Source organism: Eptesicus fuscus, chromosome 9, assembly GCF_027574615.1.
Source record: "Eptesicus fuscus isolate TK198812 chromosome 9, DD_ASM_mEF_20220401, whole genome shotgun sequence".
Taxonomy (NCBI): Eukaryota; Metazoa; Chordata; class Mammalia; order Chiroptera; family Vespertilionidae; genus Eptesicus; species Eptesicus fuscus.
The window spans coordinates 19787760-19859170 of NC_072481.1; the positions used below are offsets into that span (position 1 = coordinate 19787760).

General features: G+C 48.7%; 1 protein-coding gene across 1 annotated transcript; it reads right to left on the minus strand.

The window, feature by feature from the left end:
* Positions 1 to 1420: 1420 nt before the first annotated feature.
* Positions 1421 to 24654, minus strand: SPOCD1 (SPOC domain containing 1). The gene is made up of 16 exons (XM_054720901.1): positions 24216 to 24654; positions 23292 to 23467; positions 15102 to 15143; positions 14142 to 14318; positions 13592 to 13652; positions 13256 to 13331; positions 11692 to 11851; positions 11467 to 11583; positions 9833 to 9958; positions 5199 to 5272; positions 4579 to 4637; positions 4192 to 4342; positions 3772 to 3892; positions 3114 to 3203; positions 2662 to 2848; positions 1421 to 2148 (listed from the first exon to the last, which is right to left on the minus strand). The coding sequence occupies exons 1-16, from the start codon at positions 24622 to 24624 to the stop codon at positions 1493 to 1495; spliced, it is 2682 nt and encodes an 893-aa protein (XP_054576876.1). The 5' UTR covers positions 24625 to 24654; the 3' UTR covers positions 1421 to 1492.
* Between the last annotated feature and the right edge of the window lie 46757 nt (positions 24655 to 71411).

Below are 71411 nucleotides of genomic sequence, written 5' to 3' on the forward strand. Positions count from 1 at the left end.
TCCTGAGCGCCCCGGGGAGGCCGCGAACGCCCGGCACCTGGGGGAGGGGTGCGCAGCCGGCTCCTGCTCCAACTCCTCCTCCTGCAACTGCGTTAGGAAAATGACCCAAATTGCCGGCTCGGAATAGAGCTGTAGGTTGCATAGTAATTGGTGTCATTTGCATACGGCACAGAAGCTGTGGCCAGAAAAGTTCCCAAAGGAGCTTCGACCCCGTCTGCACGTTCACCTGTCCCAGCTCCCGGTCCCACCCCGCACCCCACACCCCACCCCTGTCCCTGCTTCCGATCCCTTCGGCTAAAATCCCACACTTCGCCCCACCCCCAGCTCGGCCTCTAGCCCTGCCAGCCCCGACCTCCATCCCAAGGCCGAGGGCCCCCTCTGCTGTCGTCCGCGGGTAGGGCAGCAGCAGAGCTCCTGGGGCAGAGAAGAGACTCCCCCAAACAACCGATACCCCATCCTTCCGGTCCGGGACCAGGCTGGCACACAGGTAGATTTCGAGAAGGGGTGGGCAGGGGTGCGCCCTTCAGGCCCGGGGAGAAGGGTAGGGTCCTATCAGAAGTTCTCCGAGCCAGGTCCTGCTTCTCCGTGTGGGTTAGGCGGCCAAGAGCAGCCAGTTCGCAGGTCAGTCCCCAGACTCAGTTCTCCCAAGGACACTCCACACTGATACGCTTTACAATTGTAGCTGCTGTCGGATCACTCCAGGCCCCAGACAAAGCAGCAGCGTCCAGCCCTGACCACAGCCCGAATGTCCACCTGCCAGGCCAAGACCCTTTGGCTTTCTCCATCCCGGTGTCCGGGAGCTGCCGAGAGATAGAGGAGTCGTGCTTTATGGTTCTCCCGACTTCCTCAACAGACACACAGATACACACACACATGCTCACAGGCAGATGCACACACAGAGACACACAGGGGCTATGGTGGTAGCCCCACCCCCACCCCAACTATCCAAAGGGGAAAAAAATTCTTGGTAACAGATAATTTTTAAAACCATTGCCATCGCTAGGTGCCTGTGCCCCTTCGAAAGCCGAATTCTCTCTCTCCCCCTCCCTACTCCCGCCATCTCTCCCATTACCTGTTCTTCCTCCTAGTTCAGATTACTTGCAAAATGCTCCCAGAACCCACCATGGCGACAGCCGTGCCCTGGCACACCGTGATAGCTAAGGACCTCAGACAAGCAACTGGCAAAGTTGCCCCTCCATCCCAGCACTTTAGCTTTGCTACTACATCTGCGCACAAAATCTCAGACACACCCACCCCAACCCACACCTGGCCAGGCCCGGGGTCTCTCCTGCCCGGCCAGCAGAGGCATGCAGTCTCAACTTTGTCAAAATCTTTATTGAACTAAAAAAATCAACACTAAACAGTTTGCAAAACATGAAAATCAAAAGGGGCAGGTGGGTTGAGCTGGCCCTCCCCTTCCTCTGCCCCCATTTCTCCCAGGAACAGCTCAGGGTTCAGCACTGGGGAGGGAGTCAAAGCCCCTCTTCTAGGGTCAGGTCCCTCCAGGGAGAGGACACTCAGAGCCAGCTCCATCTGTTGGGCCCCAAGAGGAGTCAGGGGCTGGGCCAGGGGGCTCTGGAGCCGCAGGAGGCCGGCAAAAGAGTCCAAGGATCCCACAGGCCGCAGGGGGCTGGGGAAGGAGCTCCTGACCTGGGTGTCTCAGGGAGGCTTGGAGCTGGTGGCTCATCGTCACCAGGGACTCAAGATGCTGGAGCAGGGCTTGCTGGGGACAGGATGCCTTGTGGAGGTGCTGGCCCCGGCCAGCTGGTGCTGCTGAATAGGGATGCCAGGACTGGCCCCAGCCTGGTCTCGTGGGCCACTCCCCTCGCCCAGGACCCTGCCGGGTCTCAGGCTCTTCCCACAGTCTCCCCCTGCCTCTAGAGGGCTTCTGCCAGGCACAGATTCCCCTTGGTGCCAGGCTGCTTTTGCCCCGGCTCTGCTGCAGGGTACCCCCTGGGGGAGGGGAGCCCTTCAGGGCCACATCCGGCCTCCCGTCCTTCCGCTGGTAGCATCTCATCTCCACTTTTTTGTTGAAGGAGACCGTCTTGCGAACCTTCTCCAACAAGGGGCTGGCTTCCGCTGTGTCTGGAAGCCCTGCTGTGGGGAGCAGCACAGCCAGCAGCAGGCTTGGGTGAGTGACTTCCAGGCCTGGGGAGAGGCAGGGAGAGACCAGAGGCCTGGTAGGAGAGAGTGCACAGCCCTCCGGAAGCTGCATGCTGGCTGTGGCAGGAGGTCCTGGAGGTTAGACCCCCAAGAAGAACTTTCCGGCAATGCGATGGGGGCCCAGGAGATGCTGGGAAAAGTAACTGGGAGGGTGGACCTGCCTTGGAAGATCTGTTCTCAGTCGGGGAAAGGGTTCACCTGGCTGAGGGTAGACATGGATGGTTTGACCCTACCTCAGTTTCCTCATCTGTGAAATGAGGACATTAATAGCACCATTCCAGGGTTATTTTGAGGACGAAACGAATTAATTTAAGTAAGCTTTTAGAACACTGTCTGGCGTGCAGTAAACAATATACAAGTATGAGCTACCGTCATTGTTGTCACATTTCCCTGTCTCAGGAGTTCCCTCCTGAGAGGTGCCTGTCTCCACAGAGACATGGGTGACAGTGTCACCAAGCGAAGGGAGGCAGGGTCTGGCGTGGGCATCGGTGTGCTCACCTGGGCCTCCAAGAGGGCGCAGTCTGGTGGGCAGGGGCTGGAAGGCAGGCAGGGGCAGCAGGACCACCCGCACGTGTTCCACAGCTGCCAAGCCATGGCACTGCTTGTTGTTGAGGTAGGAGTAGAGCAGGTGGCAGTTCTGGGTGTCCCGAGCCCCCTGGGGGCACAGTCTGACCACACAGATGTCCTGTAGTTGCAGGAAGGACAGCAGCTTTAGGACCAGTCATCCTTCACTCCTGCAAACACCCCTGCTGTGAGGAAGCGCATCCCCACTTTCCGGAGAAGGAAACAGAGGGACTTGTCCAGGGTCACACTGTAAGCCTGCAGTCACCGTGCAAACTCCACCCAACTGTTGTACACCAGGTCTCCGCTCCAGAGGCAGAGAGAGAGGGAGCACAGGGCTGGGGGTACAGTGCTAGCAGGAGAGGTGAGACCCAAGGGTGGGCGGTTACCTTGGCCTTGGCCGGGCAGATGCTAGCCAGAAGGTCCCAGATGGTGTTGCGGGGGATGCAGCCTGCTGAGCGGATCACCTCGGGCAGGGTCTGGGGGCAGGTAGCATGGCCAGTCAGCCCCCAAGATTCTTAGCCACTTAGGGCAGACTCGACACCAGCCACCTGAAAGCCACAGCCTGTGACGAAGAGGATGAGCAACTAGTCTATCAGGACCCCAAGTGGCTGCCCAGGAGGCCCTACTTGCCCCTGGAGGCTTACGTTCTGTCCTGGCCAATCTCCTACAACTTCTCAGAAGGCCCTCACTCCCTCCTCTAACCTTCCACCTTCGTCCCACACTTCAGCTGATCATTAGTCACTTAACAATCATTTCTAAAATCTCCTCTGAGCCAGGGAAGCACAGACCCCTCTCCTGGGCCCTTCTTCCTTTATGCCTTGGGTTACAGGGAGTCCTTTACCCATGTGTGTCTCTGCAGGAGTGGGGCTGGCATCTCATTTGTCCCCATGTCTAGCACTGGGCCAGGCATAAGAGAGGGTCTTAGAATGAGTGAGTGAATGAGTGAGTGAATGAATGAATGAATGAATGAATGAATGAGGGTGTGAGTGAGTGACTGGGCTGGTCAGTGTGTGAGGGAGACCGGGGTGAATAGGGCAACAGTACCATGATGAGCTGACAGCTGTGTCCTGAGACCAGCTGGGCCTTGACCCGGAACTGCTTGATGGAGAACATGGCCACAGCCCCCTCCCAGGGGGGCTTTGTGGGCTCCGCAGACATCTGCAGCCTGGAGGGAAGGACAGAGAGAGAGGGCCAGGGAGAACAGGTCATCAGGGCTCCCCGGCATCTCCTTCCTTTTCCAAGAAGGTCCCGTGTCCGCACTGCGGGTGCAGCACACTGGTCCAAGCGTGGCGTTATGCAGGGGTGAACCAGTAGGTCGGGGTGATTAGTTCTACTGCACAGATGGGGAAACTGAGACCCACAGAAGAGGTACGTTTTTTCCAAGGCCACCCAGAAAGAGAAATCCATGCCTATCTGCTGTCCCAGCGGGTGGCTCCCGCCACCTCCCTGCCCCCAGCCCCACACCTGTCCTGGGGCTCCATGGGAGGTTTCTCCAAGATTTGGGGCATCTCTGGAGAGGACGCAGGGGCTGGGCTTGGGGCTCTCTGGATGACATTGTCCTCCACCCTCCTGTTGGCTTTGGAGAAGCCTGGCAGCTCACACGAGGGCTTCCCGTCTGCAAACAGCAGAGGCAGGAGCTGAAACAGGGGCAGGCAGCCAGGCTGAAGCCAGCCAGGGCTTTAGAGCCAGGGTTTGAAGCAGGTGATCTTTGAAGTGACCTGGGGCCCAGGCACCCCCACCCTGCCACCTTCTCCCCAGGCCACACATCCCTATTACTGCTGAACCTCACCGCCCCAGCCTGCCTGCCCCCCCCTGCACCCCACCCCGTGCCCTTTCTGTGTCTCCCACAACCCTTGAAGATGTGGCAGCTGGAGTCTAAGAAGTGGTGCTCATGCTGCTCCGTGGGGTCCTGCTGCTCCGTGGGGTCCCCCTGCTGCTCCGTGGGGTCCCCCTGCTGCTCCGTGGGGTCCTGCTGCTCCATGGGGTCCTGCTGCTCCGTGGGGTCCCCCTGCTGCTCCATGGGGTCCTGCTGCTCCGTGGGGTCCCCCTGCTGCTCCATGGGGTCCTGCTGCTCCGTGGGGTCCCCCTGCTGCTCCGTGGGGTCCCCCTGCTGCTCCGTGGGGTCCTCCTGCTGCTCCGTGGGGTCCCCCTGCTGCTCCGTGAGGTCCTCCTGCTGCTCCGTGGGGTCCCCCTGCTGCTCCGTGGGGTCCTGCTGCTCCGTGGGGGCCCCCTGCTGCTCCGTGGGGTCCTGCTGCTCCGTGGGGTCCTGCTGCTCCGTGGGGTCCTCCTGCTGCTCCGTGGGGTCCCCCTGCTGCTCCGTGGGGGCCCCCTGCTGCTCCGTGGGGGCCCCCTGCTGCTCCGTGGGGTCCCCCTGCTGCTCCGTGGGGTCCTGCTGCTCCGTGGGGGCCCCCTGCTGCTCCGTGAGGTCCTCCTGCTGCTCCGTGGGGTCCTCCTGCTGCTCCGTGGGGTCCCCCTGCTGCTCCGTGGGGTCCTCTGACATGGCAGGCAGGGCCAGTGGGCTGCAGTCTATGGACACCATGGGTCTCTGGGAGGCACAGGGAGAGGGGGTGGCCTGGAAAGGCAGCTGGGGACGTCAGGAGCCCTCTGTGAGCGGAAAGCCTCAGGGATGTGGCTTTATTCTTCCAAGTAATGGGTTCTTTTATTACAAAAGCATGTAACTTGTTAAAGAAAATTTGGAAATTTTGAAAATTAAAAAAAAAAATTCACCCCCATCCCATCACTTAGAGACAACTGTTGATACTCTGGGTATTCCTTTATAATTTTTTTATACCCAGGTTTTAGGGTCTTTTACTAAAATAGTTAGGCTCAAATATTCAACCTGGGCCTGGCCAAGTGGCTCAGCTGGTTGGAGCGTTGTCCCATACGCCAAAAAGGTAGCAGGTTTGATTCCTGGTCAGGGTGCATACCCAGGTTGCAAGTTCCATCCCTGATTGGGGTGTGTATGAGAGGCAATCAATCTATGTCTCTCTCTCTCTCTATCTCTCTCTCTCTCTCTCTCTCTCTCTCTCGCTCTCTCTTTCTCTCTTCCTCCCTCTTTCTCTCTCCCCCTCCCTCCCTCCCTTCCTCCCTTCCCCCTTCCTCCCTCTCCCCCTCCCTCCATCTCTCTAAAAGCAATTTTAAAACAACAACATATCCTCAGATGAGTATTAAAAATATTCATATACAGGGTGTCCCAAAAAGATGTATACACACTTTGAATGATTATAAACTCAGTGTTTATTAATATACAGTTCATTTTCAAAATTTAAAAGAATCTACAGAAATTAATCATTTGTTTTGTCATTGCCTGTTTTCAAATTGATGACTATTCTGGTCCAGGCACTGCTGATAAGGTGAAGCAATGGAATCGCAAACATCAAGAATCATTTCGTTCGGTATTTGTGCGCCTCAATTCGTTGACTGTTGCCGGGTTTTGTACCGTAAACTTTATCCTTTCTATATCCCCATTAAAAAACGTCTAGTGGCGCTTTAGGATAAATTTTCTTTGTTCAAAACTTAGTCTGGCTTCACCCATTATTTCAAACCAGTTAAACCTGAAAAGGAGTGAAAATTAAGTAAGTTACCAGCTGTTAAAGTGTGTATACATTTTGGGGGGACACCCTATATATATTCAACCTTTAGAGCATACCTCTGAGGTGCTGTGGATTCCGTTCCATACCACCACAATAAAGCGAGTATTGCAATACAGTGAGTCACATGACTTTTCTGGTTTCCCAGTGCATATTAAGTTATGTTTACACTATTCTGTAGTTGATTAAGTGTTCAATAGCCTTATGTATTAAAAAAGAAGTGTATCGCCCTGACCGGTTTGGCTCAGTGGATAGAGTGTTGGCCTGCAGACTCAAGGGTCCCAGGTTCGATTCCAGTCAAGGGCATGTACCTTGGTTGAGGGCACATCCCCGGTGGGGGGTGTGCAAGAGGCAACTGATTGATGTTTCTCTCTCATCAATGTTTCTAACTCTCTCTCCCTCTCCCTTCCTCTCTGTAAAAACATCAATAAAATATTTTTTTTTAAAGTGTATCCCCCTGGCTGGGTAGCTCAGTTGGTTAGAGCATCATCTCAGTACACCAAGGTCGAGAGTTCAATCCCCAGTCAGGGCACATACAAGAATCAATCAATGAATGCATAAATAAGTAGAACAACAAATCGATTTCTCTCTCTCTCTCTTCTTCCTCTCTCTCTCTTCCTTCCTCTCTCTCTCTAAAATCAATAAATAAATAAAAAATAAATAAAAGTGTACCTAGCCCTAGCTGGTTTGGCTAAGTGGATAGAGCGTCAGCCTGCAGACTGAAGGGTCCCCGGGTTAGATTCCGGTCAAGGGCATATGCAATGGGTTGCAGGCTCGATCCCCAGTGGGGGGCATGCAGGAGGCAGCCGATCAATGATTCTCTCTCATCATTGATGTTTCCATCTCTCTCTCCCTCTCTCCTCCTCTCTGAAATAAAAATATATTTTTTAAAAAAGTGCACCTACCTTAATTAAAAATATTTTATTGTGGTGAACACACAATACAGTATACAAGATGATGTATTATAGAATCATACACTTGAAACCTACATAATTTTATTACCAATGTCACCCCAATAAATTCAATAAAAATTTTTATTTATAGAGCAAAGTACGAAATATAGAAAGACAATATTTCACATATCTTAGTGTCACCAAAATAAAATTTAGGTTCCCCAAATTAAAAAACAACAACAACATCATTGTTTAAAAATCCTAATCATCATCTGAACCTGTTGGAAAACTGGTGCCAATAGACTTACTTGACGGAGGGTGGCCACAAACCTTCAATTTGTAAAAAAAAAAAAAAAAAAAAAAAAGCAGTATCTGCAAAGCACAATAAAGCAGAAGCGCAATGAAACAAGGTGGGCCTGTATCCTCATCTGGTCCCCGAATGACAGCAGCGGCATTTGCCACGTCCCGTAGTCCCTGTAGATATTACACGCATGAGGTGCGTGGCAGTGTCCCCATCACCTCGGTGGCCAGATGACTGGGTCAGTCCCAGGTTTTCGCTATTACAAATGGTACTGAGGACATCCTTGTGCAAGAAAATATTTGCCTAAACTTTCAACTATTTCCTTAGGACAAGTTCTCATAAGCTGACGACGGAATCAGGGAGAAGGAACCTTTTCAAGACTCTTGATGCCCATGCCAAATCACCTTCCTTCTTCATAATAGCAACAGCTTTAAACACAAACTAAACATTGTTTTGGGAAGAGTCAAGAAGATGTTTAACTTTGCCTGGCCGGCATGGCTCCGTGGTTGAATGTCGACCTGGGAACCAGGAGTTCACGGTTCAATTCCCAGCCGGGGCACATGCTGAGGTTGTGGGCTCCATCCCCAGTGCAGGGCGGGCAGGAGGCAGCCGATCCATGATTCTCTCTCATCACTGATCCGCTCCCTCCCTCTCTCTTTCTCTCTCTCCCCCTTCATCTCTGAAATCAATAAAAATATATTTTAAAAAATTATTTTTAAAAAGATTTTTAACCTCTACTTTTGCCCTAAATACCATCTCTTGAGTAGCGCCAAGGCTCAGGCTCTGGAGTCAGACAGCCTGGCTTCAAATCTCATCTCCCCGCTGCCAACTAGGTGACCTGGGCAAGTGGCTTCAGGTTCCTCATCCAGGAGTACTTTCAGCAAGGAGTAAAGATGGTCGTGTATTATTTTCCCTCCCCTACTCTGCCACCCCCTACTCTTCCCCGCTCTCTCCTCTCCAGGTCTTCCGAGCTCCTCCCCTACACTTACATTCAATCTATTCAGGGAACAGATTGGTTTGGGTTGGAGAGCAGCCACATCCCCGCGGGCTCCTCTCTGCACAGCAGCAGCTCTGGTTGTTGGCCGGGATGTTGATTGGGAGAAGCAGGGACTTTGTCTTGCTCACTGCCATTTCCCCGGTGAACGTTGACTCCAGGGACCTTGCCTGCCCTCCCCATCCTGGACACACGGCTGATTAGACTGGCATGAACATCTGACCCACAGACACCCAACAAGAGCCGGAGCCACCTCTGAGAGTGACTGAAGGGAGCCACGGGGGAGTTCTGACAGCTGCAGGAGGCCGAGCTGGAGGGCTCATTGACTGGGATGGAGGGCTGCTGAGCCACCGTGTCAGGCCATGTGCAAGACGGAAGGGCCGCCAAAACCGGTTTGGCTCAGTGGATAGAGCGTCGGCCTGCGGACTGAAAGGTCCCAGGTTCGATTCCGGTCAAGGGCATGTACCTTGGTTGCGGGCACATCCCCAGTGGGGGGGGTGCAGGAGGCAGCTGATCGATGTTTCTCTCTCATCGATGTTTCTAACTCTCTATCTCTCTCCCTTCCTCTCTGTAAAAAATCAATAAAATATATTTAATTAAAAAAAAAAAAGATGGAAGGGCCAAGCAGGAGGAAGGAGCAGGATGGACAGGAGGACGAGGCAGATCCCAGTGATAAGAGGATACTCTGCACTGACTGCCCTGCGATCTGGGTGATTCCCTGCCTGAAGCACCCCTAATTCCTTCTGCCGAATAGAGCAGGTCTCTGCTCCTTACATGCACAAAGACACTGCCTCAAACAGTGCGGCCCTCCTGCTTCCCAACCAGGTATCTGGGGGGAACTGCGGGGATAGGACCACTCACATGGAGTCCCTTAGGGTTAGGTCAGTGTCGGCAAACTCATTAGTCAACAGAGCCAAATATCAACAGTACAACAAATGAAATTTCTTTTGAGAGCCAAATTTTTTAAACTTAAACTTCTAACGCCACTTCTTCAAAATAGACTCGCCCAGGCCATGGTATTTTGTGGAAGAGCCACACTCAAAGGGCCAAAGAGCCGCATGTGGCTCGCGAGCCGCAGTTTGCCAACAACGGGGTAAGGTCAAAAGGAGAGGGACCAGCACTGAGGAGGAGCTGCCAGGCCCTGTGTCGGGGCAGTCTGGCCCCATGCTCACCTGGACTCGGCGTGGTAGGTCATTACCCAGCGGGCCAATGAAGGCTGTGGGCCTCACCGTGGTCAGGTGCTTTGCCCAAGGCCACACAGCTGGTGAGGGAAGGAGTGGGATCCCGGGCACAGGCCCTGCCCAGCACCAGGTCAGGTTCCGCTTACCACCAGATCCTCCAGGGTCAGCATCTGGTCCGTGTCCCGCAGGATCTCGACTTCACCCTTGTGGGTCAGCTTGGAGGTCGGAAGGATGCACAGCTCCTTCTGTTGCTGCTCAATGATCTCCAGGCCCTGAGGGGTGGAGCAGCCCTAGCTCAGCCGGATTCAGGGGGTCTCTGGCCACCGAGAACCCCAGTGCTCTCTGTCCTCCCTCGAGGCCCCTCTCCTGTGGCCCTTTCCACGCCAGGCTTTTCCCTCCCCATGCTTTTGCTTTTGCCATTTCCCTCGCCCGGAAAGCCCTCCAGCCCAGCCCTACCTCTCCACATTCCACTCATCCACCCTCCAGCACAAGCCCTGCTCCTCCAGGACGCCTTGAACTTCGCCTGCACCAGCACAGTCGGTGCTGCTCCTGAGTGCACCCCACCGTCTGTCCTGGGAGGCGCGCGGGCTCTGGAGTGCCAGCTGGGCCGTTAATATGAGAGACCCACAAGGTAGTGGCCTTGGGCAAGCGCTTTAGTGCTCTAAGCCTCATTTTTCCTCTTCTCCAGGCATTAAACTAAGAGCATTATATTAAACGGCGTACGTAGAGTGCTTAGCCAGAGCCTGGTTCATAGCAAAGGCTGGTTGTGACTCTTTTTATTGATCAGTGCCTTCCTATCTGAAATGTTTCCTGAAAGCCTGTCCCTCCCTTTCTAACCACCCCTGGAGGGCCGAGGCCCTGTCCTCTCTGGCAGTGCTGGCTTCGTGGGCGAGACTCCGGGGCAGCTGCGCAGGCTCTGTGCTTAGACGGGCCCCGCGTGCTTAATGCCGTTGTCATCGTGAAATTCTTAATCGTTGTTGAACAAAGGGCCCTGCATTTTCATTCAGCACTGGCCCCACCGATGAAGCAGCTGGTCCCGCTCCCTGATCCCCACAGGGCCTGGACAGAAGTTCAATCTATAGTGGCCAGATTCTCCTAGTGGATTCTAGTTATTCATTCTAATCACTGTCTACCAGAACGGGAGCCTTAGCCCCCACCCCATCCCATGGCCCCCCTCCCTAGATCCGTCCTTCCCTCTCTCACTGGGCCCCCAAAACCGCTACACAAATCCCCAAAGCCAGCTGTGCCCACACCTTCCCTGCGCCTGAACAGTCCCCAGGGAGGGGAGACCATGGACACAGGGTATATGGGGATATAACTGTGAAGTGTGGGGGGAGGGAGGTCTCTCACCCAGTCTGGGGCACCAGGAGGCAGGAATGGGAACAGGGGCCCCCCAGGGGTCTATTCCCCATGGATGGCAGATGTCAGTCATGAACTCTAGAGTCTGGACCATCAACCTCCCCCCCCCCCCCCCCCGAAACCCAACTTCACAGAAACAAGTGGAAGGCAACACCTCTCGGGGGTGTCACTCCTCTACCATCTCTCCGTCTCTAATCCCTCTCGTCTCTGCCGCTTTTCCTCATTTTGTTGGTGGAGTCTCTCTGACTCTCCCTGTCTGCCTCCTCTCTCCTTTCGTTTCCTCGTTTCCATGTTTCTCTCTGTCTTGTGTCTCACCGCCTTCCTCCTCCCTCTGCTCTGTCTCTTCCTGCTCCATACTCGGGTCACCCCTCCACACCGCCACCCATCCTGTCACCTATCCTGACCTGACCCCAAACCTCACCCTTTTCTCCTCCTGGTCCCGCCAGCGGGCCAGCTCTTGGGGGGCCAGCTGGATTGAGTTCATCCGCACCAGGCCATGGGGGGTGACGTCTCCATGAACCACTTTGAGAAACAGGTCCTGCAGGGCAGGGGCAGGGGCTGCACCGCACCGCTCAGAGCCCCCACCCGCTCAGAGGCCAGGGCTTTGCCGCGGAGGGGGCCTGGCCCAGCCCACAGTCCCGCTCACGGGGTTCCTAGGGTCACGCAGGTTGAACAGCAGGCTGCGGTACTTGGTCTTGTAGCGGCAGTTGGTGGCTTGTGTCAGGTCGAAGAGGGCCGCCTCGATGCCAGCAGCGATGCCCTCCACCACCTCCTCACTCAGCGCCACGTCTGGGACCTCCCGGAGGCTGCGGGGGACAGGCCCTGAGTGTGGGGCTATCCAGGCCAGGCGTCCTCAAACTACGGCCCGCGGGCCACGTGCGGGTGTTTTTGCCGTTTTGTTTTTTTACTTCAAAATAAGATATGTGCAGTGTGCATAGGAATTTGTTCATAGTTTTTTTTAAAAACTATAGTCCGGCCCTCCAATGGTCTGAGGGACAGTGAACTGGCCCCCTGTTTAAAAAGTTTGAGGACCCCTGATCCAGGCACTCGGCTGGCGGGGAGAGAGATGGTGGGAGGCAGGGTCTGGGCCAACTCTGTTTTGACTCTGGGCATTTTCCTACGTTTATTCTCACCCCAACTCTCGGAGGAATGAGTATTATCACTCTCCCTTTACAGAAGGGGTAACTGAGGCTCAGGGAAGGTAAGTGGCTTGCCCGGGGCCACATGATTAGTGGCAAAAAAAACCTGCCTGCTCGGCTCACGCTCTAGCCCTGGCCGCTGGAACTGAGGAAAATATAAGGGGAGACAGCCTGGGGGTGGGTAAGGCATCAGCCAAGGCAGAGGACAGAGCCCTGGCCTTGGGTGAAACCTTAAGTCTGCCATTGATTTGCTGGGTGGCTTTTTATTTATTTTATTGCTATCAGAGAGGAAGGGAGAGGAAGAGAGAGAGAAACATCAATGATGAGAGAGAATCACTGATTGCCTGCCTCCTGCACGCCCCCTACCGGGGATGGAGCCCACAACCCTTGACCGGAATTGAACCCGGGACCCTTACGATAAATCCACAGGCCGATGCTCTATCCACTGAGCCAAACCAGCAAGGGCTGCTGGGTGGCTTTTGCAAAGTCCCGCCTTCCCTGGGCCTTGGTCTCCCCAGTGGGAAATGCGCGCTCTGGGCTCAGATCTCTGAGATCCCACCACAGTCTCACTGGATCTGAAAACATCTGCTGTGGGCGCCACCCACGAGGACCTGAGCAGACCGGGAGCCACAGGGGCTTAATGGGAAAGCGCAGCCTTGAAGCCAGAGAGACCCAGGGTCAAGTCCACCTCTCTTCCCACTCTTTGTGTGGGCAAGGGACCTCACGGCCACGAAAGGGGTTCCTCATACACACAAAAGCCCTTGGAAGACGGGTGGGAAACATCCTGACCCCCCCCGCCCCCCAGCCGTATAAGACCTGCAAACTCATTTGGTCCGGCCCTGCCAAGGCATTAGGGGTGAGTTAATTAAACGTTTGACTAAATATAGCAGGCTAATATTTTTATAGCAGGCTAATTTTTAAGTATAATTTTGTATGGCCCGCGAATGATGTTACAAATATCCAAATGGCCCTGGGCGAGAGAAGGTTCCCCACCGATGCCTCAGAACATGGCATGGCCCAGGGCGGTGGTGGTCCTGTCAGGGGTCAGGGAAGCGGGGAGCCAGGCCTTACCGACTCCACAGCACCTTCCGCATGACACGGACCACAGTGTCCCGTACCCCAATGTCCTTTTGGAGCTGAAGCTGAGCTGTGGAGAGAAAGGATCAGGGGTCCCCAGGGGATGCTCAGGGGCAAGGGGAGGAAGTGACTCGGTGCTGAGGGGCTTAGGCAGGCCAAGGAGGGGTCCGAGTCTCAGGGACCGTGTCCCACCCCATCTGTCTGAGAGCTAAGTCCAGGCAGCCATCAGCCCCTACCTCTTTGGGGGAGGGCTACAAGCTGATTGGGGGGTGAGGGGAGAAAAGACATATCCTGTCTTCCAGGGACTGCTGGGCGCAGGCGGCCCCTCACCTGAGTCCTCTTCCCAGTCCTGTTCCTCGGGCTCCTCCTCTTCAGACTCCACTGGACTGGACTGTGGGGGGAGGGGGGGAACTGAGGCCACGTTGCTGGGTCCAGCCCCGTGGCCCCACAGGGACACAGCTTCCCCCAGCCACACCCCCTTTCCCACGTTCTCCCTGACCCGTGTTCCAGCGAAGGAGGCCGTGGGACAGGGGCAGGCGCACTCACCCCTGGCCACTCGGGAAGCCCCTCCTGCAGGAGAAAGAGTATGTGGAGGAGAAGTGGGGTCCCTGAGGGCCAGGGAGCCACTCCCAGGTGGCAGAAGGGGTCACTCCATCCCTCCTGAGGGAGGCAACCGGAAAGATTTGGGGTGGCCGGGAGCGAAGAGCACACAGACCAGGCGGCGGCCTAGCCCTCTGGCTACTGCCCGCTGCGTCGCTCTGGGCTGCGGCGGCCACTCGGAGCATCAGGGTGAGCGTGTCTCTCTCAACAAGATTAAGAGACATCGCCTGAGTAAAGAGCCACACTTAATTTGTAAGAACAAAAAGCACGTGCTCTGTACCTGGCACCAAGTGGGGCTGTGGGCCTGGCGCCGTATCTTCCTTCTGGGCCTCTGGGCAGGCGAGGCTGCGCTGACCTCCATCATGTTCTCCAGGGCCTCCAGCTTCGGGGGCTGCGACCCCCCTGCCTGCCCGGGGCTGAGGGCCCCCAGGAGGTGGATCACTGCCCCGGAATCCAGCTGCAGGGGGAGCAGAGCCCTTCAACACGGAGCCGCGCGGGCTGCGCTCAGCTCACTTGTAAGCACTTAAGTCGCTCCCCACACTGCACTCTAAGCTCCATGAGGGCAGGGAACACTGTATCCCGAGGCCTGCTAAAGGCCTGGCACACAGGAGGGTTCCATGACGGCTTGCTGACTGTGTGGCCTGTGTCGCAGGAGAGGAGCCTGTCTCCTGTCTGACTTCTCTCTCATCTTCCCCGCTTACTCCCAGACACATTCGGCGGTAACTGCACCCTTCCCGCCCTCCTGAGTCTAGACACATCTCGTCAGGGGGGACTGGAGGTCAGAGTGGGGTTCTGGCCTTCTAATGAGCTAAGCCTCTGTCCTGCTCTCCTGGTCGCCGTGGTTGCCAGGAAGCTCCGTGTACGCTTGGAGCCTTGCCGTTGTACCTTTCCAAGATTGGGGAGGGTGAGGCATTGTGGTAACAAGAGTTCCCTTCCTCCTTCCCTTCTTCCCTTTTTCTCGCTTTCTTTAGGCTTTTATCCCGCTTTGAGTATGTTTTGATCATTTGCTTTATTGCAAACTATGGAGAGTTGTTTTGAAAGCAAATGGGTCTGCAAAGTAATCCTTGAATAAATGACCATGAATGGTCAGGTTCCAAGGTCTGGGGGAAGTGGGAGCACGCGGGGGCTCTGGCGGGGGGCAGGCCAGGGGGCTGGGGTTGCCGCTGGTGTGGAGGAGCCCCCATCCCACCAGACCTGGGAGAGGGAGCAAGAAGGGATGTAATAAGAAGTAAAGACCTACGTAGCACACACGCTTCACCCCACGGGGCATTTTCATTTCCTCCTTGAAGAGAAAGAGGATGAGAGATTAGAATGCAGAGGATCCAGGGACCCACAGAGGTGAAACTTTTTTTTTTTTTTTTTACTGAAACACAAGTTCAGAACAATACATTCAGTGTTCACTGCATTGGTATTTATAACTAAAAAAAAATAAAATAAAATTTGAGTACAATCTAATGTTCATCAAAGAGGGATGGCTAAGCCCTGACCAGTGTGCTCAGTGGTTAGAGCATCAGCCCGTGCACCTGAGGGTCTCGAGTTTGATTCCTGGTCAAGGGCACATACCTGGGTTTTGGGTTCATTCCCCAGTCCTGGTCGGACATGTACAGGAGGCAACCAATCAATGTGTCTCTTTCACAACGATGTTTCTCTCTCTCTCTCTCTCTTTCTCTCTCTCTCTCTCTCCTCCTTCCCTCCCTTTCTCTCTCCCCTCCCCCATCCCTTCTATTCTCTCTAGAAATCAATAAAAAAATATATCCTCAGGTGAGGATTTAAAAAAATAATAAATTTTAAAAGGGGGGTGGGTAATAAAATGTGACATGTCATACTATGGTGTCTATGTGGCCATTAAAAAGGGTGAGTCATATCCTTAGCTGATTTGGCTCAATGGATAGAGCATCGGCCTGCAGACTGAAGGGTCCCAGGTTCAATTCCAGTCAAGGGCACATGCCTGGGTTGCAGGCTCAATCCCCAATTCGGTGCAGGAGGCAACCAATCAATGATTCTCTCATCACTGATGTTTCTAGCTCTCTCTTCCTCTCTGAAATATATATATATACTAGAGGCCTGGTGCATGAAAATTCATGCACTGGAAGGGGGGTCCCTCAGCCCGGCCTGCCCCCTCTCACAGTCTGGGAGCCCTCAAGGACGGGAGGTGACCAGGCGACCAGAGGAAGGTGACACCCCCATCACACCTCTGCTGCTGCCACTGCCGGCAGCACAAGCCTCGGCCGGCCCTGGTTACCTGAGCCTTGGCTGGCCCTAGGCAGCTGGGCAGCCACCATCCAAGGCTTGCTTGCACCTCAGCCATCAGCTAGGCAGCCAACATCTGAGGCTTGCCTGCACCTCGGGCGTCAGCTAGGCAGCTGACATCCGAGGTGCAGGTAAGCCTTGGGCTGGCCCTGGGCAGCTGGGGGGCTGAGGGTACTGGGGGACTCCGGAGGCAGGCACGCGGGGTGGGCCCAGCCGTGCCACGCATCTGCCACCCTGGCGGGGCTGAGGGAACTGGGCACCGCCATCTTGTGGCTGTGGGTGCCGCCATCTTTTAGGCATGGCAGTCAATTAGCATATTCCCTTCTTATTGGCTATGGGTGCCGCCATCTTTGTGAGGGCATGATGGACAATTAGCATATTCCCTCTTTATTAGATAGGATATTTTTTTAAAGGTGAGTCATAATATAAACTACTATTCATCAGGTGCTTAGAAGGTAGCTGGCCCTGGAGGAAGCACATCACGTGTAATCTTATGAAGGTCTCAGAACAACACCATGAGGTATGTACTATTTCTATCCCCATTTTACAGATTAGGAAACTGAGGCTCAGAGAGGATCTGCAAAGTCCCACAGCTCCTAAGCAGCAGCAGAGCTAGGATCAGAACCTAGTTCTGTCTGACTCAAAGCTCAGGCACTAAACTGCTGAGTTATGCAGCAGCACTGACTGATACGGAAAGATGTCATGCTGTACTAGGAGAATAAGAATAGCTGACAGAATAGTCTCTGTTGCATAAGCCCATTTATGTAAATACATAGTTATAGTTGCATAATAGAGGTTATCTCTAGGGAATGAAATTGCAGGGGGTTTGCTTTCCACATATAGGCACTTGGGTACTTATGTTACTCACAATGAGCACGTATTTCTTTTACAATCGGAAACATTTTTTTTTTTTTTACTGAAACACAAGTTCAGAACAATGTGTGTCGTGTGCTACCACTGCACTAAAAAGACAGAAAAAGACTTTTTAAATTTGTATTTGCTTGACTCTGCATAAAACATCGCCGGAAGTATCCACCAGAACCTAATAAAAACGAGGCTGCCAATAGGAAAGGGACTGGGAGCTGGAAGGAAACTTTTCACTTTTTTTTTTTTTTAGTCATGGGAATGAATCAGCCTTTTAAAAAAATAAACTGAGAACGGGGGTGGGGGGGAAAACGGGACATCTGGGAGGGAAAGCAGGAAAGACGTTAAGGACAGCCCTTCACAATTTAAAACCTTTTGGCTGGCCCCGTCTCAGGGTCCGCATTGCAGCATTGGGAGGCTCCAAACAACGCAGCAATCAGACCAGCAAAGACTTAAATGCTGGATTTATCAGACCAAAATGCAAAATACATATACATGACATGTCGAACAAAATAAAAGGAGTCGAACATAACCCCCAAAAAAAGGCGAAAGGCAAAAGAAATATATTTTTTAAATGATCAAGCATGCCGTGACTGGTGTGGCTCAGTTGGTTGGAGTGTCATCCCGTACACTGAAAGGTCGCAGGTTCAATTCCCGGTCAGGGCACATACCTAGGTTAGGAGTTCGAACGCCAGTCAGGGTGTGTACAGGAAGCAACCAATCTATGCTTCTCTCTCCCTTCCTCTCTCTCTAAAATTGATAAATATATCTTTAATCATTAAAAAAATGATCAAGCAGACTTGTTTGGGTACCAAACACAAATTTTGGGAATGAAAAATATGATAACAATTAAAATGAAAAACTCAATATATAGGTTTAATCGCATATTAGACACAACGGAAATAAGTTAGTGACCTAGAAGATAGATTTAACAAGTTACTGAGACTATTCACGGCACAAAGACGGTGAGGCACCGTCAAAGAGACACTAGAGATAGCGTGAAAAGGACTAATTAACCTGGAGTCCCAGAAGGAGAGAGGAGGGAGAATGGGGCAGAGGTAATATCTGAAGATATATGGCTAAGAATTTTCCTGAATTGATCAAAGACAACAATTCACAGATTCCAAAAGCTCAGTGCATTTCAAACAGGGTAAGTAAAAGGAAATCCTCACCTAGACAAATCGTAATGAAACTGTTCAACACCAGTGATAAAGAGATCCTAAAAGCATCAAGAGAAAAAAGTAACAGCTAACCCTGAACTAGCACTGACAATGCACTCTAACGGCTCTGCATGCTTTACGTGTTAGTTCAGTCAATCCTCACCCCACCCCCCCCCCCCGCCACCGTGAGCTAAGTCCTGGTACCATTACTGTCCCCATTGTTCAGAAGGGGAAGCGGAGGCACAGAGAGGCTGGTTAGTCAGCTTGCCCACTGCCGCACAGCTGGTAAACCAGAGAGCGGGGATTCCAATCCAGGCAGTCTGGTTCCGGAGGCCACACCTTTCACCACTACTCCATCAGGCCTCTCACCAGAAGACCTTTTACTGACAACAGAATGGCAATTAGACGAACAGCTGACTTCTCAACAGTAACGTGCAAGGCAAAACACAGCAGAATGATGTTTTTCAATGAGCCTAAAGAAAATAACTATCAATTGTGGCCTCAGACAAAATCTTTTCTGAGAACGAGGATAAAATAAAAACACCGTAGAGAAAAGCGAGTTATTGTTTTTCTTGATAATTTAATTTTTTCTTCAATAACCAAAATGTTAAAGGATGAACTTGAGGCAGAAGAAAGGAAAAATGATCCCAGGTAGAAATGCTGAGATGCAAGGAGAAATCTTGAGCAAAGAAAATGATAAATATGTTGTTAAATCTAAGCCAACATTGACTTATGATACTATAATAACAATGTGTAATTTGTGGGATTAAAAAAAATAACTTAAGACCAACTCACTGGATAACAACAGCACATAAATGGGGAAGGTTCGTCCTAGCTGGTTTGGCTCAGTGGATAGAGCATCGGTCTGCGGACCAAAGGGTCCCAGGTTTGATTCCGGTTAAGGGCATGGACCTCGGTTGCAGGCTCCTCCCTGGCCCAGGGTCTGGTCAGGGCATGTCCAGGAGGCAACTAATCGATGTGTTTCTCTCACATCGATATTTCTCTCTGTCTTTTCCTCTCTCTTCCACTCTCCCTAAAAATCAATGGAAAAATATCCTCGAGTGAGGATTTAAAAAAAAAAAAAATTGGGAAGGTTCATGCTTGGAATTAAAGCATCCCAAGATCCTTATATCATTTCAGAGGAAGATAAAGATGTAACTACCTTTATACTTTGGTAAGTGAGGTATTCATGTTAAAATTTCTAAAATAGCCACCAAAAGAATATAAACAGGGCATAGAAAACTTCCAATCTACTAGAGCAGTGGTTCTCAACCTCTCTAATGCCGCGACCCTTTAATACAGTTCCTCATGTTGTGGTGACCCCCAACCATAAAATTATTTTCATTGCTACTTCATAACTGTAATTTTGCTACTGTTATGAATCGTAATGTAAATGCGACCCACAGGTTGAGAACCGCTAGCAGGGTCGCCTAAGACCATCGGAAAACACAGATATTTACATTACAATTCATTTACATTACAATTCATTGTGCTGTATACCAAAAGGTTGCAGGTTCAATTCCAGGTCAGGGCACATGCCTAGGTTTCAGGTTTGATCCCCAGTCGGGGAGCCAACTGATCAATGGATGTTTCCCTCTCTCTCTCTCTCCTCTCCTCTCCTTCCTCTCCCCCTCTCCTCTCTCTCTCTCCTCTCCTCTCTCCCCCTTTCTTCTCTCTAAACATATCCTCGGGTGAGGATTAAAAAATAAATAACAGAAGCAAAGACCTTACTACATAAGGTTCCAACCTGCCTCCTGCCTCTAGACCTTTGCACATGCTTGGTACACCCTTCCTACCTTGTCTACCTGCTGAGCACCTGCTTCCTTTGCCCAGGCCCAGCTCAGACAGCCCCCTCCTCTGCCCTCCCCTACCTTAAAACCCTCCCACCCACCCCTCCCCAGGGAAGACTCAATTGCCCTCTAGGTATCCAGGGTTTGCTGGACTTCAGTCTGAATCTTGACTCTCTGGTGACTTAATCTCCCACTTCCCGCTTGTTGAAGAAATTATAATAAAGTCCCATACAAATCCAAACTCCTTAGCCAGGCCTTCGGCAGCCTGGCTCCGAGCGTGGACTCTGGAGTCTCACGGGCCTGGCTTTAAATGCTGGCCGCGCCGCTCACTTGCTGTGTGACCCTGAGTGGGCCACATACCTTCTCTGAATCCCGGATTCCTTATTTGGCAGAGCAGGGGTATTAACACTGACTTCTAATGCTATGGCGAGGGCTCAGTATGAGATGATGATATATGTGAAGCTCCTTATATACAATAAGAACTCAAAACAAGGAGCTATTCTTAGGCTGTCCATCTGGGGGAAAGACACAGTCCTCCCTCGCACGCCTTCTGACACTGCAGGACCCATGAGCCTGGGAACCTGGGTGGGGCCCGAGCAGCTCTGTGCCTCCCCGGCTGTGATGGGCAGAGCCAGGGGCTCTGGCAGAGCTGCCCTCCCCACGTCCCCTGCCTTCCACAGAGCAGCTCCAGACCTCCTGGCCACTGCGGGCTCAGGACAGAGAAGATGGTGTCTCCACCCGCCTCCCCACTCCTCCAAGAGTCTCCACTTCAAGCCATAGGAATGCAATACCACGGACATCACACCCCAGATTCCCAGCAGTTCTGGGGCCCAGCTGACTCCCCCATTTTGTAGAGGAAGAAACTAACATTCAGACGAGAGACATCTCTCATCCGAAGTAAGAAGCAGAGCCTGACCTTGAACCCATCTGTCTGCCCCTGGCACGAGCCAGGCTGCCTCCGGGAGAAGGTGCCAGGCCCCGAAGAGGGGCTCCAGACCAGCCGGGCACTGTGCCCACGCCCCCCTCAGCCCTGTCCTCAACCACCTGCCCGTCCCTGTCATGCCCAGCCTCCATTCTCCTGCAGCTGCCACCAGTTGCCGTGGCAACGGGTTATTTGGGAAGCTGTGGGCTGCTGGGCTGGGCTGCAGAGTCAAGGGTGGGGCCTGGAGGCGCGAGCAGCCGTGGGCTGCTTCCAGTCCAGGCGGGCGGGCACCTGGCTCCACCACCCAGTTCGGTCTAGCCCCTCGAACCGCTGTGGGCCCAGGAATCCCCACGCTGGGCACCTGGCCCCAATCACTAATGTGCAACGGGGAGGAGCCAGATGCGCGGCGATGTTCACCCCAGCGTGACTCCGAGCAGGACAAAATGGTACGTCAACAGCAGGTGACGTTTTTGACTGTGGTCCTCGCACCAGGCACCTTGCTACATGCCAAGCACACGTCATCTCATGCTGCTCACCTCCACCCTCGGAAATCAGTCCCAGGAGGTGACGTCGCTCGCCTGGGTCACTCAGATAGGGGCAAAGCCAGGACCCAATGCCTGCCTGGTGGCCTCCGGGCCTCGTGCTCTGAACCACAGGACAGAGGTAGGAAATGAGAAAAGGAAGTCCCGGCCCAGCCTTAGTCCTAGCTGGGCCTGTGACAAGTGTGTCTGTAGCTGCTACGATGCAGGCTCAGGGACTCGCCAAACAATAGGTACCAACGTGGAAAAACCTTCAAATGCCACAGCGCGAGAAAAGTGAACAAGCACAGGTCCTGGAACAATGAGCGTGGGATGAGCCTGCTTACAGACAGGGAGGCGCCAGGTGTGGGTGTTCACATGTGTATAGACGTTCATAGAAAGCAGACAGGAAAGACTGTTCACAGTGGTTATCTCCACGCAAGGCAAGGGGCCCGGAGGCGTTCAAAGGGATTTCCTCGTTCTGTGCTAACAATTAATTGTGTGTGTGTGTGGGGGGGGGGAGTTAAATACCAAACATCAAGTTATAAAAAAAAAATTGGCACACGTGATCCCATTTCTAGGCAAAGAAAAGACATATATGCATAGGAAAAAGATGGGGGAAAAGGACATATACCAAAATGTCACCAGGAGATAGCCCTGAATGTTGACATTATGGAGATTTTTATTTTTTTCTTTATTTTCTGTGCTACACACACATTCGTGTTTTTTTTTTTTTTATTAAAAACTAATATTTTTGAGTGATGCTTACAAAGACAATGTCACCGCATTCTAATGTAATGACCGCGCCGGGGGGGGGTAAATCACCCAGGCAGCTCACCGCTTCCTATGCCAGTGCTACTAGTTTGCAGTTTGGCCTGGAACTAGTCATTTCACCTTTCTGAGCCTCAGTGTCCACATCAGTAAAATGGGTTTATATCAATGGCATCTACTTCATAGGGTGGTTAGGAAAATTGAAGATAAAGTGCTTAGGACAGCGCTCAGCACACAGGAGGCAGGCCAGGTACTATTATCGGTCGTCACGGTAGTGATATTGCCCAGTGGCACGCCTCCCCAGCAGGGAAGATGCACAAGCAGGCCGTGTCGCAAGCTCTCAGGACAGACTGCCTGTGTTTGTGTCCTGGGTCCGTCGTTTACCAGATGTGGGGCCTGGGACCTGTTAGCTTACCTCTCCGGGCTTCATGTGAAAACTCAATCAAAAGCGCCCAGCACACGATACATATTCAACAAGTGGGATAAAAATCAACTATGGGAGAAGCATACACAGGACACAGGTAGTGCCGTCTCCTGCCTCCGGTGTATAAACATGTTCGCCATGATTATTAATAAAACGACGATCATTAGAAGTAAAAGAACAATACAGGGAGCATGGATAGGCACCGACTCCCTCGCTGTGTGTGAGCTTGGAGAAGTCTGTGAACTTCCCTGAGCCTCAGTTTCCCCATCTGGAAAGACGGAGCCAGCGCCCACTTTATACGGCAATTGCTGACACCAAAGCAAAAGCCAACTTGACATAAATGAGGTAATTTACCTTGTGCCATCTGCTGTGCTAGGCACATTATTTTACACCATCATCTCATTTAGTCCTTGGAGAAACCCATTAAACTGGAATTAGTATTTCCTTTTTACAGATGAAAACACGGAGAGATTAAAAAAATATTCCAACGTCACTCAGCCAGGAGGTGGGCAGAGGTAAAATCTGAACCCAGGACTTACCAACCCCAACAGATGCTGACCACTGACAAGATGTCAGCAAATGCGGTTTACTTTCAGTCAGGTGTGAAATGGGCATGTGGGACGAAGGCCATTAAGAGTCCATCCAGCTCAGCTCTATTAAATTCCACCACCAAGCATGGCATTGACAGCCTGGCCTGGCCTTCCTATCCCAACCTCTCAGGCTCAACTTACCAGTTTGGGGAAGCCTCGTGGGCGGGCTGCTGCTGGCGGGTCCTGGCTGAAGTTGTGGGAGCTTCTGTCTGTGCCCTGGTCCTCGGCACGGGGCACCGGGCCCCTCCCCAGCTTAGCACACTTGAATCTTCTCTGCCCCATGAATGAACCTGAGCGAGCCTTGCTGGCTGCAGACTCTGGGGAGTCGACAGGGGTGTCAGTGAGAGCAGGGAGTCCTTGCCCGGGCCTCCCCATGGACACTGGCCAAGCCTTGACCTCCAGCTCCTCCTGGCTGTGTGAGGCAGCAGGGCGATCCTCACCGCCAGCCCCCACAACGGCCTGCTCAGCTGCCCACTGCTCTGTGGACGCCTTCCCAGACACCGCCAGGCACAGTGCGGGGCTCTGGGGAGGACCCTGGGCGGCTGGCCTGAGGGACAGCCCTCCATGGGGCAGTGGGAACTCGACAGGGTCGTGGGGGCTGCCTGGTTGGGCCCCATCCCCCGCGTCGGGCAGATATCGGAACTTAGTCCCTGAGGCACATCCCACACAACTTCCATCTGAATCTCCTGGCCCAGACCCAGTGTCCTTGGGAGGGAGAGGGCTGCAGAGGCCTCCCAAGGACTCCCAGTCAGCTCCTTGTGGGGGGTCTCCCACCCACTGGGGGTTGTCCCCATGGGGGCTCTGACCAACCCCCTCCCCATCCTCTGAGCAGGTCTCACACTTCCCAACAGGGGCTGAGCCTAGTGAGGGTGGCAGTTCCCGTTTGGGGGGTTTCCTCTTTTCTGAGGGCGGGGCTTCTCCCATCACACCCCGGAGAACTCCCACCTTCTCCAACCTCTCTGGGCCTGGGGCAGCTCTCCTCCTCCACCTCTGCTGGCCTCTCCCTGCCAACCAGCGCTCTCTCGGGGAGACCCACACACATGCTACCAAGATTGCTGGCCCAACCTTCATCTAAGATGCTGCGTGGAGAAATCTGGGGCCTCTTGGAGGCCGGAGGCCTTCCCTGAGCAGGCACTGTGGCCAGCTGGGTGTGGAGCCTGGGACCAGGCACCGAGTCCTGGCTTTGTCCCGCGACCGGCAGCTCCAGGACCACCAAGTCGGCCGTGGCCTTCACGCTGGCCCTATGGGCACCCTCAGCCGGGGAGCTGGCACCTCGATGGGACTCCTCCCTGAGCGCCCTCTTCCTTCTGCCAGCTGAAAGGTGGGCCCCAGAGCTCGCCCCCCGCAGGTGTGGTGCCAGGCCTGCCACGGAGCTAGCTTCCTCCAAGTCCTTCTGGAAAAGCCCACAGCTGCGGCGGGGACTGAGAACAGGCCCCGCTGTGCCGCAGCCCTTGGCAGCCCCTTCCTGAGACATGCCTGTCCCCCTAGAGGGGCCAAAAGCGGCGTGTGGGCCCTGTGAGGAGAGAGGAGAGGTTTCATGGTGGAGGCCTGACTCCCCAGCCGTCAGGACACCAGGACACCGGGAACGGGGGAGACTCTCAGCCTCCCTCCCAGGTGCCCCCCAGGCCTGCCCGCCCCTGAGGCCTGGAGGCCAGTGATGTCAGCCCCAGGGGAGGGCTGAGGCCTGCCACCCAATAGGGCTGAGCTACAGCCACTAAGGCCTTCCCGTCTCTGAGGGTTTACACTTTTGCTCAAATGGGGTGAGGTATTAACAATGACCCGTTACTAGTTACTTGTTTTTGAGCATTATTTCATTTCACACTGGCGTTTAGTGAGGAAACCGAGATAGGAGGCGTTTAGTGACTCGCCCAAGGACGGCACCCAGGAGCGGGAGAGCCGGTACCCTCTCTCCATCTTAACGCCCCGCTCTGAACCGCTCCGCAGACACCAAGGGGGTTCATTCCCAGCCCCTGCCCAGCCCCCTCACATGGGGCCTGTCCTGGGAGACACCCCAGCCAGCTCCCAGGCCTGACAAGGACAGTCTCCTACCGCTCAGGGAACTCCGCTCCAAACCGTCTAGAAGCTCCCACTCGGAGTCCCCCGGCGCCCCCATCCCAGGGTTCCACCCCCACCTGGGAAGGGGCTGGAATCACGTGACGCAAGGAGCCCTGGGTGAGGGATGGGGCGCAGTCTCCAATGAGACGCCAAGGACGGCACCCTGCACGTGCTGACGTCATGGCACCAGCAGAGGGCGCACTCTCCCTCCAGTCCAGAGGGCTTTCGGGGCGGTGCCTAGCCTCGGGCTCCTGCGCGGAGGTAGGTAGGTGGGTGTCTGAAGCCAAAGGTCACCGAGGGCCTTGCCGGTGTCAGAGTGTAAACTTGCTCCCAGGGTGATGGGAGTTCCTGAACGTGCCTGAAGCCCTAGGGAAATGTCAGAATCAGATCTACAGTTTTGCCTAATTAGTTATTTTAATTATTATCTCAAGTATAAAAATATAATTCACATAGATGAAAATGCACATGGGAGCCAAATATAAAGGTTAGACATCGAAACTTTAAAATGTCCTCTCACTTCCCAACTCAGGAGCAACCTTGCTTTTTTCTTTTCTTTCTTCCTTCTTCTTCTTTTTTTTTTTTAATTAGGTTGTTATTTTAGCTTTTTGTTTATGTCACTTTCATAACTGTGAATAATGTCCTCACACTCTGGTACTTGATGTGCTAGAGTTCGCAGTATCTACTGCTTCCCTGCTGTGGCGATTTCATTAGCCATCCTTTCTCCTCCCAAATTTTTTACATTCATATTTTTAGTTTTTCTACTGGTTACAATTATAATTTTGAATAATAGTCTTAACTGTCTGTTTCTTCCTTAGATGGTATCTTTTGATTTTCCTCTGTGTGAAATGAATAATTTCCCCGCCCCACTTCTGCCTTCCTCCATCAACTCAATTTTTACTTTGCCTTTGTGAAGGTTTGGAGTATGTACATCCTATGCCGTAATCGGTGGTTCCGTTTGCCATACTTTGCCTGTAGAATGATTCTTAACATTGGAAATCCAGATGGCATTTTAAAACATTACTGCCATGTAAGTATTTTCACTGCCGAACCCTCGAAGAGGAAGATGGAATTCTGGGCACTAAAGCCTGGGCCCTGGGACACCACGAAAAGCTTCCAGATTCATGGACTACGGCGCTGCAGTGAGAATAAGTTAGCTCCACGTATCAACATGGATGCCTCTCAAAGACATCGTGTTGAATTTAAAAGGCAAGATAATGTTAATAACAGGCAACTGAATGCCAGGTATTTGGGGTCTCTCTGTACTAATCTTCAATTCTTTTTGCTATAAATCTAAATCTTTTCTTAAAAATAAGGTTTACTACACACACACACAGAGGAAGCTGTTGTATAATCCATATTGAAAGCTATCATGATCTGGCTGTCAGGGTCCCAAATGAGGTAAGAGGTGAGATTGATGTTACCAGTGAGATCCAACCAACGCTCTCAAGAAGTAACTTTTTTACGTGAAAAGACCTCCCACTATGAAACGTCCTGGTGATACTGGGCACAATGGGTCCGTTACTGCCTTCGCCACTAGGCCAATAAGCAGAGACAAGGTCGAATCCTTGGTGAGCGTTTATTAATCAGATAGCAGGCAACCTGAGAGAGCAGCAGGATAGCACCTTGAAAAAGAGTGCTCTGGCATTTCATTTCAACTCTTGTATAGGGTTAGTGGGTGGGGAAAAATCTGAAGTTACTGAGTTCCCAGGGTCTGCCTTCTTCCGTTGTCCTTGCGAAGATTAGCCCTGGAATGCTGTCTCCCTTCAGAGATGTTCTGTCCTTCATCTGGGCTCCGGGTTGCCTTATCTCCAGGGCCTGTGCTCCTTCGTGTAACACGTCCTTCAGTTTCCCAGGGTCTGTAAGAATATCTCTTCTTTATAGTGAGTAGCTATTAAACAACTGTGATTCTATTTCTATTATGTGTCCCTCCCCTATTACCTCCCCCCACCCCCATTAGTTTTAAATCTTATATCTATGAGATTAGTTTCATATGGGAAGGGTCTTCCTGCTGAAGGGGGAGGGTGGAAAAGTCCTCTAGGTGCAGGCCAGCGAAGTCCATGCCGATAAGGACCTGGAAACTGGTCAAGTGATGGTCTGATGTGCATCCTCCTGGTCTTTGTCATCCTGCCTCTGTGTCACCCTGGCTTTAGGTTTGAAGGTCAGCTATTTACCCCTCAGCCATTTCCTTCCACTGTTAGCATCTCCCAGAACTGGGATCACTGAAGGTCAGAGTCTGTATCTTCGGAAGTGAGTTCCTGGGATTCCTATACAAGCATGCTGTTTATCTAGTCAGAGTCAGCATTTATGGAAACAATGTCAAACGAATGGCCGACTGGGTTACAATTCCCGCTGTTATTCTGGTCGTTGTGGTAGAGGCTTGACCAGGTCCCCTAAGACCAAGTGAACTGTTATTCTGGTCCATTCGGATAATGGAAATCTCCCACCATTGGGTAAGGTGCTATTAGCATCACGTGGCATTGGGGACAAATGGGCAGCGACAGATAACACATACAGAGCTACTTTGAGCCAGGGACTGGTCTAAATGCTTTACCTATCTTAATCCTATATTTACCTATTTTGATTACCTATATTAATCCTTACAGCAAGTCTATGAGGTAAGTACTGTTATCGCCCCTACTTGACAGATGAGGAAATAAGCAGAGAGATTAAGTGACTTGCCAAGGTTAGTAAGTGGTAGAATTGGTTCAGGAAGCCAGCCAGTCTCTCTATCTCCTGATATTCTAAAATGTCTCATTGTCATAAAGAATAATCAGAGTAGGGTTTTAACCAGGTTTTGGCCCAATGCCTTTCACGAAATCGTTTGCCGATTCCTCCATTTACTCATGGAGCGCCTCTGCCTGTGCTTCCTTATCACCAGGGTTTACCTTTGTTGTTGTTGTTCTTGGTTGCTTCTCGCATTAAACTCCTTCCCTGGACGTGAAACTAGAGAAACTGCATGGGAGGCTGCAGGCATGACCCAGGTGTCAGTGGTTCCCTTAGTGAGTGTTTATTGAGCACTTACTATGGGTTGGGACTTTTGTATATTATCTCATTGAATCTTCACAGCGATACTACAAAGTGGACGTCCTTGTTCACTTTCTACAGAGAAGAAAAGCTGAGGTTTCCGTGGATGAAGGGACTTACCTGGGATCACGCAATGTCTAGGGAGGAGCAGAGCTGGTTCAACCTCAAGTCCAACTCAATTCAAAGTTCCTGCTCTAAACCAGCGGTCGCCAACCGGTGGTGCACGGACCACTGGTGGTCCGTGAGGTCCGAAAGGTTGGCGACCGCTGCTCTAAACTATATTCCCATGAGGGCAGGAACCAGACTGGGTGTGCCTTGTTGGCCTCCTTATTCACAATACCTAATGTGTTAGCTGTCGTTTGGTGAGTAAGAACACACACACACACACACACACATACACACACACACACACACACACACACACACACACACCAACACATACACAGAGGAAGAATATACTGGCACAATATCACGGAAGTCAAGGAGAGAGTGTTTGGTTTTTGCGGGGGGTGTTTTCTTCTAGTAAATGGCTTCTCTTGAAATAAGTTTAGGCTCCCAGAAAAGCTCCAAATATAATACACAGAGTTCTATATACCCTCACCCATTTCCTTCCACTGTCAGCATCTTACATTATCATGTACGTCACTATTAACTAAGCTGCGGACTTTATTTGGATTTCACCGTGTTCTCACTGATGTCTTTTTTTCTGTTTGTGTTTACCTGTCCTGTGGCGCCCTGGTTACACATGGAATTCAGCTGCCAGGCCTCCCCAGTCTCCTCTGGCCTGTGATAGTTGCTCAGTCTTTCCTTGCTTTTCATGACCTTGACACTCTGAGGAGTAACACTCAGTGTTTTGTGGAGTGTTCCTCAATTTGGGTTACTCTGATGCTTTTCTCCTGATTAAACTGGTCTTAAGGGTTTGGGGCAAGCATGCCACAGAGGGGCAGTGCCTTCTCCCCACATCAGATCAGGGGCATGTGATAGCCACACAACATCACAGGTGACAGGAACCTTCAGCACATGGTAAGATAGCATTTTCCAGACTCCTCCACGGCAGGGTTACTGCTTTAAGAATTTTAAGATGTCCATAGCCGGTTTGGCTCAGTGGATAGAGCATTGGCCTGTGGACCGAAGGGTCCCGGGTTCAATTCTGGTCAAGGGCACATGCCTGGGTTTCGGACTCAATCCCTAGTGGGGGGGCGTGCAGGAGGCAGCCAACCATTGATTCTCTCTCATCATTGATGTTTCTCTCTCTCTCTCACTCGCCCTTCCTCTCTGAAATCAATAAAAATATTTTTTCAAAAGAGTTTTAAGATGGAAAGAGGTAATGTTTCCTAAGAATATTTAATGAGATGGACAAAGTGTCATATATGATGCTAAGCATGGGCTTAACACTGGAGCCGTCATGGATTCGACAAGGGGGAAGCGCTCAGTCTTGCCTCCCTGAGATGGACTGGTTTTTGTAAATTGGCTTCTCCCGCTGATGGGGAGCGGGGGAAGAGGACAAACGTTCATTTTGCACGGATGCTTTTGAGCCCATTCTTCATCCCAGCTTTGGAGTCAAGGGAAAGAGGGGGCTGATCCGGACCACACTGAGCAGCCAGGGGCCTCCTGGGGGGAGAACGGAAAGTCACTGGGAACCTTGCCTTCCCAGAAGCACCCCCCGCACGGCCGGTCAGCCGCAGGCTGCTCGGCCAGAGGTCACCGAGACAAGCGTGGACCTGACTCTGATGGGGGTTCTCTGGTTTGCTGAAGGACGTGTTCAAGATTGTTGACCTCGTGAACTGGAAAAACAGAAGCAGACCCTCTGGGCCCGAGGCAAGAGGTTTCAGAACATGAGTCCCAGTCTCTGCCTGCAGATGCACACTGCTAACCCCAGGGCCCCCTCCGGCTGCTGGCGCCTCCGGGTGCCGGTGTCCCTCTGACCCAGCTGCTGCTCTTCGCTGCCTCTGGACAATGCGAACTCGGTCACAGCTGGGCCCCGTCTAACTCCCTGGGCACTGCGGGCCTCTGACAGAGCCCTCCTCGATGCCGCGGACCGTGGCTTCCCTCTCAGTCCTGGGCCTCAGTGACCGGACTCCCTGTGCCCCTGAGCTCTCAGGAGCTGAGGCGACAGCAGGTGCTCCAGGGCTCCTGGTCCCCACCCCACAAGGTCATGGACACACACAGCCAGGAGTAAACGGGAGCTGTGGATATGCTCGTGTTCACGAAAACCGGGCCTTTCCCAAGGCGGCCAGGGGCTGCTGGCGCCCTGACCAAGGCTGCCGATGGACACAGCATGTCCACCTGGCTTATCGGGCTGATGTTGGCCTGACGGCCTGGCCGAGGTGGCGTTTGTCAGAAATGCCCACGGAGAAGGTCCCTCTGCCCCTCCCTGCCACACTGTTCTCTTCGGACGGAAGTCACCATGAGCAGCCCACGCGTAAGCAATGGGGAATATGCCCCACCTCTCTGAGGATAGAATATCTGCATCAATTATTTGGAATGTTCTGTGGAAGCTCTGACTCTTCCCGATCATGTATTTATATCAGTATGAACTCATGGGTATCTATTTTATACTTTGGGTGGAAAAGCAGTGCTACTTCCCTTACTTTGCTGCTCAAACTCTTCCAGCTTTGGCCATCGGGAGCTCTTTCCTTGGCTCCTGTGTCTCTTTGACGTTTTGGCATTATTGTTTGGGGGGGCGGGGTCACATTTCCTTCCTCCTTGGAGGCTTTTGACCCCACTGATGTCAGGTGTCCATGCAGCTGAGACTCAGATGGATCCCCTCCTTCATTCACCCGTGCCACTTGCTGCTGGGCCTCTGCACCCCAAGCCCTGGCTGGGCCTCCTGGGGAACCTCGGAGCCGCTGGACACACTGAACTTCAGACCTTCCCTTTCCTCCCTCCCGCAGCCACTGCCCTGTGGGAAGGGTGCCCTTTCCCCCAGCGGAGTCTGCCCAGTTCTGGCTCCAGAAAAGCTTTGTAACCTTAGGAATGTAACTATATCCTCCATGTGTGTGAATGAACTTACTTAAAGGGTGAAGCAAAACAAAAACAAAATCTGCCTCTCGATTATCTTTGAGACCGACCTTATCTTCTCCATTCCTGGACTTCAGATCCCTGTCCTTTGGCCTGAGGCTGTTTTCATTACACACCGTCCCATCTGGCCAGTGTAGCATCAAGGTCTTTGGAGTCAACCAGACTCGGATTCCAATCCTAGTGGCCCTGGGCTGTCACTTGATCTCTCAAAGCCTCCTTTTCCTCACCTAGAAAAGAGGGATAATAATAACCTCCAAGTCGCTCCCACTGACTGAGCGCCTGTATGTGTATTAAGTGATAACTTAGGAAAAGCACCTAATAAGAAGTCTAACATACCAGAAGGTGCTCAACAAAAGGAAGCTATTATCACTATTAGTAGAAAGAATACTGTAGTCAGGGTGGATGGGTGGGAGGTAATCAACCAAAGACCTTGTATGCGTATATGTGTAACCCATGGACGCAGACAGTGGAGTGGTGAGGGCCTGGGGCAGGGGGCGGGGTGGGCTGGAGGAGGTTGATGGAGGGGGAAAGGAGAACATATGTAATACTTTCAACAATAGAGATTTAAAAATAAATAAAATAAAGAATACTGTAGTCACTTATCTCCCTCACCCCAGTCTCTCCCTCGGATCCAAGCTCTACTCCAAAACTCAGACGTAAAGATGTCACTCTTGCCCTAACCGGGCTGGCTCAGTGGATAGAGCATCGGCCTGTGGACTGAAGGGTCCGAGGTTCGATTCCGGTCAAGGGCATGTACCTTGGTTTCGGACACATCCCCAATAGGGGGTGTGCAGGAGGCAGCTGATCGATGTTTCTCTCTCATCGATGTTTCTAACTCTCTATCCCTCTCCCTTCCTCTCTGTAAAAAAATCAATAAAATATATATATATTAAAAAAAAAAAAAAGATGTCACTCTTCCACTGGCAATCCTTTGAGAATCTAGAAACCCCCTGGAATTCCAGATCCTTTGGAATCTTGCTGCCCCTGTGCCTAGCCTCATCTTCCTTCCCTCCCCAAGTCCCAGCAGACCATCCACTGTTCCCCAAGCAGGCCTCACTTGACACCTCCTTGCCTTTGCTTGTTCTGTTCCTGCTGCCCACAACCATCTTCCAGCCTTTCTCCACCGGGGACATCCAGCTCCAGGTTTCTGTTCTCAGTGACAGAACCAACCAACCAGCTGGAGCGTGTGGCTGCTTCCTGCCCCACGGCACCTCCCTACATGTTGATGTGTCTGCCTCGCTCCCGACCCCTCACTGACCAGGCCCCCTCACTGACCAGGCCCCCCTCACTGACCAGGCCCCCTCACTGACCAGGCCCCCCTCACTGACCAGGCCCCCTCACTGACCAGGCCACCTCACTGACCAGGGCCCCCCTCACTGACCAGGCCCCCCCTCACTGACCAGGCCCCCCTCACTGACCAGGCCCCCTCACTGACCAGGCCCCCTCACTGACCAGGCCCCCTCACTGACCAGGCCCCCTCACTGACCAGGCCCCCCTCACTGACCAGGCCCCCCCTCACTGACCAGGCCCCCTCACTGACCAGGCCCCCCTCACTGACCAGGCCGCCCAAAGGTCGGGGTCAGTTTTATTACCCCAAGTGGTAAGGAGGAAAGGGCATGGACCCGGATTCCCACAGACCTGGGTGTGATCTGCATTTGGAGCTTATCAGCTGGGTGGCTTCTTGTGGGAATGTTGTAAAGATTTAAGTAGATAACCCATGTAAACTGCTTCCCATAATGCCCGGCACCCAGAAAATGCTTAACAAATGGCCACTTTCTCCCTTTTATTAATATCAGGCAGCCAGGAGTTGGCTGCTCTGCCAGGCTCCGGTTATTGATGGATTCAAGGCTAAAAATAGAGCTGCAGCCTTGAGGAGCAGGTCCTGCCAGAGCTGGGAACTGACGCCCTTGGTGCTGTGGGTGGGAAGGAGCCGCTTCTCCCCCCAGGGGCCTCTCAGAGAAATAAATCTTGATGCCTCTGGCCTTTCTCCCATTGGTGTCCAGCAGGGGGGGCCTGGGGGGGGGTGGAAGACGGGGGACAGGGGGGGGGCATGCAGAGGCCACCGGCCCAGACCAGGCTGATGAGCAATCCTAGCAGAGGGCTTTGTAAGCTGACAAGCTGGCCTTTAACTCCCGCCCTGCCATTCATTGGCTCTGTGACCTTGGGCAAGCGACGTCCCCTCTCTGAGGATCATTATTATTCTCTAGCCTGGGAAACTGACAATGGTAATAACATAGTTTGGAATAACAAGCAGCTTACATGCACAGAGAGAGGCCTCGGGGCCAGTGACAAGCTCTGGGATTCTGAGTAATGACATCCCCTCTCTGAGCCTCAGTTTGCAGATCTCTAAAACAGGCGCAGCGGCCCTGACCTTACAAGGCTGTGGTGAGGGCCTAGAGAGGTCGTGGACAGCAATCGCTGACAGCAGTATCGCCTGATGGGAACCTGAGTCATCTAATGGCCCATCTCCCCATGTGAGAGCAGAAACAGAAATTTATTTGAGCTGCTTGTAAGCTATCGATCCGCCAGGCTTGGGAAATGCAAAAAAAAAAAAAAAAAATGCATCCAACAAGAAAAATACCTCTCGTCTTGAGCTGCTAGCAGGCTGGCCCTGCCAGCGGATAGACCACTTCTGGGTGATTGACATTCCCTGCCATCAGCTCGGTGCTCTTGTAGAGTTGTCTCATCTCCCAGGACAAGATGCTGATTTAATTAAAGAAGATCCTCAATGGCGGACGGGAGGCCCGTTTTCCTTCTACAGCTTGTCTTCACGGTGCCGTCCAAGGGCCTAAGTCTGGCCTCCAGGGGCACCGACCCAGCTCCTCCACGTAGACATGCAGAGCTCAGACGGTTCACAGCCTCACGGCCACACACACTGAGGGGTCTCCCTTTCTTCCCCTCCTGGCCCAGGTCCAGTCAGGCTCCAGCCGCTTGCCCATTTCTGACCACGAGATGGATTCAGAATTGCATGACAATGGCATTAATAAAAATATACAACCCCGTCACGTTGCAGCCCTCCAGGGAGGAGGATGGTGCAGTGGTCCCTGCAAGAGATCAAGAGCCTTGCAGGGACCACTGTAAGCGCTCTCTACCCAGCCTGTGCCCCCGACAAGGGGAGAGGGAATCCGTGTCCTTCTGCCCAGGCTGAGCGTGAAAGGAGGGAGGCGGGATGCTCGTCTCAGGGTGCCAGCAAGCCTATGGGACTGCCCCCACTCGGCGGGGGTGTCCATCCAGCAGCATCTAGAGTGAGAGTCTGGGCTCTGGGTTCTCAGCCTCCTGAGTGTGGCTCCCAGATCCACCCGAGGAGACCCTGACTCTCCTCGGTGTATATTTATTTGTTTGTTTGTTTGCATAGTCGTCAGTATTCCTGCTTGCAGACACCAGAGTCCTCTCTGGCCAGGTTAAGGAGAAGCGGAATTCACATGGTGGTTAGGGTCATCGGATGGTAGAGAAGCAGCCGGTACATGCAGCTTTCGGGAGCACCTCGAAGCAGCAGCTGCAGAATCGGACTGACGGGGGACGTCGGCCACCCCCCCGCCCCCCCGGCCAGCGAAAGGGATGCCCCTCTGCAGCCATTCCCACAGAGAGCTCGCCTGCTCGGGTCCTCAGGCAGGTGAGTGTGCTGGGAGGAAACCGGCTCACACACCTGCACGCTAGCCACAAGGGAGCCTGGCTTCTGTTTTGAGGAGGAATTCAAGCTACAAAGAATATTCAAAACGTAGACAGGGATTTTTTTTTTTAATATATATTTTATTGATTTCTTACAGAGAGGAAGGGAGAGGGATAGAGAGCTAGAAACATCGATGAGAGAGAAACATCGACCAGCTGCCTCCTGCACACCCCCTACCGGGGATGTGCCCGCAACCAATGTACATGCCCCTGACCGGAATCGAACCCGGGACCCCTCAGTCCACAGGCCGACGCTCCATCCACTGAGCCAAACCGGTTTCGGCTAGACAGGGATTTTTGAAGCTGTTGGACAGCAATGGATGACAAGCATTCAGTACATCTTCTTTCTCTTCTATTTCCTCCACCTTGAGTGAAAGTTCCAAGGGGCAGGTCTCTTAAATGTCTTGTTCACCTCTGTATTCCCAGCACCTAACATGGAGCCTGGGATGAATAAACAGACAAATCAAATGTGGATGATAAAAGAGCCACCTACACTTTGAGGCAACTGGCCCACTGACCGTCTCAGGAGACTGCAGCTCCACGCCTGTGGGAAAGCTGCTCCCTGTGGAATGCACTCCTCCACAGCCCTTTGCCTAACGAAGTTATCTTCACCTTTCCGTTCTCAGCTTTAACTCACCTCCGCCCGGAGGCCTTCCTTGATGCACAACTCTGTCCCTTTCAGTGTCACAGTCACCATGGCAAACTCCCTGAGCTAGTTTACTAGCAGGATGGTGGTTAAAAAGGCGAGCTCTACATTCTAATTGGCTGATTTCAAACACTGGCCTCAGCCCTTACTAGCTGCTGGAGCTTGGTTAAGTCGTGCAATTAGCCTTAGGACCATTCTCTTCATCTATAAAATGGGAATGCTATAGTATCTAAGTCATAGAGTTGTTGTGAGGTTTAAATGAGATAGTGGATGCAAGTTCTTAGAACAGGGTCTGAGAGAGAGAGAGAACTGGCACAGAGAGATAACTCGATTGGCTGCTGCTGTTGCAAGCCTTGCTGTTCTAGTGCTTATCTGGGCAATATTATGATTGTTTTCATGTCTATATCCCCAACTTAACTAAGAGCTCTAGAAATTAGGAACTAGGATGTCTTATATGCCCCCCATACCTCTCCATGCATCTGTTATACAAATTGGGTGCTCACACACTTTGTTGGATAAATGATTAACTCAACCAGAGAAATCACAAATGCCAAGACTGATAGGTAAAAGGTTTAAAGTTTGCATATTAGAAAAATAACTAAGATCTAAAATTAAAATGTCACCCGGAAGTGGGGAGAATGGCAAATGGCTAATGTCTACATTATGTAAATATTTCACTCACACCAATATAAAATACCTGAGCTGCTGAGAGATATCTGGACAAAGTTCATGAGCAGGCAATTCAAATGAGGAAATAGAAGTAGTAAGCAAACATGAAAGACTGTTCAACCTTCAACAGGAGAAATAAAAATGAGACACAAATGAAGGCAACAAGAAACAGAATTCAATACCGAACTATTTATAACACTAAAAAAGGTCCAGTAGCCGAAGAATGGTACATAATTAATGATTCATTGATTCAGTGGCCTGGTGTTTCACCATTAAATAATTATGAAAATGTTGAAACAAGTGCTTATGCTGTAAAAGTTTACAGGCAGACTGTGAAATTAAATTTAAAGCATGATCACCAAGTGTGCAAAATGGATTTGATAAAAGCTTGGCAGAAAATACAAGAAAATGCAAACAGTTGCCTTGATAAAGAAGAGAAATTTTTATGGAGTGCCCACCATACACCAGACTCTATGCCAAGGGCTTCTACATACATGATCTCCCTTAATGTCCCCATCTCCCCAAATCCCTGCCAGGTTGGAGTTGTTCCCATTTATAGGTAAGGCAACTAAGGCATAGGAAGGGGCAATCACCTGCCGAGGGGCACAGCCAGTAACCGGGAGAGAAGGATGCCAGCCCTGGAGGGTGGGACTCCAAGCCCAGCCATCTTTCCAAGGCATCAGATGTGTAAAATGGACGGGGTCCAGCGGTTTTTCTTTCTTTTTAAATATTGCTTTTAGTGCTGTTTAAATGTCACTTGTGCAATCAAAACACAATCAAAAGAACAACCCAAGCTGTCTCAGGAAGGCAGTTCAGCTCCCGTCCCTCCAGAGAGTCCACGGATCAGAGCCCCACCCTGCCATGGGCCAACACCCATGGTTTTGCCCAAACAATACCAGGAAACAACCCGGCTGAATCTTCTGTCCCTCTTCATTGCATTAAAAACCCTTGGGGAGGCACCTGCCATTTCCCCCACTTCTTCACTATGACCCTTATTTCACCCCAAGGTACCCCAGGGCCTCTTCGTGCCTCAGCAACGGGGACCCCAGGACCTTTGCACATTCCGCCCCCTTGCCTAGAACACTCTCCTCTGCTCTTCAGACATGTCTGGCTCCTCCTCACGCCCTTCCTCAGAGAGCCTCCCCAGTTATCCTTTACCCAGCTTTATCTCTGCTTCCCTGGATTGCTCAAGGTTCTATTGCCACGTCAGGCTCTCTCCACCCCGAGGGAGGATGCCTCTTGGAAGGCCCCTAGGCCCCATGCAGATAAACCCTGGCGTATCTACCCAAACCAGATCAGCAGATTGCCCATTCCTGTAAGCGCTGCAACCTGGGTGCTAGTTGATACTAACCATCCCCTCCAGAAATACAAGAAATAAAGCCCTTGGAAAATTCCAAGTTATTCTGTACTGAAAACAGAGGACTCAGAGGACTTTTTTTTTTTTAGCACAAATGAGAACCCCTCGGGGCTTCCCAGAAACCGCCCCCCCCCCCACCTTCTTCTCTCTAAACCCCCACATCTAATCATCTATTTAGTCAATACATTTCTTGAGCACCTTCCATGTGCCCGGCCTGTGTGCGCTAAGCACTAGTATACACACCAGGGCAGGTCACTCACTGCACAAGGGCACCCAGTTGAGGGCCCAGTGGGCCCAGAATCCAGCCCATGGAGCCATCACCAAACCGTGGGCTCACAGAGCTGTGTCTGCTCAAAAGGACGCCGCGTTCTAACTTCCCTCAGAAACACCATTTGGGCTAGCAGCAGCCCTGCACATCCATGAACTAAACCACATGGTCCCTGACCATGTGCAGTTCCAGTCCAGTGAGAGACAGACCAATAATTAAACAACTAAATATGTAATTAGAATTTACCCTTATTTCACCGGTGCGGACGCAGGGTTTCTGAGAAGCTACGTAATGGGCCCAAGGCCACACAGCTAGTGAGTGACGGGGTCAGGGTTCAGATTGGGGTCTCCTGGCCTCAACGCCACAATCTGCTCTGCAGAAGGAAAGAGGCATGTTAGCCACATTCACGTTGAGCTTCAGTCCATCCCCAGCATCTCCGTTCCTCCCTCTTCCTGCCCCTGTGATGATAAACTCAGGCTTCTCTAATTCTGGAGGTTCCCTCCCCGTCACCCTGTGGCCCTGCCCCTCAGCTCAGCTCGCTTGGATCCACCTGCTGCCTCATGCAGAGGTTCTTAGAGAAATGACTCCTGCGATTTACTTCCTGTCTCGTGTCTTCTGCACCCAGTCCTTCATCCCAGGGCTGGGCTGGCGGCAGGCCTGAGTGACTCCTCCTGGGCTTGACTTGCTATTCCATTCACAGAGGCGAATAAAGCCATCCTACATCTAGGAATAAGCCGATGTGAATAAAATTGTAAACCTTGATTGAAGGACATAAAAGGAGATCTGAAGAAATGGAGAGGCACACCATGTTCCTGGATGGAAAGACTCCGTGTTGTCAAGATGTCAGTTCTCCCCAGAGTAATGGATACATTCAATGTGCTTTCAATCAAAATGGCAAAGGTATTTTCATAGAATTCGACAAGCTGATTCTCAAGTTAAACTGGAAGAAAATATACAAAAGAATAGAATATCAATATAATAAAATACACATAACATAATTTACCATTTTCACTATTTTTAAGTGTACAATTCATGACATAAGTATATTTAAATTGTTGTGCAACCATCACGACCATCCATCTCCTGGACTTTTTTGTTATCCCAAACTTAAACTCTGTAGCCATTAAACAATAACTCCCCATTTTTCTCTCTCCCACAAGGAAAATAAATTAATGAATAAAAATGAGAAGGAACTATCAAGCCATAAATAAAAATACTTATAAAACAAGAGGAATTCCATATACTATGTAAGTGTCTATCTATCTATTATCATAAGTATAGCATTTTTGCATCTATGAGGAAAATATAGGCTATTTAATCAATGACATTAGGTCAAATGGCTCCCCAATGTGAAAAATTTAAAATTTGAACTTTACCCTACACCAGACACACATACAAAGTACCTTTGATTTAAAGAATGAAATGTAAGAAATACAACCCTGCCCTGGCCAGTGTGCTCAGTGGTTAGAGTGTCAGCCCGAAAACCCAAAGGGTCAAAAATTTGATTCCCAGTCAACGGCAGGCACGTATCTGGGTTGCAGGTTTGATCCCCAGCCCTGGTCAGGGTGGGTGTGGGAGGCAACCAATCCATGTGTCTCTCTCACATCAATGTTTCTCTCTCACACACACACACTTTCTCTCTCTCTCGCCTTCCCTCCCTTTCACTCTATCTAAAAGCAATGGAAAAATATCCTCAGGTGAAGATTAACAAAAAATAAAGAAGAAAGAAACACAACCTGGCCTGTGGAGAGCAGCTACAGCGTTTGGACAGGTTCAAGCCTCGGACTAATGAGAGGGCACGGTCCTCTCATGGCAAAGCCACGTGCAGGTCCCAGCTTGGAGGGCAAAGCCCTCCCAGCACAATTATAGCCAAAGGCTATAGTTGTAAGCTTGACCTTATGGTCTGAACCTGTGGTCCCACATGGCTGAGTGATATGGGCTGCAGGAAGTGCTGCCAAAACAAAACTTGATAGAGTTCAGATACAGGTAATTGAGTAGATTCGAAACCTGCAAGAACATTATAAACATCTTGACCATGCCCTTACTTTGCCTCGTGGAATCTGCTCTAAAATAAAGACTCAGCTTGCAGGCTGGGGCACTGTCTCTCCATCCGAGAGCAGTGTCCTACCTAGCCCCAGCTTTATTCTCTTGTCTGTCTTCTTTAATCCTTCACCGCCCCCTCCCCGCCACCTGCTCAGGTTCACCCCTGGCCGTGCTGAGCACGGCACACTGGCCCTGGTTGGTTAGAGCGTCGTCCCCAATACACCAAGGTTGCAGGTTCAATCCCTGTCGGGGCAAAAACAAGAATCAACCAATGATTGCATAAATAAGTGGAACAATGGATTGATATTTCCCTTTTGCTCTCTCTCTCTCTCTCCCTTCTTTTCTCTCTAAAAAGCAATAAATAAAAATTTTAAAACCATAAAAGCATTAAAAGAATAAAAAAGGTAGTTAGGTCTGACGACATAAAAACATTTAATTTCTGCCCTAGCCGGTTTGGCTCAGTGGATAGAGCGTCAGCCTGCAGACTAAAGGGTCCCAGGTTCAATTCCAGCCAAGGGCACGTGCTCGGGCTCCATTCCCCTCAGTGGGGGGCATGCAGGAGGCAGCCAATCAATGATTCTCCCGCATCATTGATGTTTCTATCTCTCTCTCTCCCTTCCTCTCTGAAATCAATATATATATTTTAAAAAAACACATTTAACTTCTGCCCGGCTGGCATGGCTCAGTGATTGAGCTTTGACCTATGAACCAGGAGGTCAAGGTTTGATTCCCTGTCAGGGCACATGCCCAGTTGTGGGCTCTATTCCCAGTGTGGGGCGTGCAGGAGGCAGCCGATCAATGATCTCTCTCATCATTGATGTTTCCATCTCTCTTTCCCTCTCTCTTCCTCTCTGAAATCAATAAAAAATATTTTTTAAAAAAGAAATTTAACTTCTGAATGACAGAAGACTATGTGAGCAAAGTTAATGTAGCCTGGGAGAGCAAATCTGCCACAGACATACCGGAATGCAACAAGAACATACCTCAAAATAAACACGCTGCTTTTCTTTCTCCCACTTCCTCACTTCAATCGGAGGTTGCATTTTACCTCCAGGAGAATCCGTGCCTTTGTAGCAGGAATATAAAGTGAGAGAAACAGCCAGCATTCAGATGTCGTTGTTGTTTAAATTCCCGGACAGTCAGCTGAAGCCCACATCAGAAGCCACGCTTTGAAAGGCAGAGCCTTTGATTTGCGAGAGGCTGCTTTTGCTGAGAGGAGAAAATCCTCTGGAAAATTAAGGGTAAGGAGTGAAGAAAGCTGGAGATAGAGCTCATGCCTTAATTATCTATTGAAAAGAGAACAGAGCCGGCCCAGACCACGTGCCACCTGGGGAGGTGAATGGGGGTCCCTGGGCCGGGATAAAAAACCAGTGGGATGCAGCATGACCTTGGAAGAGGTCAAGGGGCCCGGGATGAGGAACTGACCTGCAGGACCCCAAGGAGGGGAAGAGAGTCAGTGCCCAGAGACTGCCAAACCCCCTTCATCACCACGACCAGGGAGCTTCCCGGGGACGGGGCTGTCACCAGCAGATCCCTGTGACCTTTTGGTGCCACAGACCACCTGGCTGAATAGCCACGTTAGCCATTTAGGTCTTCACGGTCCTGAGACCTGGCTGCGGAGTCCCACCCACACTAATCCCTATCAACGCTGCTCCTTTTCAAATGGCTCAGAACATTCATCAGCTCCCAAACCAAAGGGTGGGATCTTTGACGCCCGTAGAGGAGGTGGTTGTATGGAAGGAAAGACCCCCCTGCAACCTGTATTTGACTAGAACTAAATAATGGTAAAATCTACCCTGCCTAAAGAGATCCAAAATACAGTATTTTAAAAAATATATATTTTATTGATTTTTTACAGAGAGGAAGGGAGAGGGATAGAGAGTTAGAGACATCGATGAGAGAGAAACATCGACCAGCTGCCTCCTGCACACCCCCTACTGGGGATGTGCCCGCAACCAAGGCAATGCCCTTGACAGGAATCGAACCTGGGACCCTTCAGTCTGCAGGCCGAGGCTCTATCCACTGAGCCAAACCGGTTAGGCTACAGTATATTTTTTAAAAGCTCCTAAAACTCAGTAAAAATAGACCAATAAACTAATAGAAATGTGGGCAGGGGATATGAAAAATAAAATTCACAGAGGAAATACGAACATCTAATAAGTATGTGAAAAGATGTTCAGTGTCAGTTCTAATTAGGAAAATGCAAATTAAAATATATGATACTTTTGGCTTAGCAAATCGGCAAAAATTAAAAAGGCAGATAAGCATCGTAAAGCACTGTCATATGCCATTGGCGAACCCTTGGTAAAGGGCCATTGGGCAATTCCATAGAAATTTTAAATGTACACCTTTAAATGCACACCTTTAAACCAGCAATTCCACTCATCCAAAATGCCCCACTAGGGGATGGCTGAGAAAATCATGAGTAAAGGGGTCTGTCGAACATGTGTGCAGTAGGGTTGTTTGCAACATTGTTTTAGTGAAAAACTGGGTAACAGATTGGGAGTGCAGCTGGGGTGCTGCCATTTGGGTGGGATGGTTGTCTCTTGTTTGACTGAGAGAGAGATCCTTCAGGATACCCTTAACGGTGTTGAGAAGTAATCTTGGGACAAGACATTCCAGACAGTGGGAACAGCCACTGAGGAGGCCCTAAGGATGGAGCATGCCCAGTGTGTTCAGGAAAGCCGGAAAGCCATTGTGGCTGGAGCAGAGTCACGGGGACAGGGAAGAGGGGTCTAGAAGGGGCACACCAGGGTTCTGGGTGGCAGGTGGAGTGGGCAGGCAGATCATGTAGGGCAGGCATGTCAAACTCGTGGCCCACGGGCCGCATGCGGCCCACAACGAGTATTTTTGCGGCCCAGCCAATATAACGATATGTAAGAAACGTTTTAATAAAAATGTCATAACTTAATTTTTACAACATCCTGCTATACATAATTATTAATAACGAACTACAACGTTCACTAATGACTGATTGCTATAATCGTGTTGCATTCATTTCCCTTACACGCCTTACGCGCAGGCGCACCATTTCTCTCCACTAATACTAGCAGTGAATATTTTGGCAGCCGATTGCCACGTCATTAGTCTTGTACTGACTTGTTTGGTGTGCGCAACAGGAGATATTTCACTTTCGGAGAACAAGAAAAATAGGCTTATTTGTGTTACGCTTATCAATTTGTGCAGTTATTCAGTGTCTGGTAAGTTAATGTTCAAGAAAAAATATTACTTTTTATTAAAATGTTCTATTATTTTATGTTAACGATGACTCATTTCTTTCAGCCCTTTGTGTTCAGCATGTCTGTATCGAAATAAACCTACGTTTCTATGAAAATTGAAGCTTTTGTTTTTTTGCGGCCCACACAAACTTAAACCTTGTCTATTTGGCCCGTGTTAGCCTTTGAGTTTGACAAGCTTGCTGTAGGGCCTTGTAGGCCATCATAAAGGTGCTTTGGGTTTTGCTCTGAGATTGGAAATCCCTGGAGGGATTTATGATTAAGATTAAAAAGCAGCCCGGCTAGTGTTTCTCAGTGGCTGAGCATCAACCTATGAAGCAAGAGGTCACGGTTTGATTCCCGGTCAGGGCACATGCCGAGGTTGCAGCTAGATCCACAGCTGGGGGCATGCAGGAAGCAGCCAATCAATGATTCTCTCTCATCGTTGGAGTTTCTATCTCTCCCGCTCCCTTCTTCTCTGAAATCAATAATAAAATAAATTTTAAGAAGATTAAGAAGCAGACCTTGGCCGCTGTGGCTCAGTTGGTTGGAGCATCGCCCCACACACCAAAAGGGGGTGGGTTCAATCCCGGTCAGGGAGCAGGAGGAAGACAGGCAGCCGATCAATATTTTTCTCTCTCATCAGTGTTTCTCTCTTTTTCACTCTCCCTTCAAAAAAAAAAAAAAAAAAGATTAAAAAGCAGAATATAAAATCCAAGAATAGGATGAGATATTTAAAAACTCATTTTAAAAAGACTGAAAGGAAATAACCAAAATTGACCACAGCTGCTAAGTTAGAATGAAGGAATTATTAATTCTTTCCTCTATCCAGCTTTCAATGTCTCTTTATAGTATGTTTGTGATTAAAATCTTTTTATATGATTTTTTAACTGGATCCTTATGAGAAGGCAGAAAACTATTCTGAAGGAGGAGGACGTATACAAAGAACACTGGAGTCAGAGGTAGAGGTGAGGGGCCAAGACAGAAGGAGAAATAGGGCCCCTGGTAGAAAAACTGGTGCTGAGGTGGGAGAGACACAGGGATGGGCAGGAGAGAGGGAGAGACAGAGAGGGGGGAAGAGTGAGACAGGAGAGATGGTGACCATGACAGGGGCCCAGGACAGAGGCCAGGCACTGCCTACGCCTGTGGAGGGCCCCAGCCTCGGCCCCCCTCTCCCCCCCCCACCCCGTCACACCCCCATCACACCCCCATCAGGCCCTCAGTACCTCTGTCAACCCATCCTCCGGCCCCATTCCAGCATCTCAGGAGCCCTCTGTGGCTGCTTCTCACTTCAGCAAGGAAGCGACAGGGTTGAACTTGAGTGTTCGCAGAGCCCACGTCTGTGAGGAGGAAATGGGCTGGACCCAGCACAAACGCTCTGAGAAACACCTGGTACTTCTGAGAGCAAGGCAGGGGGTACAAACCGCGGTCACACCCCACGGAGGGCGCGCACATCTGCTACAGCCTGCACAGAGAAATCCTGGTACCCGCTGGAGGCGGGGGTATCTGCTGAAGGTCCCGGGCAGGGCAGGAGGAATTTGTTTTGAGCCCAGGTGAGATCCACTAAGACACAGAGAGACGCTGGTGGTGCCCCTCCCAACATCCCCTGGGCCCAATGATGCGGCAGCTAGCTGTATGCAGCTTGCTCCCACCCCCTTCCAAAAGGGCCCTCTGGCTTCCCTTGCCTCTTCTGCCCAGGGATTTCTGTTTAGCTTCCGAAGCCCACTTGGCCCCGAGGAGGCACAATTTGGAAATGCGGGAAGCTGATGTCCCCGGGGCAACCCTCAACCGTGGGGGCTGGGGTCCTGGATAAATGCCTCAGCTTTCTGGCCTGAAATGGAACAATTCTGAGGCCCATCCCTCATGGCTCCTTAAAGGGACCCCAGGGAGTTGAGCCCGGTTGTTGCATATAACCAGCTCAGAGAACACCCACGGACAAAAAATCATTGTCCTATATAATGTCCCCCCTTCTGGGTCCATCTGCTTGTTTCTTTGGGGTATCATCTACCTTGTTCCTCTATCTCCTGTATTTTCTGTAAAGAAAAGTCGGCCCCACCGAAACCGGTTTGGCTCAGTGGATAGAGCGTCGGCCTGCGGCCTGAAAGGTCCTAGGTTCGATTCCGGTCAAGGGCATGTACCTTGGTTGCGGGCACATCTGTGCAGGAGGCAGCTGATCGATGTTTCTCTCACATCGATGTTTCTGACTCTCTATCTCTCTCCCTTCCTCTCTGTAAAAAATCAATAAAATATATTTTTAAAAAAGAAAAAGAAAAAAGAAAAGTCAGCCCCAAGTTCAATTCTTTTGGCAAGACAGCATCACAGGTGGTGTGGCGCCCAGCTGACGCTCTTGGCCAGTTCTGGAGGGCACTTTGCTGACGTGCTGGACCAATGTTCTTCTGAGTCTTGCAACCTGAGAGTATCTCCTGGTGCTGAGAGGAGCTGGATATTAATATCCCTGGAGCGGCCTCGGATCAGTGCAGGGTAGGAGTTGGTGGCTCAATACCCCAGCTTCCTTGCCTGTCAGAGGAGTTTCTGCCATGTTCTTCAGCCTCAGAGGGTCCCCAGAGGAAATGGCCCCAGTTACCTGAGTGGTGACCCCCACATTAATTCACTTATTATTGGCTTTCTTACTTCCCTGCCTCACCTCCCCACTCTCCTAAAGATACTTCTTGGGATCATCTCCCACATAAACTTACTTGCACCCAAATCCTTTCCTTGGGGTCTGTTTTTGGGGAGAATCCAAACTAAGGCAGACCCTTCATAGGAGGGGCTGTGCACATCATATAGCATCACATCAGTGGTGTGACACACTCGGTGGGGCTAAGATTGATCAGCGGGCTCAGGCAGGGTGACAACCTGATGCTTCCATTATAAAACCTCATCAACCTTTCATATAATCATTTCATCCATTGGTGATTATTGCCCAGACCCATTATTGTATTAAGGGTTGTAAATATATATATATATATATATATATATATATATATATATATATCACTAATTCTTTCACATTTATTAGTTGGAATTTTTTTTGGTAAGGAACTTTCCCTCACAAACTAGAACTTTTAGGTTGAGATAAAATAGAAGAATGACAGAGAAAGCTTTAATTCTTCCCTTTTCATTGCTAATTCTCAGGATGAGGAACTGTGCCAGTTCCCTCCAATGGTATTTGTTTACTTTGAGGTTCTCTCTCTCTCTCTCTCTCTCTCTGTCTCTCTCTGTCTCTCTCTCTCTCTCTCTCTCTCTCTGTCTCTCTCTCTCTCTCTGTCTCTCTCTGTCTCTCCCTCTTTCTCTCTTTCTCAGAATCAATATGAACAAATGAGTATTTCTATATTCAGTGTGTTTCAATCATTATCAGTCATTATCCTTTCTGATGCTCAAATTATTCCATCTTTAACCAGTGGGCATCCCTTCTTGCTGGCTCCTAAATGTCTTCTGGACGTGATCTCATTACCTTTTGACAATGTCCTTGATTTCTGACCCAGGAAGATGTCCCAGGCCACACTGTCTATTTCTGGCTCCAGACCGGAATCAACCATTCCTCCAAAGAGCCCTTGGTCTTGGAAGTTAGTGGACACAACCTAGACACTAGCTGTGCTCATTGATGGCAGGTTATCATTGTTTCTAAATTTTTCAGTGAACAGAGATAGAAAATACATACTTTTGAACAGAAAAACCAAAAGACTGAGTTTCGGCTAATATTTCAAATGTACGATTTCAGAATTTTTATTTAACTTTTTTATCTTATCCTCATATCTCTTTTCTCAGACACTGAAAATCTTGGATTCTACCATTAACATAATTACTTGTTTACATTATCTTGATGTTTATATAAAATAGTTTATGACTTCCAAATGCATTTTTGAGATTTCTTTGCAGCTCTTTTAGTCCAGAAAATATTTCTTTAAAAAAAGACAAAAATATTGCCCTAACTGGTTTGGCTCAGTGGATAGAGCGTTGGCCTTCGGACTGAAGGGTCCCAGGTTTGATTCCGTCAAGGGCATGTACCTTGGTTGCGGGCACATCCCCAGTAGTGGGTGTGCAGGAGGCAGCTGATGGATGTTTTTCTCTCATTGATGTTTCTAACTCTCTATCTCTCTCCCTTCCTCTCTGTAAAAAATCAATAAAATGTTTGTTTTTTTTAAAAAGACAAAAATATTTATTAAAGTATGTTCAGTCAGTATATATTGTAAAGACACTTGAGATTATTATCTTTACTGCGTGGTTATATTGCCAACCTGATACACATTTAAGGTCCTTCATTTCAGATTGTTTTCAAATTTTAGAGATGCGTTTTCTCCTTTCTTTTTTATTTAATGCGATTTTTTAAATGTGTAAAATGGTTATCTGATTCTAAAGTCAGAACCACATCATGTGGTTTAGAAAATTTGGCTTCTGTCACTGTCCCTCCGCCCTGTTCTTTTCCCCATAAACAATCATTTTTATTAGTAGTCTGTTTTTGTGGGAGTTCTTCTGTTTATTCCTCCAGTGTTTCTTTCTGCAACTATAAACAATTCGTGTATATATTTATACCATCTCCCGCCCCACTCTTACACAAAAGATAGCGCGCTTGTGCTTTTCACTTAACAGTCACTCTGGGAGCCCATTTCACTGCACCCGCCGTCTCTCTTTACAGCTGGATATGTCCCGCTGTGTCCACGGACACGGCTTGTTCAGCCAGCCTCCTCATGATAACCATTTGGATTGTTTCCAATTTTTTCTTATCTCAAATAATGCCACAATGAATAACCTTGTGCATAAATCATTCTAACATTTTTTCCCAGCATATTTTTAGGTTAGAAACCTGGAAATGGGACCAAAGGTAAATATATAAGTAATCATGGATTTTCTTTTTTAAGTATTGCCAAGGTCCCCTCCCAAAGAGCGGCACTATTTTGCATTCTCCCTAATAATCATTTCTCAGTCATTCATTTAATAAACACATATCGAAACAGTTAAAAAGATAAACACTGCCCCTGCACTCAGGAACTTAGAATCTGGTAAGGAAGTGAGAGTGATGGCTCGTGATGTATATTAAGGAGCAAGTGTCCATCTTACAAGAAGAAGCCCTAACCCTAGCCAGTTTGGCTCAGTAGATAGAGTGTTAGCCTGCAGACTGAAGGGTCCCAGGTTTGATTCCAGTCAAGGGCATGTACCTTGGTTGCGGGCACATCCCCAGTGGGGGGTGGGCAGGAGGCAGCTGATCGATGTTTCTCTCTCATCGATGTTTCTAACTCTATCTCTCTCCCTTCCTCTCTGTAAAAAATCAATAAAATATATTTTTTTAAAATCAATGGGGAAATATCCTCATGTGAGGATTAAAAAAAAAGAAGCCCTAACCTGATTTGGGGGGTGGTCAGGAATACTTTCCTGAGGAATAATGGCTAAGCTGACATCTGATGAACAAGGAAAATGAGGTAGAGGAAAATACCTGGATAAAGAAATAAAAACAGAAACTACAATAATCAAATTAAGGAAAAGAGAAACCCTTTATAGCAAAACTTATTGGATATAGTCATCTTTATTTAGAAGATAATTTATAACTTCAAGTTATTTTATTTGTTTAAAAATACTGAAAACAAATGAACTAAAACATGCAATGTAAGACCGAGAAAGAGGGGAAAAAAGTAGAAGAAAATTAATAAAAATAAAGTAATGAAGCAGAAAGGAAAGAAATAAAAAGCAGTTAAAGGTGTAAATTAAAACTGGTTGTTTGAAAATATTTTTTAAATCACTAGCAGGGAGGAAGCAAGAGAAAGAAAAAGGAGATATAACTATGGATATAGAGTGGCTTAAAGAATTTAAAAATGAAATTATGACCACAAACATGTAAGTGCACAGGATGATAACAATCCACCGACATACAAATTACCAAAATTGTCTCAAGAAGGAGAAAGCTGAACAGACCGAAAATCAAACAAAAGGTTTAAAAGACTATTAAAGAACTACCACTAAAACACAGCAGAGTTCTCCCCCATCGCTTTCTCTCTCGCTCTCCATCTCTCTTCCTTTATTCATACGTTGGCTTCATGCCCTCATGTTACAGTCTCTATGTGACCTCAGAGGTGACCCCCACTGACAGCCTTCACCTTATGATGGGGGTAAGGGGGAGAGATCAACCAAAGGACTTGTATGCATGCATATAAGCCTAACCAATGGACACAGACAACAGGGGGGTGAGGGCATGAGTGGGGGGATGGGGGTTAATGGGTGGATAAGGACACATATGTAATACCTTAATCAATAAAGAAATTAAAAAAAAAACATAAGGAAGAGTGCACCTGTCCTGTTAATTATAATGGTAACAACAAAGCCTCCTGACTGATTACCCAGCTTGAGTCGCAGGCTCAGTCAGTCACAGGACGGGGCTGCAGTGCCTGTGTAAGGAGCCCAAGTTCTGCCGCCTGCCGCCACGAAAACCCAGCTCACTCAACAGGTGCTGGTGGCAAAGGAAAGAGATTTTATTCAAGTGCCAGTCACCTGAGGAGATGGGGGACTCTTGTCACAAAGCCCATCTCTACATCTCAGCCCAGTCGGAGGTTTTTATAAGGAGGGAGAGGCAAAGCAGAACAAAGGAATCAAGGGGAGGGGGTGATAGTTCTCTGCGTGCAGACCAGCACAGTCCACGCCAATAAGGATCTCGAAACCGGTCAAGTGTTGGTCTGGTGTGGTCATCCTGGTCTCCCTCATCCTTGTTCTACGTTTGAAGGTCAGCAAATCTCCAGGAACTGGGATAACTGAAGGCCAGAGTCTGTATCTCCTGAGTTAGTTCCTAGGATTCTTATACAAACACTAGAGGCCCGATGCACGAAATCCATGCACAGCAGTGGGAGGGGTCCCCTCAACCCAGCCTGCACCCTCTCCAATGTTGGACATCCCTCTCACAATCCGGGACTGCTGGCTCCTAACTACTCACCTGCCTGCCAGCCTGGTCGCCCCCAACTGCCCCCCTCTGCTGGCCTGGTCGCCCCTAACTGCCCCCACCTGCTGGCCTGGTGGCCCCCATCTGCCCTCCCCTGCCGGCCTGCTTGCCCCTCACTGCCCCCCCTGCCGGCCTGGTTGTCCCACACAGCCTGCTGTTCAGTCATTTGGTCGTCCCTCACTAACCCCCCTGCTGGCCTGGTCACCCCTTGCAGCCTGCTGTTCGGTCGTTACTGTGAGGGCACCCTGACCAATTTGCATATTACTTTTTTATTAGTATAAATGCTATTGATCTACAAGCTACATATTAGTCAGAGTCAGCATTTGCAGAAACAATGTCAAATGAATGGTGGGGTGGGTTGCAATTCCCACTGTCATAGCTGGGGCACCTGTGATTGATAGGGCCCCTCCCCCTGCCCCCAGATCGCAAGGAGTCAGGAGGAAACCCCAGAGAAAGCGACGTCCTGGGAGCCGTGTCTCCAGGAAGAAAGAGTGATTAGCTGTGTCAGATGCTGCTGATGGGCCAGGTAAAGATGAATGAAGGCGATTCAGGTGAGCGGTGAGAGAGAAGAGCTCCTTGGAGAGGGTTTAGAAGAGACTGGAATGGAGTGGGGGTGGGGTGGGCAGATGGAGAGCAAGGACAAAAAACACTTTGGGGGAGTTGGCTGCAAAGGTGAGTTTTTTTTACAATGGGATGATAGCTGGCAGAGAAAATCCAGTTTAAAATGTTAATTGTGTTTTATCTTATAAGATGGGAGAAATCACAATGTTTGTTTGCTAATGGAAATAATCCAATGAATCATTGTGAGACAGGTCACTGCTGAGAATGAAATGGGGAGGAGGTATTGGGAGACTGAGAAGAGAGCAGAATGTATTAAATAGTCACTTAAAAGCATGGGAGAAACCTGGCCACTGTGGCTCAGTTTGTTGGAGTATCATCCTGTACACCAAAAGGTCACAGGTTCGATTCCTGGTCAGGGCACATACCTCGATTTCAGGTTTGGTCCTCATTTGGGGCGAGTACAGGAGGCAACCAATCAAAGTTTCTTTTTCACATGGATGATTCTATCTCTCTCCCCCTCTCCCTTCCTCTCTGAAATAAATAAAAATATTAAATAATAATAATTAAAATTTAAAAATCAATAAACACACCCTCAGGTGAGGATTAAAATTAATACCAATAACAAATAAATAAATAAATAAATAAATAAATGTGAGGGTGAAGGGCTCGTTGGCATATAGTGTGATGGCCAGGCAGCCTTCAGGGCCCACTTGAAGTCTGTAGTCAAGAACTATGAGAATTAGCCATAGCCAGTTTGGCTCAGTGGATAGAGCATCAGCCTGCGGACCGAAAGGTCCCGGATTCAATTCCGGGCAAGGGCATGTACCTTGGTTGCAGGCTCCTCCCTGGTCCGGGCCCTGGTCAGGGCATGTGCTGGAGGCAACCAATTGATGTGTTTCTCTCACATTGATATTTCTCTCTGTCTTTCCCTCTCTCTTCCACTCTTTCTAAAATCAATGGAAAAATATCCTCGGGTGAGGATTTAAAAAAACCAACTATGAGAATTACAAGAGCTAATATATAACATATGAAAAACACTTAGAGCAGAATCTGGCACATAGAAAATATATGATTATTAGCTACTATTATTTAAAATTAAGTATTGAAAGACCTAAGAGAATCAAAACCATAGCATTCACAATCTTGGGATAAGAACAAATCTACTCATGTTTGGTATGCTCTCTTATTTGGTCTATCAGAATGACAGCCATGTAACTCCAATGTATGTGTGCAATTGAGTAATTGATTAAGATGTATGATTACAAGTTGAAATCTTAGTAAAGATTGAAACACCTCATTGAGTTTTAGGCTCACCATATTTATAGTTTAATTTTATAGATTGATAAGAATTATTTTGTGCTTAGAGAGGTTTTGTTTGTTAAGTGAGAAAATTGAAATACTTAAAAAGAAATAAAACATATTTAAATTTATCAGTGCAGTTATACAATGGTGATGGTGTTTAATTAGCTGAGTTCGTAAATGGAACCAAACATTATTCAAAGTCAAAGAATAATTAAAAATTATTCTTAAAATGAATTAGGCTCCTAAATAGAATAATAAATAAGACTTGTAAACTGAACATAAAAGGCTGAAGAAGAACCAATGTTCCTGAGTATGTATTTTTAATAAATTGACTCCGTTTTTAAAACCCAAAATAAACCTTCTTAATAGTCTTTTATGCAGACAAAAATCATCCTCAAGGGCATCAAAGACCAACAACAACACATTCCGGGGAGATGGCTGCTTCCTTTGGGAGAAGCAATCAGAGTCCAAGACAAACCACCTGGCTGTGGAGGGTCATGTTGAGGGCTGAGCCAAGAGGGGGCACAGTGTGGAGAAGGAAGGGAATGGGGGTGGGAGGATGGGAAGGAGAGAGAGCCGGCCACCCAGCTGGGGTGGGAGTTGAAAGTGAAGGACTGAGTTTTCAAGGCAACTGGAAGGTTTGTGAGTGAGACAAATTCAGAGGGGAAGGAGCCAACTTCAGGGATGAATACTCTTTACTGACTCCCTTTCTACGTTACTCAGGACATGCCAGTAAGAAGTGAATCACTTTTACTTTGGTGGCAAACAGTGTTTGTTCTGATACAAGCCCGGGCCAGGATGGACCATGCAGAGCCCTGGTTTAGGAGAATCTGGGGTCTCCAGGCAGAAAGCTTCCTGTTGAGACGATCCCTGCAGTTCTATCCTGGCAAGGGGTTTTGAATCCAGAAGGCGGATGGGAAGTGGGTCCTCAGAGGGCGTGTGCTGCGGGCGGAGATACTTCCTGAGGCTTCCCCTCCGCTTGGAAGAAGATACCCTTGGGACTGTCCTCCCTTGACCTCATTCCTGGTTCATCCAGTAACCTTCTGGATTTTGTTTTGGTCTGTTCTGTTCTGTCTATTTAGTGCTTAGTGTGTGCCAGGCATTGTTATCTATACGCAATCATCTTGTTAAATTCTCATAAGAATTCTGGGGGTAGGGGACTCTGCCCAAGGTCACGGGCCAGTTAACCTAGCCCTAGAGCCCAAACTCTTAACCACCAGGCTACATGGCCTTTCTTGATGAAGTTTGCCTCCCAGACCTTGATACCAGGCCTAATGTTGGCAGGTCTGAACCTCAGTCTCCTCTGGTATAACATGAAAATAATGTACCCTACATATTGGGCAGTTTACATGGATTAACAGGGACAGCAGGTACAAAGAAAGAAGAACAGAGTCCTGGTTTCTTTAGGAAGATCCTGTCTCTCAAACTCAAAGATAGTGCAGAAAAGGAAAAAGATAGACCAACCTCGCTTACTCATATTGATGCAAAACTTCTGAATAAAATTATGACTGAATGAGAAATGTGGCATTTCTTTTGCAATTGAATCTATACGCTGTAACAAAGAGAACCTAATAGTGTATTAGGGAATAAATATACCAGGATCAAGTGGTATCTATTTTTTAAATGTTAAGGTAGTTCAATATTAATTAATCTATTAATATAATTTGTTCTAGAAATAGACTACAATAATGGCTTAAAAGAAAAATATACCACAACCAAGTGGTATTCTTTAGAGGAATAAAAAAATAGATCAATACTAGAAAATGTATTAATATAATTTATCTTATTAATAAGTACAAAAAGAAAACCATGAAATATTATTAAAAGGTAATAAAGATTCATTTGATGAATTTAATATCCATAACTTCATTTTTAAATCTTAGTAAAATAGAAATAATGTCCTTCTTTATGACTATATTTTTAAATGTCTGAAACTTACTTTAAGTGTTATGCTTCACAATGAAACTAGAAATAGACTCATTAGGTAAGGAACAACTCTTAGTTAACATAGTTCTGAAAGCTCTTTGATTTAATTATGGAACTACAGAAAAAGAGGTTCAAATATTAGGAAAAAAGAGGCAAAACAATCATTATTTAAAGTTAATATTGAGACAGCCAGTCAGCCAGGACAAGTGGAATAGGGAAACTGAGACAGACAGCTGAACAAACTGACAGCCATTCACAGCAGATACAGAAGGTCACCTCCTAGGAATAACATCCAGGCCTCAGTTGTATTTCAGCTCCAGACCCAGAAAAGCAGCAAAACCAGGTGGGCAACGCCGGGACCAGCTGCAATAACTAAGGACCCCCTGCCCTGACACTGACCCATCAGTGGAGGCCACAACCTGAGAGCCCTCCCAGAGAACTGATGGATAGTCTGCCGAAACCCTCTCCTAAGATCCCCGCCTACAAGGACCCAGCATGCTTTCCCTCCGGAGACCAGCCTCCGCCATTCCTTTTCCCCTCTTCTTCCCCCAGGCCTCCCCCACAGGCTTACATCTCCTGAATTAGAAGAAACTAGAACCCAGAAATTCCTCTTCTAGGAATGTATCCTAAAGGAATGATCGGGTGCGGCCTGTGGACCGCGACGTTCTTTGAAGCTCGAAGCTCGGTCTGTAAGAGCTAATACCCACTGAGCACTCTCTCTGGGGGGTGTCTCACTTAATCCTCACAGCAATCAACTCTGTGACACTGGGAGTGGGAACCCCATGAAACCGATGAGAAAACTGATCATTAAACCAAGAACTTTCCCCAGGATGCTTAGAGTGTCAGGGCCAAGACCACAGCCTGCAAGCCCTCACTGTGCTATCTTCTCAGCGCAAAGGCCTTGACCTCTGGAGGGGCAGGTTCAGGAGAAACGTCTTCTGGGTTCCTCCTGGCGGGTCACCGGGAGGGGAGTGCAGCGTGTGCCAGAAGGGACATACATGGAACCAGAGGGCAGCTCCAGAGTCTATCTGGGGGCCTGGGAGCAGCGATCTGGTTGTGGGGAGGATGCCCTGGGGTCTTGTGTGGAAGTTGTACTTCGTAGAAAAGATGTGGTTTTACTTAGCTGCCGTGGAGCAGCCGGACTTCACAGAGAAGTGTTTGGTTAGGAATTGCTTCAAGCAGCAGGCAAGCCCCCCACAGTGGCTGCAGTGAGGGAGGGGTTTGCCCTCCTGGTGGCTTCTTCTCTCCTGCTCTGCCCCGCTGCTGCTCTGGCATCGGCATCGCAGCCACAGTGAGGAAGGCGGGGGGTGCCTATGGCAAATGCAGCCGCCAGGGTCTTCCACAGGGAGGATCCAGTGCGCCGAGCCACCTGGCACCACCGCTGCGGAGCTTTGCTTTAAAAGAAGAAAACTTCGACCCCAGCACGCACGAGAACCTCACCTGCATGCAGCTGCGGCAGAAGGCCACTCTTGACCCTGAAACTGGCCTAGCCTGCTATTTCTTTCTCTCTCTTGAGAGTGAATGGACTTTTTATGTGGTGGATGTTAACTCTCAAAAATATCTTACTCTATTCTTCAAGATTTTAAATTTTCTTTAATGAGGTTTCACTTACTTTAAAATATATATATATTTAATAGAGAAAGGAGAGGGATAATGAGATAGAAACATGGATGAGAGAGAAACATCGATCGGCTGCCTCCAGCAAGCCCTTTTCTGGGGATGGAGTGGGCAACCCTGGAATCGAACCAGGGACCTCTTGGTTCATGGGCCTCTCACTCAACCACTGAGCCACACTGGCTGGGTAACTTCGTTTTTAAATCTATCTGGTAACATTGTTTCCTTTCCATTGCCCTTCCAGTTGTCTGTATTTTTCCTCGGCATTAAAAGAAGGCCATGCTCCCTGGCCATGTTCATCCTGACGTAAAAAAAAAAAAAAAATAATAATAATAATAAAATAAAAATAAAAGAAGAAGAAAAGTCTAAGCACTTTGAAAATCTGCTGCTTGAGAAGCAGAAGGAGATTGTGGAGAAACCCCGTGTCTTCAAAGCCCCACTGCATCTCTGTGTCTGCTGCCTGCGTGCCCTTCATTCCCCCCGGGCTCCCTCGGAGCACATGGCCCAGCAGCCTCGGCAGGGACTCCGCCTTCCAGGAGGGGCAGTGACAGTGGCGGCGTCTCCAGAGCCTTCCCAGCGGGGCCTCGGTTGGAGGAGAACTTATTGCCACCTGGGGACGGCGGTTTACTAATTAGTTTGGGGAGCTTTGCGCCAGTAAACTGGCTCCAAAATTTTTTTCTTTGATTTAAAAAAACACCCTGATTTGTAGCATTTGCTGATTTCCATGGTGTAAATACTCCCACTGTGGCCAATTTCTAGTTATCACGGTATAACAACCAGCTCACAGAATTCTTAACTATTTAACAACCAGCTCGTGGGAGCCTGCACATGCCGGCTTTTGTCCACCTCTCCCGGGAGCCCTCTTTTGGGGACTCCCAGAAATAACTGGGGGAGAGGACTCTGAGGAGAGACGGAGCATTTGTCATCACACGAATGGAGTGTTAAGTCATTATAAGTTGAGTATGAAAAAGTAATCTGACAATTAAACCCAACTTCATAGTAGCAAGCTGATGAGGTTAGATACCTGGGCTATATTGGCACTAAAATGTTTAATATACATTCTCGTTATAAAATAGACAACTAAGGCCCTGCCCAGGTGGCGCAGTTGGTTGGAGCATCATCCCATACTTCAAAAGGTTGTGGGTTCGATTCTCAGTCAGGGTACATACCTAGGTTTTGGGTTTGGTCCCCAGTCGGGGCTGTATGTGTTAATGTAGGAAGCTGTTCATGTATTTATCATGTAGTAGACAAAAAGCAGATTCTATATCAGTATATATGCTATAACCTGATTTTATGCCGGTTTATAAGCTGTTCAAACGCAAGTTTGTATTCGTGTATATAGATATATGTGTAATATTAGGTACAGATGCTTAGGAAAATGTTTGGAATGGGATACACCAAACCATGAACCATGACGGTCACTGCAGCGTGAGTACATGCGTAGATTTTTCTAGTGCTTATCCGTTTTTTAATTTTTTAAAAACTGACTCTGTGTGATGTGTGTCATAAAAATATTAATAAAGAAAAAGATTAAAATTTATGGTCCAGATCTAGAAAGAGCTCCAAGCGAGGTTAAAAAAAAAAAGAGAGAGTGAAAGGAAAACTTTATCCAGCTTTATTTTATTGTGATGAAATATACATGACATAAAAATATACCATTTTAACCATTTTTAAGTTACAGTTCAGTGACATTAAGACTATTCACATTGCACGCAACCACCACTACCATCCATCTCCAGACCAAACCGCTGTTCCCCTTGAACAATAACTCCCCACCGCTCCCTCCCACAGCCCCTGCCACCACCATTTTACTCTCTGTCTCTCTGAACCTAACTACTCTAGGCACCTCATATAAGTAAAGTCATGCATTATTTGTTCTTTTGTGTCTGGCTTCTTTCACTTAGCATGATGTCGGCAAGGTTCATCCATGTTGAAGCATGTGCCAGATTTTTTTTCCTGTTAAGGCTGAACATATGTCATTATATGCATCTACCACATTCCGTGTCTCTGTGGATGGGCATTTGGGTTGTGAATGGTGCTACTGTGGACATGGGCGTTTCATCCTCTTTTCATGGAGGGTCGCCGCACATCCTTCCGTGTGTGGCCTCTCTCCCATTGCTGATCAGGTTGAGATTCAACTAACAGTTAATAAGCAGCGACTGAGCTCCAGTGGAGTGGGCATAGACTCGGTGCTTTTAACGTTGTTTTATGTAAGTCCTCAAAACCGCCCTGTACGTGAAGCGAGTACAGTTACCACTGTTTTACAGGTGAGGATGCTCAGGCTCAGACAGGTCAGGCAACATGCCCCAGGCCAGTGTGTCAGAGAGGCTGTGATTACAAGTGACTCCAACATCTCAGAGACAATGTTTTTCTCTGGAAAAAATGCCTCTTTCTCACTCCTGTTCATGTCATCGTAGGTCAGCTTGTCTCTGCTCCTCATTATCTTCATTCCAGGCTGATAGAATAGCCCCTCTCCGGGACATGGCTGTCCTCACGGTAGAGAAAAAAAGAAAAAGATAAGCGACCACAGGCCAGCTCTTAACACATCTGCTTAGAAGTGACGCGTCGCCCGCCGCAGTGGCTCAGTGGTTGAGTGTCGACCGGTCAGGGCACATGCCCAGGTTGTGGGCTTGATCCCCAGTCGGGGGCGTGCAGGAGGCAGCCCATCCATGATTCTCTCTCATCATAGATGTTTCTATCTCTCTCTCCCTTCCTCCCTGAAATCAAGAAAAATACGTTTAAAATAAAAATAAAAAGTAGAAGTGACACGGTCATGTACACCCACATTGCATTGACCAAAAGTCCTATGGACACTCCTGTTCAACAGGGCGGAGATATGCAACCCCCGAATGGTTTGAGCACCCGCTGCAGCCCCGCTATCAGCGAAGCCGACAGGCGTTCAGTCGGGGTCCACATTGCAGAGCAGAATCCAAAGTCTGCGGGAGAGCCCCGGAGTGCTCTAATCTCAGAAAACGGACCCACCTGGACCAAATCAGAGGAAACAACGGGCCGACGGGAGGTCAAGATGTTTGTTTACAGTGAGCAGTGGAGAGGCCGCAGGGAATCAGACAGGTGGGTGGGTCCCGTGGGAACGCCGCGTCCCTCCCGGGCAGGCCTCCGGAGGACCCTGCTGTAACCAGGCCGCTCGGCGCGCACACCCAGCAGCCGCGGGCGGGTCTTGGTAGAACACAGACAGGCCTGGGCCTCTCTCACCCCGGGAAACGCTGCCTCTTTCCCTGCCGTGTAGAAAAAGCCAGCCAGGGCGCCTGGCCCTGTGCCGGCAGGAATCCCCTCCTTGGAACCCTGTGAGTAGAGACTATTCAGCCCATTTCACAGAGGGAAAATAGGAGGGAGACACACACACACACACACACACACATACATATATACATATTCACATATTCTATATGCTGTATATATTGTATATATAATTATATATGTATATATAAACTGTGTATATATGTATATATATATATATAAGGATTTTGCTTGCCTATGTTTTCTGGGTATATCATGTATGATATATGTTATACATAATATATATTGTACATATTATGTATGTATTGTACATGTGTACCTATATAAAACATAGGCAGCCAAGATCAAAGAAAGGTCAAGAGTTTTCTTCTGGTGATATCATTATGGATATATAGATATTTTTTTAAAAAATGAATTTCTGACCTGCATTGAGCATATGTCAACCTATAATTAAGAAATATTTATAAAAATTAAAGTAATCTAGCCCAGGCCAGATGGCCCAGTTGGTTGGAGCACCCTCCTGTCCACCAAACGTCTGTGGGTCTGATTCCCAGTCAAGGCACGTACGGGAGGCAACCTAGTGCTGTTTCTCTCTCACAGGGATGTGTCTCTCTCTCAAATCAGTGAACTTATCCTCGGGTGAGGATTAAAAAGAAATCAATGTAATTGAAAAAATTTGAACGGGCTGAAGAGCTGCAGTACTTATGGGAATTAACCTTTCCTGGATTTTCTACCCAAACCCCATTGCAGGAGTTTGTTGGGCACCCACTGTCCGCCCAGACAGCAAGGTGTGGCGGCATCTACAGCGAAGGAAAAGATGCAGACATGTCCTCCCAGGGCTCACCAGGTGGACAGCAAAGACAATGAGTGAGCCGTTTCCATGAAGTGTTTGGAGGCCCAAGAACCTGAGAGCGGTTAGGAGCTTGCCCCAAAATTGTCCAGTCACGAAGTGGCGAGTACTTCCAACAGAGTGGAAGAGCAACGGCTTCAGACCGGAATCCAAACTCCTGGTTCCATCCCCTGAGCTGAGTGATTCGCCTCCCACAGGCAGATTACTGAACCTCTCAGCCTTGGTTTTGCTCTCTGTTAAATGCGTCCTTTTACGATTAACTGAGGTAACCGACGTAAAATCCTGAGCTCAGGCGTCTAGCACACAAGGAGTGGATCACTGAGATTTAAGAAGGCCTTTGACCCAGGACTCCCAAATCCAAGTGTGTTGCTCCGTCCAGCTCATCTCACTGCCTCTAACTCAAGACAAGGCCCGCTCCCTCAGGCACAGTGGTGCTCCCTGCAGGGGTGGGCACCCCTGTCTCTCCAAGATAATGACTGACAAGAAACTCTCCTCTCTAGAGAGAGAACTGGGGAGGACGGGTGGGGAGACTGCACATCCTTCTGAACTGTTTGAAAAATCACTCCCTTATTCATGAATTCTTTTCGGTTGAAAAATATGGGGCAGCGATTATTTTAATAATTGGAATTAATGAACTGGCTAGGTACTCCTTCTGTGGAAAGCTCCTTTCCCTCTGCAGCGCACGGCTTTCCTCACAGTCAAGTCTTCACACCATCTTTCTTAGAATTCCCTGCCCAGCCAGCGTGGCTCAGTGGTTGAGCATTGACCTATGAACCAGGAGGTCACGGTTTGATTCCTGGTCAGGGCACATGCCCGGGTTGTGGGCTTGCTCCTCAGTATGGGTGTGCAGGAGGCAGCTGATCAATGATTCTCTCTCATCATTGATGTTTCTATCTCTCCCTCTCCCTTCCTCTGTGAACTCAATAAGCATATATATTTTTTTAAAAAGAATTCCCTGCTTCCCCCACCGCCAGCTCCATTGAATCAGAATTTCTGGGGCAGTGGAGGAGGGGGGAGCCGGCTAAGCCTCTCTTTTAATTAGCTCCCCTGGTACTTCTGAAAGACATCAAACTTTAAGAACCCCCTCCTTATGAATCCATTGGCATGTGAAGTGCTTAGAAATGTTACCTCCCCTTTCAGTCTGCCTTCACCCACATTATATTACAGGTTGTTGGCCGAGAGAATCCACCTGTAACTATGTTTTTATCTACTGTGCAAACTAAAGTCATTTACCCTGTCACCCCATTGTCCTAAGAATACCAGTGGTCACAGGCTGCCTCAGCGGGTTGAATACATATAATGGAAAACTACTATGTAAATATAAAAAGAGGATGAGCAGGCTCTTCCCCCTGTGCTGTGGGCCTAGCTCTAAGATAGGTAAAGTGAAAAAAATAAAAATGTACAACCATGTGTTCAGCCTGCTAGCACTTGTGCGCGCGCTCATGCACACACACACACACACACACACACACACAATCTACAATATGTACTTATATGTGCAAATCATCTCCGGAAGAACAGACAGGGAGAGGAACTCAGTGACTGGGGGCCTGGGTAAGAGACTCTTCACAGACTGTATACCCACCCTCGCTCTTGAATTTTGAACCATCAGAATGCATGCCTTTTTTAGAATCAAACTCGAATGTGAAAGCATGCTGCCAGGGTAACGCTGTGCTTCAGCTCTTTGAATGCACGCGCCTCGTTCTCAGCTCATCCCTGCAGCCCCGTTTTTCAGACGGTCTTTTCATCCACGGCTTCTCCTTCCGCAGAGTCAATAGCTGGCCGTGTCCATCCGCAGACATGTTGTGATGAGACTGTTAAGCCAGACAACGCCGCCGGTACTTAACATTCCGGTCCAGAGGCAGCAAGCGCGCATTTGCAAAAGATTCCATGATTCCAGACTCAGCCAGGAAGCAAGGGGTCGGCGGGCGTATGTGAGCCAACACTGCGCCTCAAACGCGACGTGCTCAGGAAGCAAGGCGCGCCCGTGGCCTCCTGCAGCGGCGGGAACAGAGAGGGGCAGCTCAGAGGGAGTAAAGGGGAGGGACCTTGAGCAATCCTAACTTGATTGGCTTCCGCAGAAAAGAGAGAGAGATTATTAAGAATAAAGTAAGGGTAATATAGGATCCAATCGTTCCATGCCTAGGCATTTATGTGCCCAAGAGAAAAAGAAATATGTCCATACAAAGACTTGTTCACGAATGTTCACAGCAGCTTTATTTGTAATAATGCCAAACTGGAAACCACCCGAATGCCCATCAATAGGTGAATAGATAAGCAAATTGTGGCAGATCCAGCTGGTGGAATACTGCTGGGAAGTAAAAATGAATGAACTATTGCTACTTGCCAACAACATGGATGAATCTAAAAATAATTATGCGGAGTGAAAAAAGCCAGACGAAAAAGAGTGCATGCTGTATGATTCCATTTGTGTACATCTCTTGGAAATGCAGGCTAATCTGTAGTGACAGAAAGCAGATGAGTGGCAGCTCGGGGGTCGGGGAAAATGGACTGGGAGGGAGGGACTACAAGGCCCGCTGAAACTTTCAGGGGTGATGGAGATGTTCGCTCTCTCGGTGCAGTGATGGTTTCACGGGTGTACTAGTGCACAAATGTCAAAACTTACCAAATCACACACTTCAAATAGGTGCACTTAACTGCATATATGCCTCAAAAAGCTACTTTTTACAAAAGAATCACGGGGTATCTCAAGAAAGAGGTTATGCTTTTGGGGTTGAAGGAAATGTTCTGTATCTTGACTGCTAGTTACACAATTGTATACAGTTGTTAAAGCTCATCAGTGTGCACACTTAAAATCAGTGATTTTTGTTGCATAATATACCTCAATGAAATTGATCTTTAACGAACAGGACGTATACATATACTCAAAGAGAACAGGTTAGCAGCTGGACCTCACACACCTGGTCCCCGCCTTCCACTGCTGCCAGATCTCTCTCCACCTTCCTTTCTCTCCCTCTGCCTACATCATTCTACTCTCTCTTCCTCTGACTTTCCCACTGATTTATTCCCTTCCAGTTCTCTGGCCCCAAAGGCAGAACATTCAGCTGCCAATACTTTCTGAGCTCTAAGGCCCAGGCATTAAAAAAAAAAAAAAAAAAAAAAGGTGGGGAGGGAGAGACTTCTGAGTCAAGTTGCAAAATCCGTGAGGATTCTGATTGATCCATTTGGAGTTGTGTGTTAGGCCTTCATCCACTGGAATAAATAAAACAGTGCGCAGCACTTGCAGGCATTGTGCTAGGCCCTGGGATCCCGTGGAGAATGAGACTAATGAGGTTTCCACCCCAGAGGAGGACCGAGCAAGCAAATCCACACGCCCACTCAATCCTGGTAAGTGCTTTAAAGAACAAACAAGAGTAAGGCGCTAGCAAGTGATGGGTAATGGGATTATTTTAGATCCGATGGCCGGGGATGGTCTCAAAGGAGGTGGCATGTGTAAGGGGTTAGCTCTCCAAAGATCTGGCTGAAGAGAGGTTAGGTCCCGGTAGAAAGGACAGCAGGGGAAAGACCCCGAGGCAGCTGTGCGAGGGCAGTGTGGCTGGAGCAGTGGGGAGAATGAAAGACGAGGCCAGATCAGATAGGGCCTTGGAGGGCAGAGAGAGGAGTTTGCATTTTATTCCAGTGACTTGGAAAGCCTCTGGAGCAGTTGAAACGAGGGCTGGCTTGATGTGATTTTTTTTTAAATCTCCTTGGGCTGCTATGAAAAGAACAGATTAGAGTGGGGGCAGGGAACCCATAGAAGGCACTTGAAGGTCCAGCCAACGGGACTGGCTAATGGGTTGAGTGTTGGGGAAAAAGGGAGAGGGAGAGGGAGGAAGGAGGGTGTATAGGAAAAGAAAGGAATAAAGTGGATCAATGTGGCAGGGCTGCAGTCCTGTTTACTAATAAAGCATCTCCCACCGTGATCACGTGACTGAAGGTGGGGATGGGGTAAACCGTGAAAGTAACACGTGTCAGTGTTCAGTTCCCTCTCCGAGCCTCAGGAACCTGGTCAGGAAAGGGAGAGGGTTGGAATAGCCTCGGTGGTTCTCAGTGCGGGTGGAACGCCCACTGCAGAACACTGGCATTTCCAGGAGGGAACCAGGGATTCCAGAAATCCGGAAACGTGTAGGAAGTCCCACACAATAAAGAAAGGTTTCATGTCCCACTTTTAAATGCCCTGCAGCCCATTTATAAAAATGAAAAAAACTGAAAAATTATCTGACCTGGAATTTAACTCCATTTTACATAGAAGCATGATTTCTAAAAATACTTCCCAGGAATGCAACTCAAGTGAAAAATCAAGGGATTTGATCTGTTTAGAAAGTTGCCCAAGAATTGGTTTTGGAAGAACCTATCACCCAGAGCAATCAATGCTCATAGTTTTTGAAGTGCAACACACCTGTGTCGGTCTCCGTTTACAGCTGCGGCATCCAGTGTGAGTCTACAGTATGCAGGTGTAAACATCTGTTTCAGTCTCTTCCTGGATAACCATGTGTAGGTATTTACAAATTTAAAATGCATTGTATTATAAATTACTTTCCATTTATTTCTTCCTTTGTCTACAGTTGAGATTATAATCCTAAACTAATTTAATTCTCAAAACAATCCTATGAGGAAGACACTGTCATTGGCCCCATTTTATAGATGAAGAAACTGAGGCACAGACAAGCACCCCAATTCACAAAGCTAATGAACAGCAGAAGGGAACTTGAACCCAGAAAGTTTACTCCAAAATTCATATTGTCTAAAGCACTACATCACATCGACTTTAGGTAGGTTTTCTGTGAATTTTATTTCAGGATAGAAGAGGAACAGGACTCTGTGACGCTCCGTGGTTAGAGCGTCTGAAGAGTCCCGGGTTCAGTTCTGGTCAAGGGCATGTAACTCAGTTGCAGGCTCGATCCCAGCATGCGGGAGGCAACCAGTCGATATGTCTCTCTCACATCGATGTTTCTCTCTGTCTCTCCCTCTCCCTTCCCCTCTCTCTAAAACTCAATGGAAAAAATATCCTCAGGTGAGGGTTGATTAAATAGATGTATATCTCACAATACCCCAGTCTAGTGAAGACACAATCAGGCTCTCTCAAACACTGTTGGCGGGAGGGCAGTGAGGGGCTCCTTCCCTATAAAAATTCAGCAATGTGCTACACATAATCCTTTGACTGACTGCACTTCAGAAAATCCTCCATGAGGAGAGATTTCTCTTTTTTGTGATAAATGATACATTCCATGAAATTTAGCATTTTAAAATGTGCAATTCAGTAGCATTTAGTACATTCACAATATTGTGCAACCGGCACCACTATCTAGTTCCAGAACATTTCATCACCCCAAAAGGAAACATCGTTTCCATTAGTCACTCCCCCGGCTCCCTTCTGCCCCAGCCTCTGGCAACCACTAATCTACTTTCTGTCTCTATGAGTTTATCTCCTCTGGGTATTTCATAAAAATGGAATCCTACAACGTGCGACCTTCTGTGTCCGGCTTCTTTCTCTCAGTATAAGGTTTTTAAGGTTAATCCAGGTTGTAGCATGTACTAGTATCAGTACTTCATTCCTTGTTTTGTTTTAATTATTTTGTTGAGGTAAAATTCACATATCATGAAAGTAAGCATGTGAAAGTATACAATTCAATGGCATTTATCACATTCACAATATTGTGCAAGTACCATTCTATCTAGTTCCAAAACATTTGCATCACCCCAAAATAAAACCTGTACCCACTAAACAGTTAATTCTCATTCTCCCCTCCCCCTAGTCCCTGGCAGCCATCAGTTTGCTTTTTGTCTCCATGGACTTACGTATTCTGATTTTGCATACAAATGGAATTATATATTATGTGACTGTTTTGTCTAACCTCTTTCACTTAACATGATTTTTCAAGGTTCACCACATTGTAGTATGTATCAATACTTCATACCTTTTTATGGTTGAATGATATTTCAATGTATGGATGTACCACATTTTGTTTATCCATTCTGCCATTGGTGAACATGTGGGTCATTTCTATCTTTTGGTTGTTATGAATAGTGCTGCTATGGACATTTGCGTATAAATTTTTGTTATTTTAGTATATACCTAAGGGTAGTGCTAGATTATATGAAATTCTATGTATAAGCCATAGAAAAACCGCCAAACTGTTTCTCCACAGTGGCTGCACCATTCACCATTTTACATTCCCAATAGCAATGTTCCAATTTTTCTATCTCCACATCCCCCCCAACATTTGTTTAAAAGTTTTTTCTGGTCAATCTAGTGAGTAAGAAGTGGTATCTCATTGTGATTTTGATTTGCATCCTCCTAATGACTAATGACAATGAGCCTCTTTTCATGTTTTTATTGTCTATCTTCTTTGGAGAAATGTCTATTCAATCTTTTGTCCTTTTTTTAAATTGGGTTGTTTGTCTTTTGTTGTTGAGATGTCCCTAAAGAAATCATTTTAAATTTTTAAAAGTATTTACACATAAAGCTATTCATCACATCTATATTATAAACCGCCAGTGACCATACACCATACCGCTGTCATGACCAAACGACCGGTCACCAGGAGGTGCAGTGATGCATCTCGCGGCGCAGTGGGTCTCGGTCTCATGGCACAGCAAGGGTCTGGGTCCCGCCAGCACAGTGGGAGGGAGTCTGGGTCTCGTGTGATTTTGTGCGCTGGGCCTCTAGTATTCCTGATAATAGTGAAAAGATAAAAATGACACTAATGTCTAACAATACGGGATCCAAAGACAGCCCCTGTCCTCACAGGGCGCTCTGTCTTGTCAGCAAGGCACAAGAAAAACAATTAATTCAGTAAGCCCCAAGTTCAGGGTGCGCACAGGTCGCCAAGGAGCTCAGAGAAGGGTGGACGGACGTCAGGGGAGCCTCCCAGACAGGTGAAGAAACGTGAGGAAAGGTATGCCAGGCAGAAGGAATGCCTTGCTCAGAGCTGTGAAGGAGAAGGATGCCCTCGGGGAGCTTCAATCAGTTTTTGGCTGTGGGTAAGGTTCAGTGTAGAGAGGCGGGAGGAAGCTGGAGCACGAAGGGTCTTTCGGGCTAAACCTTTACCTAAAAGCTCAGGGAGCTACAGAAGCAGGGGACATGACCAACTTTAGGTTTTGGAAAGATCACTCTGACAGCCACATAGAGGGTGAGCAGGGGTGGGGCCAGACTACGGTCTAGTCAGGAGGTGTAACAAGACAGAATGAACTAACAGGGAGAGAGGAGATAAGGTCAGGTCTCAGACATAATCCCTATATCCTAGTTCCTGCCTGATAGGGGTTAGCCTTGTTCCCCACCCTCAAAAAAACACCCAGATATGTTGACGTCTTAACCCCCAGTACCTCAGAATGTGACCTTATTTGGAAATAAGGTCATTAGTTAAGATAAGGTCACACTGGAGTAGGGTGGACCCCTACTCCAATATGACTGGTGTCCTTATAAGACAGACGTGTGAAGACAGAGACACGCAGGGAGAATGCCCTGTGGGAACGAAGGCAAAAAAGTGGAATGATGCAGCTGCACGCCAAGGAATGCCAGAGATTGCCAACAAACCACCCAAAGATGGGAATGGGCAAGGAGAGATTCTCCTAAAAGTTTCAGAGGGATTAAATACAGTCATTACCCAAAACCGGTTTGGCTCAGTGGATAGAGCGTCTGCCTGCGGACTCAAGGGTCCCAGGTTCGATTCCGGTCAAGGGCATGTACCTTGGCTGCGGGCACATCCCCAGTGGGGGGTGTGCAGGAGGCAGCTGATTGATGTTTCTGACTCTCTTCCTCTCTGTAAAAAATCAATAAAATATATTTTTTTAAATAAAAATAAATAAATACAGTCATTATTTGAAACTTACAATTAAATAAATTATATTTAAAGACAAAGATCATAAGTTCTTAAAACTCATCACTTCCTAATTATTTTACTATTGTCTGGGCTATTATCTTTCTCTCTAGTGCTTTTTTCTTTTCTATTATTATTTTTAATTGAATGTATTGGGGTGACATTGGTTAATAAAATTATATAGGTTTCAGGTGCACAATTCTATAATACATCATCTGTATATTGTGTTGTGTGTTCACTATCCCAAGTCAAGTCTCCTTCCATCACCATTTATCCCCCCTTTACCTGCTTCTACCTCCCCCCACCGCCATCTATGCTATTATTTATTGTCTTTGTACGGTGGGAATATTGTAATTGTGTACCACTGCACATCGCTTCCCAACTCTGTGTTTAGTAATGTCCATTGGCAGCTTGAAACTGGCCCTGGCAGGAGTATGTATACCTTGGAACTTGGCAAATGCTACAAACCAGAGCTTGATTTACTGTTTTGTTGACTGTCCACACTTGAGAAAGTAATGGAGAAAATGTTAGTAATGCATATTAAACTTAAAATTGCATCATGCCTGTAGCCATTACATTATAAACAGCACCAAAAATATGAGGAAACAGCATTCCAGTATTCAAAAACTATTATCCAATTCTGCAAAGAAGTCACTCATTGGTAAATGAGTGAAGATCTAACTGAAGTCTTCCTTGTTTTACTTTCGAGTCTTTACCATAAAGGAAAATATCAACCAACATTTATATTGGGTTTGTCTATTGCAACTGTAAGTTGGCTAGGATATAAGAATTTGGCAAAAATCAACAAAAGCATTCTGTAAGAATCAATTGGCTAATATGGAATTTACAATAGAGTAATGCGCATTTTATTATTTTTAAATTGTATGTTACTCATCCTTTTTATCAGTGAAATTTATAGTAAAGCCGAAACCGGTTTGGCTCAGTGGATAGGGCGTCGGCCTGCAGACTGAAAGGTCCCAGGTTCGATTCCAGTCAAGGGCATGTACCTTGGTTGCGGGCACATCCCCAGTGGGGGGTGTGCAGGAGGCAGCTAATCGGTGTTTCTCTCTCATCGATGTTTCTAGCTTTCTATCCCTCTCTCTTCCTCCCTGTAAAAAAATCAATAAAATATATTTTTTTTAAAAAAAGAAATTTATAGTAAACTAATATATGGATATGTATAAGTATATAAACACACACACACACATAATTGTTTTCCCCCAGACATTGTTCAACTTCCTGACTACATCAGAGCAGAGCAGTCGCTCTCGTGGGAATGTGTCATTGGGGTTAAGGTAATAAAGGCCTTCAAAGCTGAGGGGCTAGAAGAGGCACTGAATTTGCCCAGGAAGAGGGAATGACTAGGGGTGGGCCTTCAAGGCCCAAGGAACTACATGCATTGAGTGATGGGGAGGGTGGCAGAGGACAGCAGCAATAAAGGACAGTGGTTGTAACAGCCTGATGATAACTGTCTTAAGCTGGTATCACCCAAGGACAGAAGAGCAATGGTCTGGCTGTGGCCCTGGAGAGCTGACTCCTCATCTCCCACTGGCTTTTGTGGTACCTGGGTGATGGGACAATGAGTAGCCTCCATATTTGAGGCCAGAGAAAGCAGTGTCCTCTGGGGACAAGTTGGTTTCAGTTCATAAGGACAGCTCCCACATAGTGAATGCAAAGGGAGTATAGAGCAGTGACATAATCAGAGTTTCTAAGTTCGACATTTTAGGCTAGAATTCTGGCTCTGCCACTTACTGGAGGTGTGATACTGGGCAAGCTACTTACGCATTTCTGAGCTTTCCTACCTAATCCACCTACCACTCTAAAGATAATATACTTAAGACACTAAGCACAGTGCTTAGCACTTGGTAAACATTCAATAAATTGTCAATGTTGTTACAGCTATATTAGGGAAAAAGCAAGATACATAATTCTATAACTACAATTATACCTGGGGGTGAGGAGCAAAAAGGAAAGGAATCTATATATATAAAAGCAGTGACCATAACGCCGTAACGACCAGAATGACCTGTCGCTATGACGCCCACTGTGGCCAGTGAACCCGCCCAATCGGGGGTGGGGCCAGCTGGCCAACCTCCTGCAGCCCCTCCTCCTGCCCAGCCTCACCCCAGGTCAGTCCTTCCCACCCCAATCAGGGGCAGGGCCGGCCGGCCAACCGCCTGAGTTACATCCCCCTGGCTGGCCTTGCCCCCAATGGGTCCCCACCACCCCGATTGGCCCATGGCCCCTCCTGCCAGTCAGCTCTGCCCCCAATCAGCCCCGCACACACCAATTGGAGGTGGGGCTGGCCAGCCAACCTCCCACAGCCCCTCCCCCAGCTGCTGACCTCCGATCAGCCCCCCCAACCCCATTTGGGGGCAGGCCAGCTGGCCCACCACCCACAGCCCCTCCCCAAAGCCAGCCCAGCCCCCAATCAGCCACCCACCCCAATTGGGGGCAGGGCCCGCCAGCCAATCACCCTCAGCACCTCCCCCCGGCCAGCCTGGCCCTGATCACCTGATGATTGGCGTGGGCTGGCCGGCCAACCTCCTGCAATCTCCTCCTCCTGATAGGCCCTGATTGGGGCCGGGCTGGCCGGACCCCGACCCATGCACAAATTTGTGCATTGGGCCTCTAGTACATAATAATGTTAATAACAATTGTCCCTGGATGGCAGGCCAATGAGGGATTTTTCTTCACTTCCTCTGTATTTCCCAAAACATCTATAAAACCCTATTTTTTATTTCATTCTGGAAAAAAAAAAAGTATTTTTTAAAGCAAGGATTATGCATAGCAAAGAAAATCTTCATTAAAAAAATAAAAGCCCTAACTGGTTTGGCTCAGTGGATAGAGCGTCGGCCTGCGGACTGAAAGGTCCCAGGTTCGACTCCGGTCAAGGGCATGTACCCTGGTTTCGGGCACATCCCCAGTTGGAGGTGTGGAGGAGGCAGCTGATCGATGTTTCTCTCTTGTTGATGTTTCTGACTCTCTATCCCTCTCCCCTCCTCTCTGTAAAAAATTAATAAAATATATTTTTTTAAAAATAAAAATTAAAAAAGACCAGTGTTGTCTCCAGGCATTAGATAATAAAGTCTTCTGTGATGCACACAGGCCTCTCACGCGGGCAAATTATTGCAAAAGGCAGAAAAAAACACTTCCAGAATTTAGCATTTCCAAGTCACCCTGTTTTACTACTGAAAACATTGATAAGTTCAAAGGCTTCTCTATTGCGTCTCATCCTCCGACTTCTACATTTCAAGAGGACTGGTGGTGATGAATAAAGGTGCGATACGTTCATCTAAACACCTAACATTCTTTTATTTATGCAATTCATTAAAATTTTAGCTGTTATCAATCTTGGGGTTCCAGGTGTTAATGGCAACTCTAAATGAACGTCAAATGTAATCATTTGCATAAAAGCATTAGAAAATGATTAATTGGTATTTTCATGCAGCAGTGATCTATTCTGCACTCCTAGAGCTGAAAAAAATTTTTCACTAAAAACATTTACCTACACGAACTCTTATGAAGTTGCAAAATGTTCTTGTTTTTCATGTACTCAGCTACACTGATAGCATTTTCGTTTGGGGGTCGTATTTCCTATTTCCTGATGTTAAAAGGCATTACAGTTGGGCACCCTAGAGAGTGAGGCTGAGTTCCACGCCTTTCCTTGAATATTTATGTGTTCTGTTCCAACAGGACAGCAGAGATTAAATCGACTGGTGTTGACAAATTCCCATTTGTATATTTTAGCATGATATGAAAAATACACTCCAATTTCAAGGGACCTACACTTGAGTTTCCCTAAAAACGTAAGTCACGGGGCTTAGGTAGAGAAGTGTTTCCAGAGAAGTGATTTACTGTGCGGAGTGAAAGCTGCAGCACCTCCGGTCCAGGGATGATGGCTAAAGCATGCGCAGGCAGGTTCCCGAAAGCCTCGCAGGAATGTAGGCCACACGTTAATGCACTAAAGATAAAATCAATTTGAAAATTTCTTAAGTCAAATACCAATCCTGGAGTAATACTCTATGTGCAGGAGGACCA

Bases quoted from the DNA above. Each gene is read 5' to 3' on its own strand.
- SPOCD1 (XM_054720901.1), bottom strand. From the start codon at position 24,624: ATGTCTCAGGAAGGGGCTGCCAAGGGCTGCGGCACAGCGGGGCCTGTT. The intron at 4,638-5,198 runs GGACCCCACGGA...CACGGAGCAGCA, and splicing joins GACCCCACGGAGCAGCAGGG to GGACCCCACGGAGCAGCATG. The intron at 4,343-4,578 runs GTTGTGGGAGAC...TGCTGTTTGCAG, and splicing joins CAGCTGCCACATCTTCAAGG to ACGGGAAGCCCTCGTGTGAG.